The 72,089-nt window shown below is 42.8% G+C and overlaps 1 protein-coding gene and 1 long non-coding RNA gene across 14 annotated transcripts; one reads left to right on the forward strand and one right to left on the reverse strand.

Annotated features, from left to right (window-relative positions):
- Window positions 1–6,648: 6,648 nt before the first annotated feature.
- On the forward strand, window positions 6,649–56,457 carry LOC108593251 (LINE-1 retrotransposable element ORF2 protein). Of its 12 annotated transcripts, none has more exons than XM_078338139.1 (4): window positions 6,649–7,324; window positions 36,316–36,460; window positions 37,537–44,379; window positions 48,985–53,537. In XM_078338139.1, the coding sequence occupies exons 1-2, from the start codon at window positions 6,748–6,750 to the stop codon at window positions 36,384–36,386; spliced, it is 648 nt and encodes a 215-aa protein (XP_078194265.1). In that variant the 5' UTR covers window positions 6,649–6,747; the 3' UTR covers window positions 36,387–36,460; window positions 37,537–44,379; window positions 48,985–53,537. The 12 variants fall into 12 exon arrangements, with proteins under 12 accessions (XP_078194265.1, XP_035114056.3, XP_078194266.1 ...); XM_035258165.3 differs by having other exon boundaries at window positions 44,145–44,379; XM_078338140.1 differs by having other exon boundaries at window positions 44,145–44,379; window positions 50,501–53,537.
- LOC118144389 (uncharacterized) lies at window positions 10,172–18,377 on the reverse strand. Of its 2 annotated transcripts, none has more exons than XR_004729188.3 (3): window positions 18,236–18,377; window positions 12,779–12,875; window positions 10,172–11,445 (listed from the first exon to the last, which is right to left on the reverse strand). It is a non-coding gene; the product is annotated as an uncharacterized LOC118144389 (long non-coding RNA). The 2 variants fall into 2 exon arrangements; XR_004729187.3 differs by having other exon boundaries at window positions 11,528–12,875.
- Window positions 56,458–72,089: the final 15,632 nt, after the last annotated feature.

A 72,089-nucleotide genomic window follows, 5' to 3' on the forward strand; every position in this document is an offset into this window, starting at 1 on the left:
TTAAAGGATGAATGTTATCTTCCACATAGTCTTTAAATGGCTTCACAAGGAGAGGATGGTTCCATTTTTGAACATTGCCTTGGCAGTGGACGAGGAGCTTTGCACTCAGTCAACCTCGTTAAGCTGGAGTTATAGTTCCCTGAATTTCTTGTCTTGTTTGTTTCCAGGTGATGATTGGCCAACAAAATTAATTTAGATGTGATTTGGATGGCCAAAAAGAAACCACAGTCACCGCTCACTGAGGGTCATTGCAGATACAGGTGGCAGCTCAGAGCTACCAAGGGACCAGTGGGATTTACAAGTCTTTTCTTTATCCTTTATCCTGCTCTTCTTGTCAACTGCCAGATGTCCTGACCAAAAAAGGGCCCAGTCTGACTGCCTGAAGTCTGACTGCAGACCTGCAGAAGAAGCGCCAACTCAAAAGGACAGAGTTCCACAGACGTTCCCTGCACTGCCCTTCACAGCCCGCTCTGCAGCGGGACCTGCCTACTCCCCATACACCCTGAAAGCAACCACTCATCCACTCAGCCCCAGCTTGCTCCAGGGTTCCAGGAGGACTGGCTAGTGGTTTTCCTTGGGCCTTCCAACATTTGCCTTTTTTCCCCAAATATTACAAGCTCTCATTCTAAATATATCCCTGATTTCATAATAGGAATAGAAGTGTTGCTTCTCTGATTAAACCCTGACTGACACATGGGGTGTTTTATTACCATTTAATAGACATAATGTCAAACCTAATGATTTACGGTCAACATGAATTACAGAGGGAGGGTGAGCAAAAGAATCTTTTTCCTTTTTTTCCCCTATGTTGTTCTAGTTTCAGCTGGCCTGAGCTTCCCCCTCTTGGGCTCTTCAATCTAACTGCTAAGCCATTTGTGCCACAGAGGTCAAAGTTCAGATTACTGGGCTCCATTAAAGCTGCTATTTTAAATGGCAGCACTATTTATGGGCTCTTTACTGAAGACACATAACCCTTGGAGGCCGCCACAACCTTTATTCATAAATCAGACACCAAGTGCCTCTTGGAGACTAAATACTGCCTCTTCTGTTGATGACATGAAGGGGTGTAACATAAACTCAGTTTGCTGCCACTCAAGGATTTAGAATTTGCTTATTTCCTTAACCTAGAACTCAAGGTCCAGACAAGGAAATTTGATTTTTTTTTCCTTCCTTTTTCTTTCTCTGCCAGCCACACACCAGCTGGTGTTCCCAGAGGAACTGTCTAGGCTGAGCTTTAGCTTAGAAGAAATAAATAATCTATAGAGGAAAATATGCCAGAATATTTTCTTATAAAAAGGAAGGAATGACCATTGCATCATTCCAAGTACTAAAATATTGCACTAATTGAAAATTTTACTCTGAATCTCAGTGTTTTCTAGTGGAGATTACTCACAGAATGCAGAAAAGCGTGGTAGGTCTAACTTCATGGCTTTCAACAGGGGCAATTTTGGCAACATCTTGGGACTTATTTGTAGATAATTTGTTTGAATCCTCTATGCCTCAATTTCTTTATCTTTAAAGAAAATAGAAAACACAGTAATGTCATAAGGTTGTTGCAAATAATAAGTGAGTTGGCCAGGAACAGTGGCTCATGCCTGAAATCCCAGCATATTGGGATCACTTGAGGTCAGGAGTTCAAGACCAGACTGGCCAACATGGTGAAACCCCGTCTCTATTAAAAATACAAAAATTAGTTTGATGTGATGCGTACCTGTAATCCCAGCTACTCGGGAGATGACGTCAGAAAATTGCTTGAACCTGGGAGACCGACATTGTAGTAGGCCAAGATTGTGCCATTGCACTCCAGCCTGGGCGACAAACTGAGACTCTGTCTCAAAAATAAACAAATAAATCAAAATAAAATAATAATAATAAATGAGTTCATACATGTAAAAAACACTTGAAATAGTGTTCATTGTTTATAAGCACTTATACTAGTGCTAGTTATTATGGTTAAGTACACAACTTGAATAAAGGGACTATCAGTGTGGTGAATGGATTCTCTTTGTAATATAAGTTGAGTTCATTCTACTTGTAATCTAATACAAATCTTTATTAAGCCATGTTAAGCCGCAGTGCATCTAAATAGACAATTCGCTGACCTTGAAACTGAGAGAATGGGCTAAGAAATGATATTGATGATGATTGCATGATCATTCATGAAAAGATCGGGATGGAGCGGGGACAAGTGATAAGAATGGGTATTTGGGCAACAATCTTAAAGTTGATCTCATAAGGTGAAAGACAACTGCAGCCGGGTGCGGTGACTCAAGCCTGTAATCCCAGCCCTTTGGGAGGCCGAGGCGGGTGGATCACGAGGTCAAGAGATCGAGACCATCCTGGTCAACATGGTGAAACCCCGTCTCTACTAAAAATACAAAAAGTTAGCTGGGCACGGTGGCACGTGCCTGTAATCCCAGCTACTCGGGAGGCTGAGGCAGGAGAATTGCCTGAACCCAGGAGGCGGAGGTTGCGGTGAGCCGAGATCGCGCCATTGCACTCCAGCCTGGGTAACAAGAGCGAAACGCCGTCTCAAAAAAAAAAAAAAAAAAAAAAGACAACTGCATCTTACCTGGGGAAGCTGGGTTCCTCCTACCTTTCATGGAAAATCAGTTTCTATAGAGGCTGGTTTACTGGAAAGCATTGACCCCAGAACAGCACAGGGGTATAGGGGCTTTTCGGTATTGTTAAGTAAAAGTTACAAAAAAAAAAATTGTCTTTGTTTACTTAAAAAAGTTGAAGCAAGTGAAACTTGACACAAATGTGCTAGCAAGTGGGAGTCAACAGAGACCAGTGATGTGTCCTGTGGTCCAGAGCTGGAACCAACTTCTGGAAATACCTGAGCTCCAAGCTGCCTACTGGGGCAGAGGTCACAGGGGATCTGGGTCAAAGGGTACACGTCTCAGGAGCTCTGTTAGATATCATGGTGACTATCCTTAACAATTGTGTACTGTGTAGGTAAAATCTGCTAAGACAATAGATCTTAAATGTGTCCAAAGCCCTTCCCAATGGTAACTAGGTGAGGAGATGGATATGATAATTGGCTCAATTGTGGTAATCATTTCACAATGTGTACCTCTATCAAAACATCCCGCTGTAAACCATAAATATATACAATTTTTATTTTTCAATTTTACCTCAATAAAACTGAGGGAAAAAAGCATCCAGCTTGGACAACACAGTGAGACCTCATCTCTGCTAAAAATAAAAAAGTAGCTAGGAATGGTGGTGCCCACCTGTAGCTCCTGCTGCTTTGAGAGTGTGGGATGGGAGGATCGCTTGAGCCCAGGAGATCAAGGCTTCGGTGAGCTATGACTGTGCCACTGCTCTCCAGCCTGGGAGACACTGAGGCCTCATCTCAGTGTCTGAGTAAGTTGGTTAAATAAACAAACAAATAAATAAATATATTGTCTAGTAAACGTGAGTTCTAACACTAGACTATCTGTGTTGGAGTCTTGGCTTCAACACCTACCAGCTGTGTGACCCTGAGAGAGTAAGTAACTGGACTTCTTTAAGCATTAATTTTCATTAAAATAAATATTAATAAAACATTAATAAATTAATGTTTTATTAATTTAATTTAATAAATAATTAATAATTAATAAAACATTAAAATAATGTTTTAAGCATTTATTTTCTTGTGTGTAAAACTGACATTATGAGAGTACATACGTTGAGGGTTTCCATGAGGACTGAGTACGTTATTTCAAGTATTATGCCTAGAAGAGCATCTGCAGGTCTATTGGAAGGTAGATGACTTTGACATGTCTGCCTCTCGGTCTCTCCATTGTTAAAACGAGGCTGACACTGTGTGTCTTCCCAGGAGTCATTCATGCAACACGTGGTCCTGTGATGCACACCGTGCCCTGCCCCACTGGAGAGACGGGAAGCACTGCTCCATTTAGTCACACTCCAGGGAACTCACATGGGGGCTGGGCAGAGTGACCCAGGAGAGAGATAATCGGCTAGTATCGCTGCTAGTATGGCTTCTCCGCCTTTTGACTCAGACCAAGTGATAACCAGCAAGTAAACACAGACGGAGAGCTGGGGACTCTGGGCACAACTTGACAGCTTCGTTGTCCATATTCTCTTCTAGGAGGAAGGAAGGGTGAGTGAGGTCCTAATCCATCAGTTGGAAATAATGGCCTATGTTTTATTTCTCAGTGGACTGAGGAGGAGAGCAACATTTAGGTGAGTGTGTGTGTCTGTGTTGTGTGTGTGTGTGTGTGTGTGGGTGTGTGTGTGTCAGAGAAAGGGAGGGAAGGAAAGAGAGAAAATGACATATCTCTGCTGCTTTAGGAAGACCAGACAGTCTGCATCTGTTTTATAACTGCAACTACTTCCCAAGGTCATGTCTAGGGTACACAAGTCAAAGGAGTCTTGGGAAATTCTCAGCAGTATCTTTTTTTCTATGCAGACCTATTGAAACTCACATTTTGCAACTACCCTTTTGTTGCCAGAGGGCTCAGGAGGGTCTCTGGATGCCAGTGAGACCCTAGTCCCAGCAGTGTCCAGGTTCTTGACATCATAGCGAGAAAGAATTTGAGGATAAATCAGAGCAAAGCAAAAGGCAAGAACCTTTTACTGTAAAGCAAAGTACACATGTAAGAGAGAAGTGCAGGCATGCTCGGGAGAATGAGAAGAGCACAGCAGAGTTTTGGCTCATAATTTTATGGGCTCTTCTAATTAGGGGATAGAATAATCATGAGATTTTTCTTAAAAAAATGTACAGACTTCTTAGAATTGGGATACCACCCATTTTTATACTAAATATGTCACAGTGCATGTGGGCCTGCAATTTTGGATGGTAATGAGTGTACACTTAGGTCTAGGGTAGGGCATAAGTCAAGTTCAAGTCCATTACCATGTCAGATCCAGCTGGTCTCAACCAGCTTTGTCCCCCACTCTGTTTGTTGGGGTCTTATCAGCCCAGGCTTGTCTTTGTCCTTGTTGCTAATTCTGACAGCTCCTTTCCTGCAGTTATGTGAAATTGCTGCTTCATATTTTCCAACTTCTCCTGGGACCACCTAGCATTCAGATTTAATGAGTGTTTCTTTAATTAGGGAGTTGAACAATCATTAGATGTTCCAGAACAAAAGGATGATATGGTTTGGCTGTGTCCCCACCCAAATCTCACCTTGAATTGTAATAATCCCCACACGTCAAGGGTGGGGCCAGGTGGACATAATTGAATCATAGGGGCAGTTTCCCCACACTGTTCTCCTGGTAGTGAATAAGTCTCACAAGATCTGATGGTTTTATAAAGAGGCGTTCCCCTGCACACACACTCTTGCCTGCCACCATGTAAGAAGTGGCTTTAGTCCTCCTTGCCTTTCACCATGATTGTGAGGCCTCCCCAGCCACGTAGAACTGTGCATCCATTAAACAGCTTTTCTTTATAAATTACCCAGCTTCAGAAAAGTCTTCATTAGCAGTGTGAGATCAGACTAATGCAGAGGTGATTTTAGGGACCCCTCCCATTGGTGCCCTCTTTCTCCCCTAATTGGGTTTGCCCAGAAGAGTCACAGACCTGTCACCCTGACTGGGGTTTTGGCTGTTTTCACTCCCTCTTTGGGGTTTTCAGCTGTCCCGGGTTTCTTTGTGTAGTTCTCCTTTCAGCTGTTGTTTGGGTTTTTCCATCTTATGACTACCCAGTGCTATTCCTACCTCACCTTGGCTTCGCTGAGATCTTATCACAGCTGTCTTCTCCCCACTGCAAGCAAATGGAGCTAACTAAGAAAACCAATGGGCTGGCATCAAGCCCAGCCTGGGACTAGAACTCTGCAATGTGTCGTATCAGGGGCACACTCCCAGGATGAGAGGGTTGTCCAAGCCCAACCCTCTTCTCTTAGTCCTGTTGAGCGTTATTTTCATGTGCCCAAATTTGGAGACAAAGATTGATTCTTCATTGCTAGCATCTATCTCTTTCATTGTCATTTAATCACAGGATTTATTCCTATTTTCTTTTGAAATGCCTTCCTGGCTCAGGACTCCCTGGGGTGCCACAATGAGGGAGACTGCTGTGACACTTGGCTAGCAATCAGCCTTCCCTTCTGAGGTTGCACTGAGCCAGCCCTAGGTGTGCGTGGGGGACTGGGCCTTGCCTCCAGGGGTAGCAGACACAGAGGGTGCTGCCCTGGGTTTTGGGGTGGGGGTGGGGGATGAGGCTGGGGTCTGAGTGCTGCTCATTCATTAGAGGCAGGGTCAGGAGAGTGGCCAGGTTCTAACTCCTATCCGCTGCAGATCAGGTCAGAACAGAAATAATCTGGCAGAGGCAACTTTCATGAAAGAAGAGATAGGGCACTGGGTGCAAATCAGCGGGAAAGGCTGGGGGAAAACGGAAGGTTTGTATTTCTCCTGCTCCATTGTGCAAAGCCCAAACGAAACCAACTTAAAAACCTGTCATTGCGGGAACAGTTCTGCGGGGAGAAGGGGGGCTCTTCCACCTAAATCGTTAGCACGGGCTCATTGTGTTAAAAATTCAATAAGTAAATAATGGTAAACCGTGAACGATTCCCCTTTATTCCGTGATTAGTGTCTGGTGTGTTTTCGCATGTTCGAGTCTTTCCCTGCATATTTATAAATGCAGGTACACGTCCGTTTATATATAGGCGTGTACATCCCCTGGTTCACACCGTCGTGCACGCTGCTTTTTTTTCCCTCTCGGTGTGTCAGGAAGGCGATTCCGAATCCACTGGATGGGATTTTTAATTTCGGAAGGCACGAGTTCCCCTGGCATCCGCAAATATGACCCGCCGTTTAGAGAGGAAGAGGAGCGCAGACCACCTGCCCAGAGCCCCGGCCAGGAGGGAGGTGGGGAAGGGCTGGGCCCCTCTCGGCGTCCCGGGTTCCCGGCCAGAGTCTGCGGGAGTCTGTGAAGGCGGAGTTTCCGCGCCAGAGGAGCGGGTCCAAGCGGACAGACAGTTCCAGCCCCGCGCGAGAACGGCCCCATCTCCTCTCGGTCCCCGGGCCCGCCTGCAGCAGCCCCGGCGCGGTTTCCCCTCCCCGCCGCCCGCGCTCGCTCCTCCTGCGCCCAGGACGGTCTCGGGCGCTGGATCCGGGCGGCGACGGTGCAGATGGTGGAGCACAGGGGACTGTCCTGGAGCCCGGGAAGGGCGGAAGCTGGAGGCGGCGGTTCAGAAAAGTTGTGAGGTCTCCAGCGCGGGCGGCCGCGGGAGCTGGAGCGGCGACGAAGAGGACCCGAGGGGACTCAGCCCGCCTGGCACCAACGACCGCGGGCACCAGGGACCCGATGCGCTGGGAGGACGCTGCCCCGGCAGGTGCGGCGCGCTGGGCCTGGTGCTTTGCGCCTTTCCCTGCACAGGTGAGGCCGGGCGGAGAGGGCGTCTGTGGCGCGGCCTCTCTGGGTGCGGGGTGAGGGGACACGCTGAACGTGGGGTTTATTCGGGGATCGGCGGGGGCTCTGGAAAGGCGGACCACGCTAGGCTCCACGGACGGTATCTCCTACCTGGACCTTCCGTGGACCACGTGCAGATGCGGCGTCAAGGGGAGGTGGCTGAGGGGTCCTGTCCGTTGCTTTCCTCCTCCCCAGGACTTGGCGGGTCTGTGAGAATGGGAAGCCCGGTTCTTTTCACTTCTTTTTCCCAACCATGGGGTTCCATGCCTCCCTCACTACAGTTCAGTTAAACAAAGATTGGGGAGATCCCAGGGAGGGGCGGTCCGCGCCAGTTTCCCTTCCACCCAGTGGTCCTGAGAGCAAGGCTGTGCCCACGGGGGAGCAGGTGTTCACAGAGAAGCTCGCAGGGCACCCCAGGTGGGCAGAAATGTGGGATCCTCTCGACAGATACCTGAGATCCAGTCCGATGTGGTTTGAGGATGGCTAGGAGGGGTTGGGAGGTGTTTGGGGAGTGGGTACAAGAGTGTAGAACAGAACTGGGCTCTCCAGAAGGCCTTTCACCTCACTCCCGCATCTCTACAGCGGGGATTACTCCGTCTCAGAGGGAATTTAGTGGGTGCCTTAGGCACAGAACACAGCGCCTGAAGTACATGAAAAACTTACCAGCTGTTAACCACTGCTCTTATCATGCACACGTGGGGCCCGGGTAGAATCAAGCCGACCCACATGAGTAGCAGAGGCGGAGGCTTCCAGGTCCGGAAGAGCGACCCACGAGCCCTTCTGGTTACTGGCACCACGCGTGGCTGCGTGGATAGCGAGCCAAGTCTCACCTAAGGCTGAGAAGGCGGCTGCGCCTCTGTTCTGGGCTCCAGGGCACCTGAGGGCCGGAGCTCTAGGAGAATGTCGTTTGCCTGCTGCCCGCACGCGCCTGAGCTAAGGGTGCGCAAGGTTGGGCTCTGAGCGCAGCAGCGAGATCACCTGTTGGTTAAACTTACCTTGCAGTCCAGGGTCTTCTCAGGTCTAACGCGGAGAGCTCTACCTTAGCCCACTAACACACAGACCTTCTAAACATGTGTTCTCCAGCTGCCTCCTGCCTAAATCACTAGGAAGGATATACTGCCAATTTTCGGCGAGAAAATAAGTTTTTGCTTTTCAAAAGTCATCTGCAGCTTGAAATTCTGGGATATCCACTCTCTTTGAGTTTTCAGGTTCCCTCAGGAGCCATACTGTTTTTTAAATACTGCCATTTTCTTTCAAGGCGTCCAGTGAGGCAGAGATGAGGGTGGGTAGCAGATATCTTGTCTTTTTTTCCTTTTTGAAATGGCAGAACAGATCTCCAGTGTCAGGGTGCAGAATAAAGCTGGGCGAGGAGACAGAGTGACAGGGGCTACTACTGGTGACCAAGTGAGCAGAGAAATCTCCCCCAGGAGGTTTACTTCGGAGCAGATACTTGGGTGAAGTGAGGGAAGAGGCCAGAGAATACTTGGGGAGGAGCTGTCCAGGCAAGGGAACAGCTAGCACAAAAGCCCAGAGGCTGGAATTAGCTGGGTGCGTGAAAGGAAGAACAGAGGTGAGACGGCCATGTGGCTGGAGCAGAGTGAGGGTGGGAAAGGGTGGGGGATGCATCAGGGAGGTGGGCAGAGTCCTGACCATGTGGTCCAGGCAGGCCATGCATGTCCCAGGTTGGAGCTGGACCCCGGCATCCACTCTCCCGTCTCTTCCTCAAGAGCAAAAGTCCTGATGTTTACCTGGGCACTTGAGCATCCAGAATAAGGACTGCCTTTGCCGGCCTCTTCTACAGCAGGGTGTGGCTCTGTGACCAGGTTCTAAGATTTATTTATTTAAGATGGACTCTTGCTCTGTCAACCAGGCTGAAGTGCAGTGGTGCAATCTCAGCTCCCTGCAACCTCCACCTTCTGGACTCAAGGGGTTCTCCTGCCTCAGCCTCCCAAGTGGCTGGGATTACAGGCGCCCACCACCTGGCACAGCTAGGTTCTACGATTTAATAGTTAAAGGAGGGTGGTCCCTATACATTCCAGGAAGTGAAGTTCAGTGGAGGAAGTTGCCTTTCTTTGTCCCTATGTTATGGCTGAAAAATGAACCATTAGTAACAACAGGCACAATAGCAGCTATTTTGGACCATGAGGTGTTCCCTGGAAATGCAAACTGCACAGTGGACAGAAAGAGAAATGAAGCCTGGGTCTCTACTGCAGCTGTGCTGCCCCCAGCCTTGGCTCATGGCTTCTGGACTTTGTGCGCACAAGAGAGATAATAATTTGTGTTTTGTTTAAGGCATGTGTGTGTGTGTGTACATATGTGTGTGTATGTGTGTGTGTGTACATATGTGTGTGTATTTTTTCCCCCTGTGACTTACAGCTGAACCTAAACCTACATAGTACCCCATGACAAGAACTTACATTTTCTTCTAACCCATCAGGAAACTATTGGAGAGTTTTGAGCCAAGAAGTGACAGACATTGTTTCACTTTTTTATTTGTTTGTTTTGTGTTCTTTTTGCTGCCTCTCTCTGTTTCACTTTTTAATAGACTCGCTCCGCTGCTGCGAGTGAGGAGACTGGGCTCAAAAGGAAAAAGAAGAGACATAGGAAAGGTCAGCTGAGGTTATGCGGGCATCAGGTGCACGCAGATGGTGGCTTGGACCAGGGGGCCATGGTGGAGAGAACAGGAAATGATCTTCTTTAATATGGACTAGAATGAGTGTGATAATAGAGGTGATGAGAAAAGCCACACACCCCCACACATATACACATATGCATATGTATATGCATTTGTTTATATATATATGTATATATTATACATTTGATTGTCAGAAACATAGACCTGATTTTCCCATATATTTTCTTAAAACAGATCATTTCATAGTTCATATCTCCTTAGTTCACTTCCCCATGTTTCTAGTAGTTTACTAAATAGGACCTCAACTGTTTGTATAGAATCCTTCAGAAAGCAAGAATGGGGAAGAGTTTTAATTCTCATATTTACAACGAGAATAAATGAGTCAGAGGAAAGTGGTAAAACTTTCTATAATTCATCCTAGTAAGTAAGTTTCACAGCTGGTATTAAAGGATCTGAAAACATTGAAACTTCAGTGAAAAGCAGATTCCTTCCACGCAATTGTCAAAAACTTCTTAAGGAAAAAAAATCAGCATTGCATTTGTATGTGTTACTTTATATAATCATATCCCTCTGTTTCTCTAATAATTCCAAGATGTACTTTAGCTCATGGTTGACATCCGAAATAGCATTTGATAATACATGTGACAGCACAGAGAAATAGATGTAACACATGTAAAATAGGGCTAAAATGGTCGAAAGGGAATCAAATCCAAGGGAAATGTTGGACCAGGGTGTAGGGCTTATGCCTCTTTGATAGTTCCTGAGAGGGAAGTAAAGCTTTAACTCAGAGTTTCCTGGCAGAAAGGAAACAATTTATTACATGCTTCTCATTGGCCATGAGAAGAAAACACACCAGCTATAAAGGGACCATGAAGGTGTTCCTACCATAGAGGTCTGAAAGAAAAAATCATGAATAGTTGTAGAGCAGAAATAATTCCCCTGGAGGCTGAGATTCCAGCGGTTCACTGATATGTATTACGGCATCAATTTTCTCTTAATTTATTTTTCTGAAATGTTGTGGTTGTGCGTGTTTTCTTCCTCTGGATAGGCTCCACAGCTTTAATTATATTTCCAAAAGGGTGAAAAACTCTCAAACTATGAAGCATCATTTATATAGAAAATAATACAGTAGGCAGCGTTCTCCAGGCCATAAAAGCTGCAATAAATGTGGCAGCAGGCTTCCCAAAGCTTTCTATTTACATACGTTTCTTAGCAGAGTTGAGGGTCTGACAATTTTATTTTTATTTCTTACTCCACTTCCCCCTTTGTTGTCTTTATTATCAGGATATGCTTCCTGCAAACGGTGCCATCATCACGATGTTTGTTTTAGTGCAGTTATTAAAAGCATAGGCCCTGGAACCAGAAAGCCCACCTGTAAATTCTGCCTTCACCACGCCCTCGCTGTGCGCTGTGGGATGGGTGGCTTCCTGTCTCTGCATCTCATTTTTCTTGCCTGTAAAATGGGGCCAGTAATCGATTACATGACAGCATTGTGGTGAGACGTATGTGAAGTAAGAAATGGAAAGCTCGCATACCTGCGTCTGGCACGTCACACGTGCTCAGGAAGCTCACTATCCGTGTCTGGCACGTCACACGTGCTCAGGAAGCCCGCATACCCGCGTCTAGCATGTCACACGTGCTCAGGAAGCTCACATATCGGCGTCTGGCACATCACACGTGCTCAGGAAATTCACATATCTGCATTTGGCACATCACACATGCTCAGGAAGCTCACATATCCACGTCTGGCACATCACACGTGCTCAGGAAGCTCACATATCCGCATCTGGCACATTACACATACTGGAAGTTCACATATTCGCGTCTGGCACATCACACGTGCTCAGGAAGCTCACATATCCGCATCTGGCACATTACACATACTGGAAGTTCACATATTCGCGTCTGGCACATCACACGTGCTCAGGAAGCTCACATATCCGCATCTGGCACATTACACATACTGGAAGTTCACATATTCGCGTCTGGCACATCACACGTGCTCAGGAAGCTGAGTCCTTTATCATTCTTGCCCTTGCTTCCACAGTCATTGTTATCATGGACTTTCTTATTGACAAGCCAGAAGACATCTTACACATCAGGTTGCTTAAAATGTTGGGCATTCTCATATTCTTATTCAAATACTTAACAGCCAACAAATAAAGAAGTTTACAATTATCCTCTCCTCCACACAACTGATCTTGCTTTAGGACTGTATACATTTAGCTTCCACAGTCACTGTGTATGCGTCCATCCCAGTGTGGTAGACACCATGGTGTCCAATGGGGAAAACCAGACACCTCAGCCCGTGCACCCACTCAGTGTGTCTGTGCCCAGCCATGTGAGTCTCAGAGCAACTCTGTTGATTCCTTTCTTTGAGATTTTTCTCTTGTCATTCTTGTCTTTAGAGACAGGGTGCTCTGTGGGGGATGTGTGTGTGTGTGTGTGTGTGTGTGTGTGTGTGTGTAACTGTTTTACAAATCTGTCGCAGTGCTCAAGGAAAAGCCACCCATACCAACTATATCACAATACAGAGCTTCACCATCTTTATGGGAGGTTTCGATTTAAAGAGGCTTTTCAGGAATAATCTGATGCTGGGTGGATTCAGCTTCGATGTAGACTTTAGAGATTGAGCCCTTCTTGTGTAAGGCTTCACTGAACACTCAAACTGAAGCCAGAGATTCCCTGAGGCGGGTGGCAATGGCTGAGTTTTAAATAAGATGTAACTCCATGTGACTGGGCGGTTCGGCGAGTTCTACCTCTGCCCATCCCTACCCCAAGCACACCTTATTCCCACAGAGATTAGACACACAATCACCGAAGTCAGATGAAAATACACCTTCAATCTGCAACTCTAGAGAGTCATTCCATTCCACAATCTCTCTGTGAAAAAAAAAATCAGAGTAAGAAACATTCTTAATTTGGTTAATTTCCTTCTCTCAAATTGATAGTTCTAATCCCCCCTGACGATCTGCACACACACACAAACGTGTGTGTCTATTTGTGTGTGTATGTGTGTATATATCATATGCACAATTTCTATTATTCATAGCTGTTATATTCTGATGAATTAACACATACTGAACCATTGCTTTTAGGGAAACTGCAGAGATAGGTTTCTCTTAGTCTTTGTTGACAAAGTTTTCATCAACTGGTCAGTATATAACTTTATGTGTACTTCTGTATAAAGACACCTTACTTAATATAAATTATTGAATAATAACATTGAATTCACAGCTGACAGTACTGCATAGCTCATACCTGAGCAATGTTTATCTAACACACGTATTTTCTCCATAAGGCACACAACGACTTCCCTGTGCTTAGGAATTAACTACACGGCACTTCAGTACCAAATTTGCAGGCTGTTTCAAACAGCAAAGATACTCTGAAAACACACAAAAATAGGAAAAGCATGGAACTGAGTAGACCGCAGAAGGACCTTTGCTTACAGAGCTGGACAGGAGTGGAGGGCACTGCCTTTTTGGGCCTCAGGTTGGATGATTCATATTTTTTACTTCTCTGTCCATGTACAAAAAAGACTTTAGATGTCCCACGAGTATTGATTTGGGGATTAAAAATAAGGGTGAGTGAGGGGTAAATTTGCAAATATGGAATCTGTCAATAGTGAATATTGACTTTACGTGTGTGCATGTGTGTGTGTGTACATGCATATATAGGAGTGATAAGTTGCTGGCCCAATTCAAATTTATATTGATTACATTGGAGCTACTGGTAACCTTTACATGGTCCCATAAGATGCATTCTTATTATTGCTGAGGACATTTAACTGCTTTCTACCATAAAGATTGGTGTAGTCATCAGAGATAAGGAAGTGGAATGTTGTAACAAGGATTGTCTGTGTCCTTGAAAGAGACAGGTCTTACCAGTTTAATCTTAGCTGTTGGGGTAGGATAGCATGGAGGACAGATTCCACTGAGGAATTTTATGGAAAACTCAGCTAGGAAAAGGAATAGGTTTGTTTACTTTTTCAAATTAATGAGCCAGGTTCTTTCATTTCTGTCTTTGGGTACAGGAAGGAATTCAGAGTGGGGTTACTGAGTGGATCTCTGGCAAAACTGGAGAAGCTATAATAAGTATGTGTCAAAATATCCACATAAAAAGTATGAAATGAATGGTAGGACTAGTGATGTAACCCATTTTGTCACTGGAAAGTTATTGTTTAGCTATTCCAGTCTTTACAAAATAATTCAAGAAAGACAGATGTCTTCATTATCTTGTCTGTAGTTGGTCAATTTTTACAAAATATGTTCATCACTTTTCTTCTTGCTTTTTAAGGATTTGAGGCTCCATGGTGTATCCTTCCCTCTCTGAAGGTAGAGGTTTTGTTGTTGTTGTTGTTTGTTTAATTTTTTTCTTGAGACTGAGTCTTCCTTTGTCACCGAGGCTAGAGTGCAACGGCACGATCACGGCCCACTGCAACCTCAGTCTCCCAAGTTCAAGTGATTCCCCTGCCTCAGCCTCCTGAGTAGCTGGGATTACAGGCATGTGCCACCATGCCTGACTTTTTTTTTTTTTTTTTTTTTGAGACGGAGTTTCTCTCTTGTTACCCAGGCTGGAGTGCAATGGCTTGATCTCGCCTCACTGCAACCTCCGCCTCCTGGGTTCAGGCAATTCACCTGCCTCAGCCTCCTCTGACTAATTTTTTTATTGTAAGTAGAGATGGGGTTTCACCATGTTAGCCAGGCTGGTCTTGAACTCCTGACCAAATGTGTTCCACATCCCTCAGCCTCCAAAGTGCTGGGATTACAGAGATGAACCACCGCATCTGGCCAGAAACTTTTTTTTTTTAAACCTAAGGCATGAGACTTCATGGGCTTCCGTGGACTGTTTTTCCGAACGCCTCATGTAATGGGCGCTGTGCAGGTACGGGAATGTCCTTTCACAGTGGTTCCCGTGGTGTTGCTTTCCTCTCCCAGCTTCAGAACTGGACACCTGGCACCTCTGGGCTCCTCACTGGTGGTGGCAGCATGGCTTTTACATCCCCAGTCCTCCTATCCTTACAGAATCCACTGAGTGTAAGAAATACTCCTCCATAGTTCCTGCACACGTTCTGAAGGTCACTCTTGCATTGGCCTATACTTGGTGATGGACTGTGTTGCAGGGTCCCCAAAACTACCCCCAGATTCACTTACTCTCTGTAAGAACTCAAGGGATTCGGCACACAGGCTTCCTTGCAGCTGAGAATTATCACGACAAAAGATGTAAAGCGAAATCAGCAAAGGGAAAAGGCTCACAGAGCAAAGTCTATAGATGCAGGGCACAAGCTTCCAGGAATCCCCGCCCACTGCGGTCGACCAGAGGTGCCAGCTTTTGCATCCTATGGTAACAGCATCGTGAAATGTCTATCCAGGAAGCGCATTAGAAATGCATCACTAGACCAGGCGCAGTGGCTCACGCCTGTAATCCTAGCATTTTGGGAACCCAAGGCGGGTGGATCACCTGAGATCAGGAGTTTGAGACCAGCCGGGCCAACAGGGCAAAACCCTGTCTCTAAGAAAAAAAAAAAAAATTAGGTAGGCGTGGTGCCACGTGCCTGTAATCCCAGCTACTGGGGCGGCTGAGGCAGGAGAATCACTTTAACTGGGAGGTGAAGGTTGCAGTGGGCCAAGATTGTGCCAGGGGACTCTAGTCTGGGTGATAGAGTGAGACTCTGCGAAGAAAGAAGAGAAAGAGAGAGAGAGAGAGAGAGAAAGAAAGAAGAGGGAGAGAGGGAGGGAGGGAGGGAGGGAGGGAGGGAGGGAGGGAGGAAGGAAGGAAGGAAGGAAGGAAGGAAGGAAGGAAGGAAGGAAGGAAGGAAGGAAAAAAGGGAAAGAAAGAAAAGGAGAGGGAAATAAATAAATAAATGCAGCACCCAGGCTCTTTGCTGAGGCTTGGTTGCCTAGATACTTTCTGCCTATCATTACCCAAATCCAAAACTCCTAAAAAGAAAGCAAATGTTCAGCATAAACTGTTTTTTGTACGGAGAGTTTTATCACAGCGTACCACTCTTCTTAGTTCGGAAATGCTGGAAACTCTCACAAAATCCAAGTTTCCAGAGAGCCTGCACAGGACCACCTTATAAGCAGATCTTTCTAAGGACAGCAGCCTCAGGCCTGCTACATCCTTTCTGCACACATAACCACCCTTGGCCTGGTCAAAGATTAAGTCCAAAGGGTGAACGCAGAGGACGGTAATTTGCTTAAGCCATCAGGATCACTCAGATGTGTCCTTGTGTTTTGGACTTTGCTTCAGCAAACCCATTTAAGATTCTGCAGAAGAGCCTCCCTGCCCTCCTTACTGACCTGTTAACAACAAAAGGCTGAAAACAGAGCACAGGCTGACTTACCGTTGCCATGACTACCCGTGTGGCAAACATCGTAATGGCAATTTGCCGAGGCGCTTCAGGTTTAGGCTTTGGAAAGGGGGTGGCTGAATAGAACTAAAGACCTCGTGGCACTCAGCTCCCAGTGATGCAGAAATGTCCAGTTAATGGCCTTGGTGGTAGCCATTCCTTTTCTACCAAGGGTAGTAGAAGAGGAAATGCGTTCGTGCTACCATGAGTTGGTTTGGATACTCACAGAAAGAGTGGTTCCTTCATACATGATTCAACGTCCACAGCTCCTGCACACTCTCAGCCACTGTGCTGTGTCTCTGCCACCACGACACTGAACTGCTTTCACCAAGAGAATCAAGTCCGTTACTAAAGTTGGTGGCTGCTTCTGATTGGTTAGTTCCCTTGAGGCTTCAGTAACATTTGACGTTAAGATGCCCTCTGTGAAGCTCCATATGGCTGTGCTTCTCACACTGTGATCACAGGTTCTGTTTAACCTTACATGGTTGAGAACCACTCCACCGCGAAAGCAATTTTGCTTATAAACGTTGATATTTATTAAAAATTAAAAGGGAGTAATTTCAGATGTTTTTCTCCAGTCATTGCAATCTCAGCTTTCCAGGAGCCTTTATGGTAACCTCCTTTCTGCATTCATGTGATCATGAGAATGAAATCGACAAATAACACCCTAGTTCCCATATAGAGACATTTTGGCTGGTGTGGACCTCCTACAAGGGTCGTGGGAGCTCCACGAGTTTCTGGAGCTCACTTTGAGAATCATTGTTCTACACTATTCCTTTGGCTGCTCTTAACATGTTGGGTTTCTGGCTTCCCCCTGCCTTCCTGGCTCCTCCTTCTTATTAGGTTTCAAAGGGAAGGCGAGGGTTAAAGACACACACACACACACACACACACACACACACACACACAGAGAGAGAGAGAGAGAGAGAGAGAGAGAGAGAGGGCAGCTCAACAGCAAATGCAGACATTTATGTCCAGCATGAACCTGTGGAGGTGGAGGGCCGGCTTAATGCCAGTGCCCATGGCCGCTTACTGGCATGGGCAGGAGGGGTCTGAGCAGTGTGGCTTGCTGACAGGGAAGATGTTGATAAGACGTTCCCGTGATGAGGCGGTTTGGGCCTTGCTCCCGCAGAATGTGATGGTGATGTTTTTTGGACGTTTTCTTAGCAGAATGTGATAAAGTCAGGCGATTGGGCCGGCGGATTCTCACAGTCCGAACGAACCCTCGTGGAATGTTTCACTTTGACCAAGGTCTGAAAAATGGCAGGGAGCTTACAAAATGGTGCAGTTTGGACTAACACTTCTCAGTCTTGGGCTCCTTGTCTGACACATCCTAAAAGTTGGCCCCTGCTGTTCCAGGTTCTCTTCTCGTTATGCACGTTCTCTGGGAAATTTCATCCACTCCTGAGGCTTAAATTATCGTCTCTGCTGAAGGCTTCTAACTCTCTCTCCCTAGCTCGGAGCTTGCTTCTGAGATTCAGCTCCATGTATGGTTTGATATGGTACCTTTGTATTCCACAGGTATCTTTGGCAACCATCTACTTCTTTCTATCTTCACGGTTATTCTTACAGAGTCACTCTAGCCAGCCCCAGAAGGGTTTCCTGTCCTTGTCCCCGCCTGCTTCCAGTCCATTCTCCATCACTGTAGAGAGATAATATGAACTCAAATCTTCTCATTTGTGATAGGTCATGTCAGTGCCTTTCCATTACTCTTCGGTTAAAGGCTAAGCATTTTAAAATGCTTACTGACTTTTGTGATATGACTCTTACCTAAAACTCTCCAGCTTGTGATTTGCAGCTTGTCCCTTCTCTTGAACTTAATCTTTCAATCATACTGAACTCTCAGACTCTCCTAGCGGCTATGTCTTCTCATCCTCTGGACACTTACCGCTGTGGTTCCAGGAAATGGTCTTCAACATCTTCAGATACCTAGAAGGTTGCCCCTCAGTAGGAAGAAAGCTTCTAACTTCCAGCAGTTCCGGCAGAAGTCCTGGGGCTGGAGAGCTGTTCCTGAGGTGCCTGTGATCACTGTATCCAGGCTCCAGGTGCATGGAACACGGTGAGGTCATGACTGCAGGCATTATGACCACTCTTGGAACTAGAGTTGGGATGGGGTTCATCCCACCCAGACCACAGGGACCAAAAATGAGAAAAGAGTGGGGTTTAAGGGATGACTTCAGAGAGAAGTGTGGATATTGGACAGGAAGAACCACCAGATGCCAGGTTCTGGTACTGTTGCAACTCTGTTCTCCATAAAAAGTCACTTGCTTTTGCTTGTTACTAATCTTTTTGCCCTCCATACTCCTGCATGTGGAGTTTATCTGTCTGTCCCCAGGAGACACTCATGCGTCTCCCATTCACTTCTTCTTATCCTTCCAAACCAGCTCAGATGTGTGCTTTACCAGAGGAAGGATGGAGGTTCCTCCCTCCCAGGCTGACTTTCCATATGCAATGCACACATGTGCACACTACAGTGCATTACACACGGCCTTTGATTTTTGGGTTTGTCTTCTCCACCACATCAGCTGACCAGAAGTCATGCCTTCCTTGTACATTTCCACATCCTCAGCAAGTAGTTAAGATCTGGCACAAAGTAAGTCCTTGACTGGGTTTGGGGAATAAGGGATAGAGTCTTGCTCTTTCAGTTTCCTCCAAGGCGCTTGTTCCAACTGTTCTTATTGTGACTTTGGGTTGGAGATTTCTAAGGCTTTTGGGATAACAAATATTCCTTGCGTTTCTGTTTTTCTCTTGAGATGGGAGTCTTGCTCTGTAGCCCAGGCTGGAGTGCAGCAGCACGATCTCGGCTCACTGTGACCCCCACCTCCCGGGTTCAAGCAATTCTCTGCCTCAGCCTCCTGAGTAGCTGGAATTACATTGAGTTCTTCTTTATAGGTTTTATTCCACAAAAATTTCATGACATATTATTAATTAAAACAATGATGATGCCTACTTTGGGTACTAACCAGGACCGTCTACTAGGGGATCCACGAGAAGGACATGACAGAGCCTGTGACTTTTACCGGCCGTCAGCTCCAAGGGAAATTTGCATACAGCCTGCAGCTGGTTAAAGTACCAAGAAGGAAACAGTTCATCTGAGCACAGCCTCTGAGCCTGAGTTCAAATTCTAACCACCTGTTGTTAGTGCCAGCCGGCAAACTTCTTAACCTCCTATCTGAGTAGATGCCAAGTACTTAACTCATGCTTGATGTATAGTTAGCAGTTAGTAGTTAAGATGAATTTCATTACATATGTGTCATTGTTTCAAACGCATTGATCTTTTCTTTTCCTGAACTCTGACAATAGTTAAAGCGACAGAGCACTTTCAGCACTGCATTATGTATTTTCATTTATGCACCAGTGTTTGTTGTGAGCATACATCTTCCCTTTCCAACTAAATTATTTATTCCTAGGGATAAAACTGTATCTTCCACTTTGGATATATATTGGCTGTGTCATATGTGTAATAAGGGCCTTTACATAATTAGTTCTGATAGAAATGATACATCCGTTTTTTGTACCATAAGTTAAACATAATATAACAGTAATATAATACCATGAAAAAGGTGGCAGGAGTGACAGTTAAGCTCCCGAGCTGACACTGTTTCAACTCTCATGAGGCATCCATTAATACATAAACAATGTAATCTCAGCACTTTGGAAGGCTGAGGCAGGCGGATCACAAGGTCAGGAGTTCAAGACCAGCCTGGCCAATACGTTGAAACCCCATCTCTACTAAAAATACAAAACTTAGCCAGGCATGGTGGCACATGCCTGTAGTCCCAGCTACTCAAGAGGCTGAGGCAGGAGAATTGCTTGAACCTGGGAGGTGGAGGTTGCAGTGAGCTGAGATCATGCCACTGCACTCCAGACAGGGCAACAGAGCCGAACTCCAGCTCAAAAAAAAAAAAAAAAAAAATATATATATATATATATATATATATATATATATATATATATATAAACAAGGGTTATGGTCATTTTTAAACAGTCTTAATTTTCTTAAGGTAGTTGCATTAGTCTTCTGGCACTGCCATAAAATACCATAGACTGGGTGGCTTAAATTTTTTTTTTCCACAATTCTGGAGACAGGAAGCCCAAGAGCAAAGTGCCTGCTGATTAGCTCCAGGGATGTCTTCCCAGCCCTCAGACAATCACCTTCTCAGAGTGTCTTCATGTGGCAGAGAGAAACAGTGAGCCTTCTGCTCTATCTCCCTATAAGGATCCTATTAGACCACGCAAGGGCTCCATCACTATCACCTACTTCAACCTTAATTACTTCCTTACTCCAGATTCAGCCAGACTGGATGTTAGGGCTTCAGCATATGAATTTTGGGAACACAGTTCAGTCCATAGCAGAAGTCTTTTCACAAGAAATAAGCAACATGATGGTTCTGTCTTTCTAGTTTTTGTGAGCCATTCCTTACAAGATACTGGCTTCCCCAAGGTATCTTGGATGACTTGTATTTTACCATTTTTTCAATAAATTTTACCATTTTTCAATAGTGAAGCAGCCTAGACATGGGGCAGGAGGGAATGGTGGGGACTGTGGAAAACCTTAGGACAGAGGCCCCATGTAATGGGCTCAGCAGCCACTGAGAGCCATCCGATTAGTGCCAGGAGAAATGTATGTCCCAGTTTCCAGATGCTTTTACATTTTTAAATAAAAGCCAGAGATCTGGATTTGTTATGTTGATTTTCTGTGTTAATTTCATTTTTTTAAACTGTACTTTAGGTTCTGGGGTACATGTGCAGATCATGCAGGATTGTTGCATAGGTATATACGTGGCAATGTGGTTTGCTGCCTCCATCCCCCCATCATCTATATCTGGCATTTCTCCCCATGTTATCCCTCCACAACTCCCCACCCCCCACTGTCGCTCCCCTAGACACCCCCCAACAGACCCCAGTGTATGATGCTTCCCTCCCTGTGTCCATGTGTTCTCATCGTTCAATACTCTCCTATGAGTGAGAACATGCGGTGCTTGATTTTCTGTTCTTGTGTCAGTTTGCTGAGAATGATGGTTTCCAGATTCATTCATGTCCCTACAAAGGATACAAATTGGTGGCACTGGGTTCAGATGGTCTAATCTTACAATGTTTTTTTTAAAAAAGAGTCAATTCCAGTAGTAACTTTTTTCTCCAGAATAATTGCTTAAATATCTGGCACACTCTGCGGGCACTCTTGGTTTCTCTTTTTTAACAAGATGACTGAGTTGAATAAGTCATATTATATTGTTATTTTCTATTTTGTTTGGGTTTGAGAATGAACAATTGTTGATTTTTTTCTGCTCAGCCTTCCTTTGCCCTTCCCATCCTGTTTTTCCGCAGCATCTAAGAATGCTATGGAAAAACACCACCAGTCCTTTACCACCCAGCTTTGTACTTCAGGAAAAACTGAGTTTTTTTAGGCCTCAGTAGGAGGCTTCCTGGCACAAGCTGGGAGCTCAATACATTCTTCCCCCAGGCCAGTGATAGGGTGAGGGATGACACCGACCCACTGGAGACACTGACCCACTGGAAAAGGAACCCTAACCAGTTACTGATGGACTGAACAATGTTGTTTACAAGATGATGTTCTTGTCACCATGTGGAACTTTAACAGAGCCACACCATGGAAAGCAAGACTGAGAAATGAATGAAGAGGCATCTTGGTGCCATTGTTTGCACGTGAATCCATCTGAGCCTGAAGCCAGTCTACTCCCAGCCTTTCCAGCAGTGACTGTGTGCTTTACATTTAAATGCAACTAAAGGAATCCTTACTGATATACATAATGGCCAAAGGAGAGGAAGATCAGTCTCAATTAGTGAAAGTGCAGAGCAAATGAACTCCATGCCTGGTCCCATCAAAACGAAGTCAAAGGTTAAGGGCACATTTAAGTTGTCTCATGGAGTGTTCCTGATGGGTGGAGAGAATATGAAATCCCATTGAACACAGAGAAAACAAACTGAACCTCAGAGGGGTTATGTGACTTCTCTCAGTAACCCCCGTGAGCTCATGCAGGCCTGGGGATCCAGCCCAGGGGTCTCAGCTTCTCAGCGCACCAGCTGCCTCCTATTCAGGTAGTGACAGAGCTGCTAGGATTGCTCGTTGAACCTCCAAATAGCAGCTCCTAGATTCAGCAGTTAATATTTTACGATGTTTGCTTACAGCATATCTATCCATCTGGTCCACTGTCCACCCTTTAATCCACCTTATTTTGTGTTTTAATTGGAGGCCACCTTAGCTGACGCACAGATTTCTATTCATTTGGCACAGATACAATACCTCCCACTAGGCACTTGGGATGCAGCAGTGATCTAAATACCAAAATGTTTCCTTTCAGGACATTTTTGGGGGGCTTGATGGTTGATAGAAAAGTAAGCAAAACATACACACAGGACATTTTTAGGTAGCAATAAATGCTTTTAAGGAAGCAAAATAGGATGAAATCATTGGTGACTGAATCTCTCAAACACATTCCAGCTAGGAAAACAAAAAAATCTTCTAGGTATTTTAACAGACGGATGTAGTATAGGGATTATTTACCTGGGTGTAGAAAAGCTATAAAACAATGGCTGGCTGAATGTTTGTTGAGAAAATAAATGCAGAGGTTAAGAGCTGCAAGAAGCTGTTACCAGTCCTGCAGTTGAAGGGACAGAGGGAAGAGGTGGTATTGCTGGTGCCAGGTACTGGGCCCATTGGTGGAAGTTAGAACCAGTAGCCATCCTGGGTGATGTTGCTGGGGTATCTGAGAAGATGGAAAGGGGAGCTGTCGAAGAGTTGGAACCACAGGGAAGACAAAGCCATTAGCAGAACATGTTGCAAGAAGCAGGAAGAAAAACAAATACTCGAGTTTTTCCTTTTTCCTGTCCGCCAGCCTCGCACCAGTGCCTGCAAATTGAAGGAACCCGCTGAGAGCCAGTGGGAGAGAGCCTGGGAAAGCTATGTCTGAGGCACACACAATGGAAGAAGGTGTCTGGGGCCCCAGGACAAACTGGCAGTTGACAGCCGCTAGGGGATTTTCAGAAACAGGTCTTGTCAGAAATGTGGCTTTTTCTGGGGGGAATTTGACTGGAAGTGAGAACAAAACCTGTTTTCTGGGAATTCCCTCTATGGGAAAGTCGTGGTGGTATCCACTGGAGATGGGCAGATGACGGGGGCTCAGGAAGCCTGACAAGGGGCTGCATCTCTGCACACATCCTGGTGGAGGGGGCTCCAGGCTGGGCAAGGAGGCAGTAAGACCCATGAAAACAGCACAGAGGAAGGTGTGTCAATAAATCAGAAACCAATATTTCAGACAAGCCTGGTTAGAAGAGGATGAGGGGACCTTTGGCCCTTTCCTTCACCCTTAGTGGTGCCATCAACATCACCACCCTGGATGGATATCAGTTTCCTTACCAAGGTTCTTTCAAGCTCTTGGCACACAAGACCATGGACACAGGAGGGTCCCTAACTGTGTATGGTCAGCGACGCCTCATGGCTATGTTTGGGTATTTAATGAGGCGTTGATCTTGCTGGAGGTTTCTGGGAGTCTGGCCAGGTGGCCCATTGGAAGGAGACCTCCTCCTGTGCTTGGTTCTCTGTGCCTGAGTTGTCTGCTGTGTATGCTCTAGGAATGGCCTCACCTGTGGAAATGCCATGAATTCTTTCCCCGTTGGCCATGCAGCGGGTAATTAGCATTATAGCGATGTGGGGAGGAGATGGCAGGCCTTCAAGTCTGCGGGTCCTATCAGGGGACCTGTCACACTGCCTGAGTGTTTGGATTCAGGATTTCCTTCCTCCATCCTGACGGAGGCACATTTTCAGGCATGATGTATGGGTTCCAAGTGCAGTTACAAATGAGGCAGTTAGGTCGGTGGAAATGCTGTGGGCCACGGTCTCCTGCCAGGGTTCCCAAGACCCTGGGAGTGGCTTCCTTCCAATGGGCTATTAGGGTTCCCCTGAAGCTTTCTGAGGCTTCTCTGGAGCCAGCTTCTCTTGGCACCGCTGGGCTGGAGGAAGCTTCTCCCACAGCACTTCTCTGGCAAACCTCACAGATTCACTCTGTCTTTCTCTGAACCTTGATGCTTGATTCTGTCTGTAGCTCATAAGCAGGCCAGTAATGAGAAGCCCTGTTGAGCTGGGCCTCATTAAGACTTTCTTGTTCTCTCTTCCCAGGGCATACTTTATTCAGCTGGGCACTGAAAAACAATCTTGGAAATTAGGAAACGGAACAAGGCCTCATTTCACACTCAGAATGTGGGTTGCAATAGTGACTCTTCTGCTGATGGGAAAGAAAGGATTATACTACCTTTGGAATCTTGGATTCAAGAGAGAGGTGTTGGCTTGCCCAACCAACATGTATTCCTCAAGACATATTTTTGTGGCTTTATAAAATTCCACATGTATTTCTAACTCAGATACATTTTGCTGCCATCTGGCCCTTGGACAAAATGAGACCCGGGCAACTGATGTGTACAGCTTTTCATAGACCCTTTCAGACAACATTTACATAGCATTTTACTTCAGCTGTTTCACATAAGTGGAAGATTTTGCCACAAAACTGAAATAAATTTTAAAAACCTGCATTCTTAAATTTTGTTTGCATCAAAAGGTATAAAAATATCTACATAAAAGATGAAGAGGAGAAACCCATTCGTGATGGAAAGAAAGTCCATTTATGCTTTGCCTTTAATTTCTTTTTCCATATCTGGAAAGCAATCAGAGTTTTAATCCTTCCTTGGGTTCCTCCTGGATTTCGGGAGAAGATAAAACCTGAAAATCTCAACCCAAATCTGCGTGTTCAGCTGCATATCTTCCGACGCCAGCGGAGGGGTCACACTGCACAGGCTGCTGAGCCTGCAGGAGCCCCGCTTTTCAATCTCAACCTCTTTGTGGATGAATTTGCCGGAAAGGTAACTGGCCACTCATTCAGGGGGAAATAAAGCAACTAAGCGTGACATTGGATTTTTCCCAGATTCTTCATTAATGATGCTTCTGCATCGCTCTACTTTTTCAAATATATTATAAGTTGGAGCAGATATTTAATTCTTCTGAGAATGATCTCCTAAGGCATGACTGCCTATTTTCATTTTTGTCTGGACTCTGTCCCATCTATAGGGTCACATTTCTGATTAGAAATGTTGCTGAATATCCCCTCAAAATAACAAATATGTGTGACATGATTAGATATACTTTATATATTTTACATACACGCAGGTACACTTGTGTAAGGAATTTATTAGTTGGGCTTAAATGGTATTTTATATATGCTGTTTCATATAACACATTGCAAATGCTTCATCTGACACTATATTATCTTCAACTCATGGTTCCGATGGTGATTTCATATCCTATTCATAGCATGTCTGAACCATATTTATTTAACCGTTTTCATGGTGGATATTCAGGTTGCTTTCAAAGGCTTCTTGCTGTCATAAATAATGCTTACCATGAACATCTTGGCACGTATATCTCTTTCCAAAATGCTTGATTATTTCCATACAATAAGTTCTTAGATGGTGAATTAGAAATTCACACTTTACAAGTGTATCCTGATTTATTTATGCAGTCCCTTATTAATTAGCATTTAAGGCTAATTATTAATAAAGACAATAGCAGGGGGACATCTATTACTTATACATGCCAGTGACTCTTCTGAGTGCTTTGTCTTAGGACTCATATGATGCCCACAATCACCCAGTGAGACAGAATCTATTGTCACCTCATGTCCTAAGTGAGGAACATTGAATCGTAGGAAGATGAGGCAGGTTGCTCAGGATGGTTCAGCTTGTAAATATCTGATGCAAATTCAGGGACACGGCCACAGCGTATTTGCTGCTTATTTGGCTTAATGTTATAAGTGACACTGCAGTTAATATGCTTGAGTTTTCATCTTTAGGCCCCTCAGTAGCATCTATGAGGCTTTTCATTTTTATGGAACGGAAGATTATAGAAGCGTAAATGCTCTACCACAGCGTTATTCTCGTTTTCATGGAAATGATGGCGATATCTGAATGTGTCCTTGACAGGCTTCCCAAGTAGATGCAACATGAAGGGACGATGGAAATAAGCAAAAGGTTCTCAAGTGTCAGCATGCCACATTCCACAGGCGGGATGTCAAAAATAGTTTTGGCTGATGGGCAACTTACTGTGCGTAATGTTTACACACAAACCATATTGATTCCTGTTTTTCTTTCCTTTAAGAAATGGAAGAATTGACGGTTTCAGAGATGGAGACTGTTGAGCCACAGAATCCACTAGTCAATGGTGAATCCAACTTCTCCCTTTCTACATGGCCGGATAGAAGTCACTGGGGATCACACTGTGCATGAGTTTTCACTGTTGGGGAAAGCAGTGTTTGGAAGTGATGGGTAGACGGCAGTTTGTATGCATTGCATTAGTTGCTATGCCTTTGCTTTCCTTTTATGTGCAGGTGCAGACTGTCAAGGGATTGGATTGCGGATTGCATTGCTGGTTTTCCTCAGTATCCTCATCTTTTCCACAAGTTTCTATTGTATCTAATACAGAGCACCCTTCTTCAAAGGATCTCCTATGAAACCCCCTAAGGAACTCAGTCTGCGGCACTGCGTGAAGCCATCAGGACCTGCCACCTCCCACTACCTAGTGGCTCCTTTTCGTCTGAGAAGATAATCCCCCAGAAACAAACTTATGCTGACTTCCATGTTCTTTAGCTACATGGAGAATTTTCCTTTCCCTTAGAATTAAAATCCTCCATTCTACTTTTTAGTAAGCTTTTTAAATTTTGGAATAATTTTAAATTTAAAGAGAAGTTGCAAAGATGGTATAGAATGTTTCCTTATACCTCTTATCTGTTTTCGCCTCTTATTAACATTTTACATGACCGTGGCGTGCTTTTTCAAACTAATGACCCAACACTGAGGCATCACTATCCACTGAAGTCCAGATTGTACCTGGATATCGCCAGTTTTCCTATTAATGTTTTCTTTCTGTTCCTTATTCCTCTTCTTGTTCTATTAGTTAAATAGTTAATAGAACATATATTTAACTATTTAATTAATAGAAACCAGGACACCAAATTGCTTACTTGTTGCATTTGCTTAGTCTCCACTGGTCTGTGGCAATTTCTCAGTCTCTCCTTGTTTCAAATGATCTTGATGGTTTTGAGAAATGGTGGTCAGAGTTTGGAGATTGCGTCTCCTTTGGGAGCGTTTCCAACTTCCAATTTCCTCATGAATAGACTAGACTCAGGGTTATTTTTGTAAGAGAGCTCCAGACTACATGCAGGCAAATGATTAGAAATATTTTACTATGAAACTCTATTTACAGACACTGAAATGTAAACATGTGTTTTTCACACCACACACTAAATTCTGTTTATTTTTATAATTATTTCAAAATGTGAAAGACAAAACAAACAAAAACAAACTGTCTTAATTCACCAGACAAACAAAACTAGGAGGTTATGCTTTGACCCATGCAGCATTTTGCTGACCATTGATATAGAGTAACACTATCTTCACTTTTTATTTTAAAAATAATTGAACAGATATGAAGAAAATAAGACTCAGGTATGCAGACGCTATTTATGAGGGTGAGGAAGCAGCTTGTTGTACAGTAAGTGGCTGAACCATGATTCGTGATTGGTGTGGTTGTCTTGCCTATTAATTTTAAGGAGTACACATCACAGTCTGTAATGTGCATTGAGGGTCCTAAAGCATGTATGTACATGTCTGTATATGCTTGTGTGTTTGTATGTGTGTGCCTGTTTGTGTATACATATTTTTACATGAAGCATGAAACTTAGCAGAAACTCCATGGCAGACATGGTCCCTACTGCTGGTCCACAGGGAATGTGTAGCCACTGTTGATGGGAATACCTGCCAGGTACCACTAGGTACAGTGGTTAGTATGGCCTCTGGGAGCAGGTGATGACTGATTAATGCCCTCTGCTGTCAAGGCCAGGTCTGCTGAATCTGACCATCTCTTCTTGGTGCTATCCTGACACCTATGTGATGTGTTCTGGGGCTGGCCGTTTGTAGCCAAGGCTTTCCAGCCTTTCCTGTTGTTCTCAAAGCCAAGCAATTTCCTTCCTACATGTTTTCTCTCTCAAAAGAGAGTCAGAATGGCTTTCTATTGCTGGAGGGAGTCAAAGAAAAATAATAATATTCTCCCTTGATTGCGTGACTACATGGATAGAATTGTGTAATCCTGTTTATTTTCATTGTATCATTTTGTCAATAGCTTCATTCTCCTGAAACACTGAAGAAAAAATCATGTCATTCATTTTTGCTTCTAAGGCAAATGTGCGTTTTCAGTAACCTGAGTTTACTTCTTTCTAAAATGTGGTTGAGATCACCTGTTTGTATCTCTTTTTATTCAGAGTGATGTTCCCGAGAGGCATAATAATGCAGCAGTGGACAAGGGCAGGAGCCAGAGACAGTCTTACCATCTTCTTAAAATGTGTGGATGGGACAGTGGAAAGAGAAGCCACATTGGGGTTGGGCGTGCGGAGATCTGGTCCTAACTCAGTGTGGCTTTTGCCAAGTTCTTTTGCTTCACAGAACTCTAGGTTCTTAGCTGTCAAACAGGAACCAGACCATCAGACCCACAGAGATTTAACCCATGCAGGAGCCTTCAAAAACTTCACATGGCCTGTGTCAATGTGAGGTTGCTGGATGGTTATGACAAGAAATGACATTAAATTCATGGTGGTAACATTGTTCCTGAAGTGGGATACTGTGTTTCAGGGATGAATCACCCAGGGCATTACTGCAGACATATTTCCACTTTGAAAATATGTGTGAGTGTGTGTCTGTGTGTTAGAGATTGAGAAGTATGAGTGTGTGTGTGTGTGTGTGTGTGTGTTTTAATTTTACAAGTCTTGGCCAGGTACAGTGGCTCACGCCTAGTAATTCCAGCATTTTGGGAGGCCAAGGTGGGTGGGTCGCCTGAAGTCAGGAATTCAAGACCAGCCTGATCAACATGATGAAACCTTATCTCTACTAAAAATACAAAAATTAGCCAGGCATGGTGGTGGGTGCCTGTAATCCCAGCTATTTGGGAGGCTGAAGCAGGAGAATTGCTTGAGCCCAGGAGGTGGGGGCTGCAGTGAGCCGAGATCACATCACTACATTGCACTCCAGCCTGGGCTACAGAGCAAGACTCCATCTCAAAAAAAAAAAACAAAAAGAAACAAAAACAAAAAAAAAACAAAACAAAACTGCACATCTTACATTTTCCTTTAGTTTGTTTGAAAGTCTGTTTTGTTTGTGGTTTTCATTCTTGGAGGTCCCATGAGTCATTAGTGGTGAAGATGGAACCAATGTGTCCCACCCTGGGAACTCCTGTGTTCAGGGATGGAGCAGCTGCAAACATCTCTTTCTCTCATCTGATTCCACTGTGTCTTCCACATGTACACATCATGAGAAATATTGTTCAATCAGCATTTTTCTTTAAATCAATTCATATGCTTATTTACATGAATTTACCTAAAACAGAGACTGGGTATCACTTCTATGAATAAAAAAATTAAACTTCCTGGCAATAAATAAAGTGTAACAACAATAATCATGCCAAAAACCTTCCTCCAGTGTTATGAAGTTCAAGGTAGGTGTGAAGATTCCTGAAGCCTCTGATCCTATGTCATAGCTGTTGCTGTTAAAAGGGGAGGTGGGCAGGAGTTCAAAAGGGTCGAAGACATAGTCCCCTCAATTGAGACCCTTCCTAAATTCATCAGAAAGTTTAAAAAAGAGTTTTCCCTCATTTTGTAATACATTTACACATTAAGATACATTAACATTTTATATGGTAGTAGGTTTTTGACATGCCCCTAAAATGTTCTCGTGAGCTGGCAGTGGTTTCTTTGCTATATTATGGGAGCCCTGCTCTTGACCGAATTTTGTCCTTCTGTCATACTTAAAACGTCTTCTTCTCTACAGCTCTCTCTCCTGTCCAAGTGCATACCCATAGATTGGTTTGCATGTAGAATCCTAGCATATCAGAAATGGAAGAAGCTCAGAAATTGTTTTCATCAAACACCGCATATGCAGAAGGCAAAGTGAAGGTCCAGAAGCAGAAATGATTTGTCCGAGGATGCCACACTCATCTGCAGCAGAGGGAGGCTGAGCTCTGCAGACCTAGCACTGCAGAAGCAGCCCCCTTAGAAAAGGCTTAATAAAGAAGTGACTTTATGAGTCGGTGGCTTCATAAAAAAATGACGCAGATTGAGAAATTGTTTAAACAGTGATCTCTACTCTGTGTAATTACTCTTTCCTTTTAACTTAAAAACATGGGCCCAGCCTAGTGGCTCACAGCTCTAATCCCAGCAATTTGGGAGGCCAAGATGGGCCGATCACCTGAGGTTGGGATTTCAAAAACAGCCTGACCAACATGACGAAATCCCATCTCTACTAAAAACATAAAATTAGCTGGGTGTAGTGGTGCACGCCTGCAATCCCAGCTACTCGAGAGTCTGAGGTAGGAGAATCGCTTGAACCTGGGAGGCGGAGGTTGCAGTGAGCTGAGATTGCGCCATTGCACTCCACCTGGGCAAAATTTTGTCTCAATAAATAAATAAATAAATAAATAAATAAATAAATATTCATTCTCCAGCCTTTTGATGTGTGGAGCCAAGGTTTTTATTTGCAGAAGTCTGCAGGGTTGGTGTGATCTCTTTCAGTCATAAACCATAACCTTCTTAAAGGGCCATCTGCAATATCCCATTGTTTTTACTCCAATGTGGAGCAATTACTTAAAGACACTTCAGAATCAATCGGAGGAAGGGACCCTTCCAGAGCTTAGATAATTGTCTGTTGTGTTTTGAAGTTCTGTTTTCCATACCTAATTTGTCAGACATGTTTTTAGTCAAGTAGTTTTTGTAGAATCTTTCCGCAGCATTTATGCTCCTTTCCATAGAAGCAGCTCAATCTGCTCCCTGATTTATATAATATAGATTAAATGAGGGCAGTGTAATAATGACATAACAGAGGCTGGCACTAAGCTTGAAGCACCCCTGAGGGGAGCAGAAATGGCCTAGCAGCTGGAGAGAGAACCAGCACCTAGAGCGAGCATCTCCTGTGGGCCATGGAGGCGAATGGAGGGTGTGGGATCACCTGGTAAGCAGGTTAAGTGGCGATCGTTTCAAAACCTTCTACTACAATCTTTCGGGATACTACAGATGATCTACGGAAAACTCAATCTGATGCTGTAATAGATGAATGAGATCAAAATTAACAAGCAGAACCTAGAAATTATACTATTTTTAATAGATGTAAAGTACCTGCCCAGCCAGGTGTTGATGAAGGACAGAGGATTATGAGGAAGTCTTGAGTTACAGGCACCAAAGCACCTGCTGTGTGGATTCAATTCTGGGCAATATGCCCCCAGGGCTTGTTCCTCTGGAGTTTCTATTATTCTCTCTCTGTCTCATTGGCAAATTAGATTATGTGTCTGGGTCAATACGTGGAGGGATTGCCTGGGATAGAGAAACATAGTTTTAGGATGTGAATCTCCAAAATTTCTATGGTTCAGATGTGAGATCTCGTGTGATGGTCTTGGGCAAAGAGAATTTCATTGATTCTCAAGATTTAAACAAAGGAGGGCCTCTCACGCCTCCCAAAGATAGGTAGGGAGGAAGGGGATGGAGACGGCCCAGAGACATTAGGATTGGAACTCAAGATCAGTATTGGAGACCCCACCCTGTGACAGAGACATCATGGGTAACTTCCTTGAATGTTTGGAGCTTTATTTTCCTATTAGATAAAATGAGAATTATAGCTTCCTGTGGTGGGCATGGGGGTGATTTGTGAGGATAACAGCAGATGATGCACATCAACATTCTTTGAAAAGCATCAAGTACTAAAAAATGTCTAGCACAGCTATTAGTAACAGTAACCATGTTGGGAGTCCAGGCTTCCTTCCATGCAGCTAAAAACAGCTGTATTGTGTTACTTTTAGTGTCACACCTGCACACGCTTGAACAGGTATTAATGGTCTTGAATACATGTTTGAACAGGTATTAATGGTCTAGAGATGCTAGGCTCAGGCCCATGGTGTCAAATTACAGTTGATGTAATTTGTTCTATAGCAGCATAACTTGACAATTGATAATGCCATGAAATGAATTGAGGATGGGGTGTGGGGGTAAAGATGCTGCCTAACTCCTCCCCACTGTTGGAGAGTGACATCTAGCCTGTCCTCCGCTGGTGGCAGGTTATGTAGGAGAAGCAAATTCATTAAAAGAGAGGCACAGCTGCATGCCCATGATCATTTCACTAAAGTTACTGCCTAGCTCTGCACGTGATCCTCCTCTGATAATACTCAAGAACTAGAACACCAAAGTTTGCTTGTTTTAAATCTGGTAATTAACATCTGTTGTGCTTACACTAACGGTTTCTCGAGGGAAGGATGCATGCATTATTAAGTGTTGCTTAAGGAGAAGAAAGCGTTTTGTGCTGGTGAACAATTTTTGACTACAAATAATAGAAAACGATACCAAAGCTGGCTTAAGTAGAAAAGTAATTTAATGCTTCCTATAAATAATAGGTCCAGGGTAGCAATGTATCCAGTAGCCACGACAGACACCGTGCCTGAGGCCCATTGTACTATTAAACGGTTCATGAAATATTGTAATTTTTATTTATTTTAAAATTAGAAGAAATAGCACGATAATAATATTTTAATGGAGTAGGAATCCACGAAGCGAAAGCATCTGGAGCACGCAAAGTCGTAACTTAGCCCTGAGGGGTCAGGCTTCATTTGCTATCAAAAAAATACCAAACTCCTTTGACTCCTCCTGTCCCCCCCACCCTGGCCCCCACTCTCTCTTCTTTTATATACCTACTGTTGACATTTAAAAACGGGCTTTTCTGGTCAGGCATTGTGGCTCATGCCTGTAGTCTCAGCACTTTAGGAGGCCGAGGCAGGCTGATCATGAGGTCAAGGGATCGAGACCAGCGTGGCCAACATGGCGAAATCCTGTCTCTACTAAAAATACAAAAGCTAGCCGGGCATGGTGATGTGGGCCTGCAGTCCCAGCTACTTGGGAGGCTGAGGAAGGAGAATTGCTTGAACCCAGGAGGCAAATGCTGCAGTGAGCTGAGATTGCGCCACTGCACTCCAGCCTGGTGACAAAGAGAGAGACTCCGTATCAAAAAACAACAACAACAAAACCAGGCTTGACTTCACGTCCTACCATCATTTAGTCTGTTCACCCCACGGTAGCTCCCTCTTCTCTTATTTCCCCATATTCCAAGGCTGTGCCTGCAGCAGGGTCTCTGCCTGGATCTTCCCTCTGTCCGACGCACGGTTCTTTCAGATAACTTTCCCATTTCACTTGCTCCGGGAGTATTCTTGGCTTCTCAGAGAGACTTTCTTTTACCTGTAAAAAGGGTAATGAATGGAAGATAGATGCATCAGCCTGGACTTCACAACCTCCCATGGGAAAGTGTGAGACCCTCATATGTAGAAACCCAAGAGAGTCTCCCCAGTGCTCCCTAGCTTTCCCTGGGTCCCATGCCCAAGCCTGAGCCAGCCACTGGGGAGAGAGGCAGGAACACACTGCTTAGCTTAGCTGTTAACACCTACGTTTCCTCTCCAGCAGAGGCGGGGTTCCACATGGCAGAACTGAGAGTCGGAGAGGGCTGGTTCTTCACTGGGAAAGACGATGCAGTTACCAGGAAGGGAACGAGAGTGAATTTACCTGCAGAGCAAAGCTAATGCGTGTTCCTTAATTTCCCACTCTAGAATTTTCTTTGATTCGTTTTGTGCATCTATTTTGCTTCACATCTTTGTTCTGGTAGTTGTTCAGATTATATTTACCACAAATTCAACAATTGAACATTTTTATTTTTTTTCTTAAAGTGAATTGGTAGCATCTATGGTTGTTTCTTAAACTTTTATTTCACGTTCTGGGGCACATGTGCAGGAGGTACAGGTTGTTACATAGGCAAACGTGTGCCATGGTGGTTTGCAGCATGGATCAACCCATCACCGAGGTATGAAGCCCAGAATCCATTAGCTATTCTTCCTGACACTCTCTCTCCCCCCACCACTCCTCAACAGGCCTAGTGTGTGTTATTCCCTCAGTGTGTTTAGGTTTTCTCGTTGTTCAGCTCCCACTTGTAAATGAGAACATACAGTGTTTGGTTTCATCTTCCTGTGTTAGTTTGCAGAGGATGATGGCTTTCAGCTCCACCCATGTTCCTGCAAAGACATGATCTCTTTCCTCCTCAGGGCTGCATAGTATTTCATGGTGAATATGTATCACATGCTCTTTATCCAGTCTATTACTGATGAGCATTTGGGTTGATTCCATGTCTTTACTATTGTGAATAGTGAATAGCATCTGTTTTAATTTTAAAAATTAAAACAGTTTAAGAAGTAAAGGAGACTATACAGACATATAGAAAGAATAATGTTTTGACATATTTTGGAGAGAACTAGCTTTAATGAAAACAACAATGTGAGAAACCCCAGGAATCTATTTCGCCTTGCAGCTGAAGAGACTATGTGATTATCGTTAGAAAGATTGTGTTGTCACAGTGTTTTGTTGAGATCACTACTGGATTTTCTGAAGCACTTTGAGATGGGAGGATGTCTTCTCAGGGGATAGTTGCAGAGTCTAAATTTATCGAAAGACTGACAGATGAAATATCCAGGGAGCTTGTAAAAATCAATAAGCAGATGAGTCTCTCAGCATATATGTGTGAGAATGATGACTGCAGTGTTATATCTGGGAGATGTGTGCTTTGAGGCAATCTGAGTACCCACCGATGGGAGAGTGGAGTAGTAAAAATGTGCCATGGCAAACTATCCAGTATCGTGCCATGCTGTGGCAAACTGTCCAGCATCGTGCCGTGCCATGGCAAACTGTCCAGCATCATGCCATGGTTAGAAACAAAAGAGTAGATTTAAAAATAGAAACATAGCTAGGTGTTTTTAAAAAAGTGAATTAAGAAAGAAGCATAATGAGTATATTATTTACCCCAAATAGCAATATATATTTTGACAGAACACACAGACAACTCCATGGCCGTAACAAAATATATGTTAATTTTATGTATCTACTGGGCAATACAGAAATGGAAATAGTAGCAGGATATGTGGGGTTTTGTTTTGGTTTTTGGCTTTCTTTGTTTGTTTTTTGTTTTTTTGAGACAGAGTTTCACTTTTGTTGCCCAGGATGGAGTGCACTGGCAAGATCTCAGCTCACTGTAACCTCTGCCTCCTGGGTTCAAGAGATTTTCCCACCTCAGCCTCCCGAGTAGCTGGGATTACAGGCACACGCAACCATGCCCAGCTAATTTTTGTATTTTTAGTAGAGATGGGGTTTCACCACATTGGTCAGCCTAGTCTTGAACTCCTGAACTCAGGTGATCTACCTGCCTCAGCTTCCCAAAGTGCTGGAATTACAGGCATGAGCCACATCACCCAACCTGGATGTGGGTCTAATAAGGAATAACTACTAGGTGATCCACTTGAAATCATTAATATTTGATTATTTTTCTATCTTACAAAGGTGGTAATTTTACATAGTTCAACATAATGAGTGAATGAAAAAGCATTCTTTCACAGACCAATAATAATAACATGCCCTGAAAGAGAAATGAAGTAAGACTGACCCTTTGCACCTTTGTTGAAAAAATAAATAAATTAAGTGCAGATTCTTCTGTAAAAAATATGTTTCCAAGACTTGGTTTTATCTTGCAGTTCTATTCCACTGAATAAATGGACTTGGTTTCATTTTGCAATTTTATTCCACTGATTCTAAATGTTGCTGTAGAATAATCCAAATAATAGACGATGCCACTTGGTATCAGAGAAAGCCACCCCTGTCTGGAAGATGCCATCTGAAAAAAAATGACTAAGTTATTTTCTCTTGGTGATTTCAAACCCACCAAGTTAAATACAGAAAGGTACAGATGGGTGTAAGAGTAATGCTCTATTCCGGCAATTGATGGATTGCAGTGGTATTTATTCATTTTGCATTTTAAGAGAAAAGCTGTTTTCCTCTGCTTTTATTACAGTGCGCTTACAGATGTGGAAAGGATCCAAAGGAAGACAAATGAAGCATGAAGCTTCTGTCTCTCTTCAGTGACTGCTCACCACCATGTGAGCAAGCACAGGTACCTCTCCTTTCATAGAGGTCTTGAAGCAGGACAAAGTGCCTAGGTAAGTCATGTCGGGTGTGTGTCCTACCTGTTAAGAAACAGAGATTAGGAAGCAGGATGACATACAAGAAAAGACACAGGGACAGAGTAGGTGCCCTGGGTCTGAGTCCTCCTATGTAACCAACTTTACAAATGGACTTTTGGCAACTTTCTTTCCAATTAGATCTTAGTTTTATTGCTAAAATATTAATAGGTTGGAGTGAAGGAAACTCAAAATCTATACTAAGCTAAAGATTTATGTGTTTATTTGATGGATTAAAAAGGGTCTTTTTTGTTTTTATTTTATTTTTTTTAAGAGCCTGGGTCTCACTCTGTCTCCCAGGCAAGAGTGCAGCTGTGCAATCATAGCTCACTGCAGCCTCAAACTCCTGGGATCAAGTGATCCTCACATCTCAGCCTCCCAGGTAAATGGCATTATAGGCACATATGACCATGCCCAGTTTTTGGGGTTTTTTTTGTTTTTTTTTTGGTAGAGATGGGGTCTCATTACATTGCCCAGGATAGTCTTGAACTCCTGGCCTCAAGTGATCCTTCCTGCCTCAGCCTCCCAAAATGCTGATATTACAGTCATGAGCCATGCACTCAGATCTTCTTTTTAAGTATAATAAATGCAAAGAAGATCATTGAAGAGAAGCGATTGATGGATCAGAGCGTAAAAGGCTCCTCACCGCTCCCTGGATGCAATTGCCTTTACTACAGGTCCAAGGTCCCATCTCTCAATTACTGGAGCCAGTGACAGCCTCCCAGATTCTGTTTCTTCATCTGTGAAATGAGATTTTTTTAAACCATATTTATCTTATGTGTCTTCACTTGGTACAGTGTCTGGTGGTCTATTAACTGCCAAAACAGTAGCTGTTTTCATGTGGAAAATATTCCCCCCCATTCCCAGTAAACATAATTTAAAGTCGCATTCCTTTAGCCACTGGTAAATTGAGGCATCTTCAACAAATATTCTATTTTCCATTTATATTTTGCCATTAGTAAATGGTCTATTTATACTTACATGTCTTTCTTATTTGGTTGTTTAGTTTTCCCCATTATTTAGTGGATTATGATATTAAGTGTTGTTTTTCCTAGTGCATGTGTAGAAGATGAAAACGGACAGCAAGTGATGTGTAAATATTATCACCAAGCAGTGCAGTGTGATTTTCTATCCCTGTGACCTAAGCTGACCTCAAGGTGTGCTTTGGCCAATGGAATATGCCAGAAGAGTCGTTGAACCACTCCACTTCAGATTGAAGAACCCTTGCCACTTCAGATTGCCCTTCTTAGAAGGTCTAAACCCTGGGCTACATGACATAGCATTTATAACCTATCAACCAGTTTCTTGTTGATGCACATTAGGGTTTGCAGGTAGCATTTCTGAATGCAAACCATGCTTCAGTGAACATCATTGCACACAAATTTTGCATTTTTGCAATAGGTCCTTAAGGTCCTTCTGCCAGGACAGAAGCTGATTGTCTATATTGCTATATTGTTTTTACGTTTTTACTCCCATGGACAGGATGTTTTCTCATTCCCCTGTGAAATCTGGTAGGGGTTACAGAGAGAGTAATGTGTAAAGAGAATAACCAGCATGCCTGGTGTTCAAAGAGACCCATGAGTACGAGGTATGCTGGTGATTCTCTGTTTGTTTCCCCACCCCATCTCCTACAACTCTTCACCATACCTCGTGCCCAGGGACTGACTCCTACAGATCTCACCCAGGCTCCGTTATCAGCTGTGATAAAAGTCTGTGGTCAGTGTTGGCCAGCAGGAGGCACCAGTGGGAGTTTGGAAGGTAGAAAGAAAAGGATTGGAGGATGTTTTCCCACTTATTTTCTGCTTTGGCACCATGGTTCTGGCAATGGCCGCATCCATTCAGGACTACAGCCCCTATCACACAGCCCCTCTGCCATGGAAGTAGCTTTCAAGGGCGCCGGCAACACCATATCCTCCTCCTGGTCCTTCAGATCCATGGATGATAACAGCTTTCTGAAGATACCAGTTTCTGGGTTCCTAACACCTTTTACATTCTTCTTAAACCTGTAAATATTCGTTTCAAACCCCCAATGCTTTATGGAATTCTATCCCATAACCCCATTTGAGTGGAATCTTATTTCCTGCTAGGGCCGCTACTGGTTCACCCAGCTTGTGTGCTTGAACTTAATTCTGTGGGCAGGAGGCAGAAAAAAGGAAAGCCTGGATTTGGTCATCACCCTTGGCACGACCTTCCTGCATAGCCATTGGAAGAATGGATGGATCAGCTCCTACAATATCACATACATGGGGGCTTCGGAACATTTTAAATTATGTTTCTTGTGGAAGGACATGAGTATTCCTTCGGTGACAGTTCATGAATAGGTATTGGTCTTTTAGTAGAAAGGCCTTTTATTCATTAAATACTTCAATACAGTTGCTTCAAGGAATTTCTGTGAACTTTCAATGTGCCATATTGTTGAAAGGATGTTAAGGTATCTTAATTTATTGAGATTTATTTAAGTTGTGACAGAACCCAACACCCCATATCCTCCTGAATTATATTACCGTCTCTGCTACAAATTTTTCCCTTGATTGAGCAGCAGCAGTGAATGGCCAACCTTTACCTCAAGTTTTTAAAGCAAAAATAGTTGGAAAATGGATCCTGAGACTACGATGGTTTAATTTAGCAAATGCATAGAACTGGGTAGAAGAGAGTGAGATTTGGTGTTAGTACTGTAGCCACTTCAGGGAGTCCCTGTGAGGTGTCTTGGTGTTAGTCCTGTACCCATCTCAGGGAGTCACTGTGAGGTGTCTTGGTGTTAGTCCTGTAGCCATGTCAGGGAGTCACTGTGAGGTGTCTTGGTGTTAGTCCTGTAGCCACTTCAGGGAGTCACTGTGAGGTGTCTTGGTGTTAGTACTGTAGCCATCTCAGGGAGTCACTGTGAGGCGTCTTGGTGTTAGTCCTGTACCCATCTCAGGGAGTCACTGTGAGGCGTCTTGGTGTTAGTACTGTACCCATCTCAGGGAGTCACTGTGAGGCGTCTTGGTGTTAGTCCTGTAGCCACTTCAGGGAGTCACTGTGAGGTGTCTTGGTGTTAGTCCTGTAGCCACTTCAGGGAGTCACTGTGAGGTGTCTTGGTGTTAGTACTGTAGCCATCTCAGAGAGTCACTGTGAGGCGTCTTGCTGTTAGTCCTGTAGCCATCTCAGGGAGTCACTGTGAGGTGTCTTGGTGTTAGTCCTGTAGCCACTTCAGGGAGTCACTGTGAGGCGTCTTGGTGTTAGTCCTGTAGCCACTTCAGGGAGTCACTGTGAGGCGTCTTGGTGTTAGTCCTGTAGCCACTTCAGGGAGTCACTGTGAGGTGTCTTGGTGTTAGTACTGTACCCATCTCAGGGAGTCACTGTGAGGCGTCTTGGTGTTAGTACTGTAGCCATCTCAGGGAGTCACTGTGAGGCGTCTTGGTGTCAGTACTGTAGCCACTTCAGGGAGTCACTGTGAGGTGTCTTGGTGTCAGTACTGTAGCCACTTCAGGGAGTCACTGTGAGGCGTCTTGGTGTCAGTACTGTAGCCACTTCAGGGAGTCACTGTGAGGCGTCTTGGTGTCAGTACTGTAGCCATCTCAGGGAGTCACTGTGAGGCGTCTTGGTGTCAGTACTGTAGCCATCTCAGGGAGTCACTGTGAGGCGTCTTGGTGTCAGTACTGTAGCCATCTCAGGGAGTCACTGTGAGGCGTCTTGGTGTCAGTACTGTAGCCATCTCAGGGAGTCACTGTGAGGCGTCTTGGTGTCAGTACTGTAGCCATCTCAGGGAGTCACTGTGAGGTGTCTTGGTGTCAGTACTGTAGCCATCTCAGGGAGTCACTGTGAGGTGTCTTGGTGTCAGTACTGTAGCCATCTCAGGGAGTCACTGTGAGGTGTCTTGGTGTTAGTACTGTAGCCATGTCAGGGAGTCACTGTGAGGTGTCTTGGTGTTAGTACTGTAGCCATGTCAGGGAGTCACTGTGAGGCGTCTTGGTGTCAGTACTGTAGCCATCTCAGGGAGTCACTGTGAGGCGTCTTGGTGTCAGTACTGTAGCCATCTCAGGGAGTCACTGTGAGGCGTCTTGGTGTCAGTACTGTAGCCATCTCAGGGAGTCACTGTGAGGCGTCTTGGTGTCAGTACTGCAGCCATGTCAGGGAGTCACTGTGAGGCGTCTTGGTGTCAGTACTGTAGCCATCTCAGGGAGTCACTGTGAGGCGTCTTGGTGTCAGTACTGTAGCCATCTCAGGGAGTCACTGTGAGGCGTCTTGGTGTCAGTACTGTAGCCATCTCAGGGAGTCACTGTGAGGCGTCTTGGTGTCAGTACTGTAGCCATCTCAGGGAGTCACTGTGAGGCGTCTTGGTGTCAGTACTGTAGCCATCTCAGGGAGTCACTGTGAGGTGTCTTGGTGTCAGTACTGTAGCCATCTCAGGGAGTCACTGTGAGGTGTCTTGGTGTTAGTACTGTAGCCATGTCAGGGAGTCACTGTGAGGTGTCTTGGTGTTAGTACTGTAGCCATGTCAGGGAGTCACTGTGAGGTGTCTTGGTGTTAGTACTGTAGCCATCTCAGAGAGTCACTGTGAGGTGTCTTGGTGTTAGTACTGTAGCCATGTCAGGGAGTCACTGTGAGGTGTCTTGGTGTTAGTACTGTAGCCATCTCAGGGAGTCACTGTGAGGTGTCTTGGTGTTAGTATTGTAGCCATATCTCAGGGAGTCACTGTGAGATGTCCAGTTTCTAGAAGGATTAGGTGTTTCAGGAAAAAGTAACAAACTTCAGGAAAATAGATTAACCTCGATTTTGAAGGTGATTTACCGGTTCCTACTGCACCTTTCACTTATTCCTTGAAATATTGTTAAACACTCATTCAAATTATAAGGCACGTCAAATGGGCAGAGTACAGAGAAGCATAGGGAGTCTGCCTCCTTGAGAATGCTCTGCTGTCATTGGTTATATTAATTTCCAATTGCTGCTATAACAAATATTCAAAACTTTAGTGACTTAAAACGCTAGAAATTCATTACCTTCCAATTGTGGAGGTCAGAGGTCCACATTAGGTTTTGATGAGCTGAAGTCTAGGTGTTGGCCACATTCCTACTGGAAGTTTTAGGGAAGAACGCTTTCTTTCTCCAGCTTACCTAAGCTGCCCATGTGCTCCGTTATGTCACTCCTTTCTCTATCATCAAAGGCAGCAGCGTGGCCTCCCAATTTCCCTCTGACTTTCATCCCCATGTCTCACTCTTTCACTTGTAAGAATCTTTATGATCATATGGAGCCTGCCAGATTACCCAGAATCTTCTCCGCACCTCAAGATCCTTAATGTCATTATGCTTATAAAGTTACTTTTGATGAAGAAAGCAACATATTTACAGATCCTGTGGATTTGAACACATACCTCTCTAGGAACACATTATTCTGTGTATCGAATGTAGCACATGACATTTCATGTTGCAAACAACAAAGCTTCAGATTATCCCAAGGAAGGAATGTATTGACTCATGAATTGGAAAGCAGGCTTTAAGAAGTGAATCTGGAGATACCTGTATGTGGACTTTTATATCTATACTATATCTGTATCTCTCCCTATCTATCCATCTGTCTTGAAATACTATCTGGTCAAAATCAATTTATCATTCCACTGCTTTTCAACTCATATGTTTTGCTCTTGTGAATTAGATACGGCCATTTCCTGAGATACTCACAGCCTGATGGGGAAAATGAACCTGTCTGTTTCATGACACACATAAGCAAAGGGAGCATGACAGTGGAGCAGTGCCTGCAGCAGATGGAACAGAAGTTGGAGCAGCTTGCTCTTAACGTCCTCCCAAGGTTCTTGATGAACATGTCCCTTATAAGCACCTGTGACATTCTGGTTCAATAATGAGCTTGCGTCTCCAGCTTTTCTGTGAGTTCCACAAAGATGGAGTGAGTCAGGCATCTGCTTCTTTGCATTCATAATTCCCAGCACAGTGCCTGGCATGCATGTAGTTAGTTCCATGCATTATTTAGCCAATGCAGGTTATCTCATGGGGCTAAGTAGTTGTTGCAGCTGTCCCTGCAGGCAATAGACTGGGACATGCATGAATGATGGGAGCTGGAAGGGACTGAAGGCCCCCACCCCATCTGGAGGGAGGATTTGGGCCTCAGGACAAGGGAATCCTTGCCATGTTGGAATGTGGACTTGGTGTAGTTGGATCTCCCTGTAATTCCAGAATATTGGACAAATTTTCATGTTGTGTGAAATCTAGGTTTGTTTTCTGTTGGTAACTGATATTCATGGCTTAAAGATGCAGAGAAGGCTGGCAAAAAATGAAAAAAAAATTGTAGCCCACTCTTTTCCAGTATTTGATCTTTGATTAAAAGTTGTGGACATTTTTCACCTTCTGGACTCGAGGGAGTAAAGGGCAGGGGTTGGAGAGGAGCTGCTGCATAGGTCTGGATAAAACATGACCTAGAGGGGCAAATGGGCCTGCCTGCAAGTGTTGGGCATCCATGCCCTCTCTGACATAGAAACTTCATGCTGAAACATGCAAACCCTGGCACCTTACAGCCCTGCTGTTCTCTGTCCTGTGGGGACATTTTGCCTCCTTCCGCTCTTCTCTGCTAGGCTCTCCTTTGAAACTTATGTAGAAGTCAACTATCCAAACTGGGGGCTGGAATTCCAAGACACCCACTGGTGATCATTGCTCCCTTTTGCCTAAATCGGCTGCCATTCACAAGTTGCAGAAATTTCAGATGGGACAAGAAAAGGGGAATGCTACAGAAATCTCTTTCTGGAGCTGATTGACTGACTTCAAAGAGGAATCATCTCTGTCATAACATGTCTTCATTAAGTTATGTTGCATGTTAGTTTTCTCAATGCCAATCTTACTGCCCTAAGCAGACTATAAGCCCCAAGCAGTCAGAAAATTTTTGTCTCCTAAATTGCCTAGCATAGAGGGTGATAACAGATATTTTTTAAAATATTAAATTTTTACAAGATCATATCAAATGTGACTTAGCTTATGATTTCATGAGACATTTTGAAAATTTTGATAAAGGGATGTGGTGGAATGTAAGAATTATCATGTGTCTTCCTTTATATTCTCATTACAATTAGGCCTAAACATTTTAGATATTTATAAATGGTGTTAAAGCAAGGATATTTATTTGATAAGATATGGTATCCATAAGAATGTTACATTTATGTCTGTCTTAAGATAAAAAGTTTGAGAAAAATTTGTTTGACAGCAAGAAAGATTCCTTGAACTCTAGAGATCTAGAAAGATTTTGAATTTAAGTGAATGATGCTTTTAAAAATACTGTTCTAACATGGTTAGAAGTGTATTTCCACTTAGTGATTATAGAGATGGACAATCAGCCCAGTTTCCTGGAATGCTTCATTGGGCTGGGATGATCATGGTTCAAGATTTGGCTTTCAAGAGAACAGTAAAAAAAAAAGAAAAATTATCTTTGAAGATGCCCTTTAGGAAGGCTTCGTAAGCATTTTCCCAGGGCTGAGAGCATAAAACCCAACCCCTAGACATAGCATGAAGCCTTTCCCAAACTTCTTCTCCAGATTAATTCTTTCACTGATTAGCTCATTCCTTCTTCCACCTGGCCTAAAGAACATATCCCAAAGCCATGAAAATAACCATCGTTTCAGAACACCTAGAGCCACTGGTAGATGTGATGATTGCTCCTAATATTTTGTTCTTCTCTACATTAGCATCTATACACTTTGTGAAGTGAGTTTGCAATTCCTCCCACGGAAGCTTGGCTATGCCTTGCATTTTGGCCAATGAAATGTGACGGAAGTGACTCATTCCAAGAAAAACTCTTAAGGGTTACTGAAAAGCTTCTGTCTAGTCCTCTTATGCTGTTACCATTCTCCACGTAAAGAACATGCTGCATGCCGTAACAATTTGTATGGAAAATGAAGAAACGCCTGGAACAGCCTACAGGTGAGACTAGGGCTGCCTGTGACTCAGCATTTCTGCAGCAATAGCACAGTTACAGCATTGTCTGTTTCTCTCCTCCTTTGCCAAACCCATTTCTATCTCAGGCTAAGGCCCTTCCCTTTGCCCAGGAGATGGCTCCTCACCAGTCTCACTGCCCCTCCCCAGATTATTCAACAAGACGATGTGCTGTGTTCATGAGGTTTTAGCTTAAATGTCACATTTTTGGGGGTGAGAGAGGGAGAAGAGAGGCCTGCTTTAATTCTCAGCATAAATTATGACTTTTCTTTGTGTTTGCTATTTTGGTAGCTTGTTTATATTTTTCTGCACCCTTATGACAATTTAGAATCGTATTTATGTGTGAATTGGTTTCGTGTTCTTTTTTCTCTCCAACCCATAGAAACAGAGATTATGTCTATTTTATTTTTCACCATAGAGGCAGTGTGTATGGTGGCCAAATTCATGGGTGAAAATTCCAGCTTGGCCACTCAGTAGCTATCAACTGCTGACAAGCTGTGTTCCTCAACCATTGGGCCTCAGTTTCTTGACTTCTACAGTGGAGTCATAACAGAAAATGCCGCACGTGTTTTTCATACAGAACAAGAAGAAACGGCGCATAAAGCACTTAGAAAAAAGTTCCATATCGACCCACTCTGTTGGCATTGTCAGTGTCTTTTCACCCTGATTTTTTTGGGGTCTGCACCTAGGACCCAGTGTGTAAATATCTGTTGGATGAATGCATGCAGGCTACCCACTATGATGACAGCCTATCATGATAGACAGAGCCTTGTCCTTGGTCATCAGGTAAAAATGCGGTGGGTAGTAGAAGCCCGGCCACTCTGCAAGTTTCCCAGCTCCAGGAATATTATCACTAGCATGTCGGCACCATGTTTCCTAAGAGAAAGCACCCTTGCACGGTGGCTGGAGGGGAAGGTGATGATTACACATCCTGTTGCACAGTAGACAAAAGAGAAGACTACTCAAGGGAGATCACTATCTTTGGAGACGAGTAGGATGAAACTTGAAGGTGACTGAGTTATCCTGATATTTTTTTTTCTTTTTACCATATCAACATGAAGCTAGGAAGACAGAAAGCGTGAAGTTTGATTCTTAAATGCAAGGGGTGGGGAACTCTGTGGGTGAGGTATTTTCACATTCATGTAAGCATAATTTCAGATATGAGCTCACCTGTGGATGCAGACCCTTAGTCCTCAATCTTCCTCTGCATCAGGCTCTCTTTATCTTGTCTGCAGTGCTGCAGTTGAGGTGATCAATGACCTTCTCCACCTCTTTATTCTTCAGTCTGTGGCCAACCATGTTTCACCTAACACAGCAGCCATTTCCATCATCTTCTCTTTCGTCCCCTCCCCCAGGCACTCACTTTTCCAAACCTCCTTTTAACAAGAGGTGACCGTGTGACCCAGTGCTGGCAGATGAGGTCTTAGGCAGTCATTTGAGATTTCTGGGAAAACTCTTGCCTCCTTAACAAAAAGATATGATAGAAACTTTCCCTCCACTTCCCATGAAAAGGCTGTGATGGCTAAAGCTGTGTAGCCGTCTTGTGAACACAAGTTGCTAAGCAGGAGAATGAAAAAATCAACATTGGAGGGCGACAGACATGAGTTGTAGAAAGAGCCCAGGTTCTTGGTTTCATTGCTAAACCAATGCATTGGTCTAGAATAATTCACTCACAGTTTTCTGCACTAAGAGATACTTAGGTGCCTTGACTGTATGAGCCATTATTTTATCAATTTCTGTTACTTGCATGTAGAACTGTCAGAATTGTGCCAGCATCTAATATTTGAAAAGTCCTTTTCTAGACCTCTGAGATGTACGTGAGGGATGTGGTACCAGCGACTTACTTCGAGTACACAAATGAGACACATACGAGTAAAACAGAAAGTGACAGAAGAGAACACACACCGGCCACATCTGTCCAGCTCATGTGTTCAATTTTCTATATCATTTGTCTCCAAAGTACTGAATCTGGAAACGTTTAACTTCTACTTTAACCATTAAGTTTCCCCACAGGTTAGATTTGGAAACCGATCATTAGGGAGTTAAAGCAACTTTGTCAATGTCACCATTTGATTAAAAGGTGGCGTTGGGTTTCTAAACAAAATCTTCACTTCCTAAGTAGCTGCTACTGAGCCCCATGTATTTATTGCTGTCAATTTACCTAATCAATACTTAGTGTCTAAGTTACTTAATCTCTTAATTTTATTTCTTATTTTCTATAGGAACTAGCCAGAATATGACATTTATTTTTTCATTTATTCTTTTTTTTTTTTTGAGATGGAGTTTTGCTCTTGTTACCCAGGATGAAGTACAATGGTGCGATCTTGGCTCACCACAACCTCCGCCTCCTGGGTTCAGGCAATTCTCCTGCCTCAGTCTCCTGAGTAGCTGGGATTACAGGCACGTGCCACCATGCCCAGCTAATTTTTTGTATTTTTAGTAGAGACGGGGTTTCACCATGTTGACCGGGATTGTCTCGATCTCCTGACCTAGTGATCCACCCGCCTCAGCCTCCCAAAGTGCTGGGATTACAGGCTTGAGCCACCGCGCCAGGCCCTTCATTTCTTCTTTCATTCACATTGCCGTTCTTTCATCTAATCTCCTTTGAGAGTTTACCAGATTGTTACTACATGTTGTTGATTTTACTGGTGAGATCACTGGGGCACAGAGGGTTAAATGATTGCCCCAGCGTCACACAGTCCATGAGTAGCAGGTCAGTAATTTGAACGCTAACTGTTCACCTGTGAAACTCTCCCTTTAAACTTTAGAAAATCAATCAGGGAAGAAGAGAAGGGGAGAAAGAGAATTGAATCCAGCTTGCACGTTTAGCATTCGCCATGAGGGAAGCCTGCTCTCTGACCTGCTTCCTCTTAGCCGTTTGGTGCTGATCGCCTCAGAATCACATCGACTCTGTTCCACGATTAGAGCTCCACTTAACTGCTCTGTAATTAACAACTTGAACATTAGAACACCTTGTCCACTTGAGATATGGTTTTAGACCACTTTCATGCTGCTGATAGAGACATACCGGAGACTGAGTAATTTATACAGGAAAAAGGGATTAATGGACTCACGGTTCCATGTGGCTGGGGAGGCCTCACTATCATGGTGGAAGGCTAGGAGGAGCCAGTCATGTCTTTCATGGATGGCAGCAGGCAAACGGAGAGCTTGTGCAGGGCAACACTCCTTTTTAAAACTATCAGATCTCATGAGACTTATTTGCTATCATGAGAACAGTGTGGGAAAGACCCCCCCCCAACATGATTCAATTACCTCCTAATGGGTCCCTCCGACAACACATGGGAATTCTAGATGAGATTTGGGTGGGAACACAGCCAAACCCATATCAGATAACCCTTCAGTCTTGTGTACCAGGGAAACTACTAACTCAGCTGGTCCGAAGGACTCTGCAAGGACCTGACTCACCAAACAATGCATTTTCCATGTCCCGATGGTTTCACCCCTCTTATCCCAACTGATCAGTGACCCCAATCTTCCAGCCCCTCACCATCCATGAACAGCTCCAGCCCAGAACCCCTTGAGGAGATCCAGAAGAGTCTCCTTCCATCTCTTCACTTGGTGCCCTGCAATTATTAAATTCTTTCTCTGCTGCAAACCCTGCTCTCTCAGTGTATTGATATGTCACTATGTAGCAGGCATACATACCTGCTGGTCCTTTAATATGTATTCCACTACTCATTCATTCATTCATTCATTCATTCATTCATGTTTTGGTTATTTCATCCAATATTCTTTTTTTTTTTTTGAGACGGAGTTTCGCTCTTGTTAACCAGGCTGGAGTGCAATGGCATGATCTCGGCTCACCGCAACCTCCGCCTCCCGGGTTCAGGCAATTCTCCTGCCTCAGCCTCCTGAGTAGATGGGATTACAGGCACGCACCACCATGCCCAGCTAATTTTTTTGTATTTTTAGTAGAGACGGGGTTTCACCATGTTGACCAGGATGGTCTCGATCTCTTGACCTCGTGATCCACCTGCCTCGGCCTCCCAAAGTGCTGGGATTACATCATCCAATATTCTTTGAGAGTTTACCAGATGGTACCATTTTTCTCAATTGACTGGTGAGAAAATTGAGGCTCAGAGAAGTCAAATAATTGTCTTAGGTTTCCACAGCCCATGAGCAGAAGAGCAGAAATTCAAACTCTCAGCTGTTTCCCCGGATAGTCACTGCCTCTTTGTTTTACTGCCTTGCCTCTTCTACAGGTGCAGTGGACATAGCACCCTTCTGTGTCCCCCTCCAGGTCTCAGGGAGCAGCTCTGCAATGGGGTTATGCTGGGAGCCTGTTTATTCAAGGACGAAATGTTTCATGAGTGTGTTGGGCTTATCCGGGGTTACACAGGAAGTCACTATCAAAATCATGTATATCCTGTGTCAGTCCCTGTGGCCATCAGTCCTCTTCTGATCATCACTCAAACTGACTTGAGTGAGAAAGAAATTTATTTATTTGATTTGCTAAGTCCAGGAATATACTAGTTCCAAGTGTAGCTGAATCCAGTAGCTGAAGCATTTTTCTCAAGAACTGCTTTTTCTGTCTCTCTTCTCTGATTTAACCTGTGCTGACTTTTATCTTAGGAAGACTCTCTTCAGGAGGTAACCCCTGATGGACACATACTCTTATCCTTGCAGAAGGCAGAAGATGCCCTTTCTTTACTCTTCCAAGCAGTTTCAGTGAAAGTCCTGGACCTGGCTTTCTGCCCAAATAAAGTTGCACACCCTCTGATATGTTTGAATAATTGTCCCCTCTGAAACTCATGTTGAAATGTGACTCCTGCCTCATGGAAGGTGTTTGGGTCATGGGAGCAGATCTCTCATGAATAGGTATGTGTCCTCCCCATGGTAATGAGTTTACATGAGAGCAGGTTATTTTACAAAGTATGGCTCCTGCCTTCTCTGTCTCTTGCTACTGCTGCTGCCATCTGATACGCCAGCACCCTCTTCGCCTTACATCATGATTCCAAGCAGAAGCAGATGCTGGCCCCAGGATTCTCATAGAGCCTGCAGAACCATGAGCCAAACTAAACCTCTATTCTTTGTAAATAATCTAGTCTCAAGCATTTCTCAACAGCAATGAAAAAGCCGACTAACACACCATGGCCAGTCAAAATGGAATGTTCTGATTGTGCAGGCCTGGATTACGTACCTTTCCTGATCATGTGGTGGAATTCAGAAGAACTATGAATGCAGCTATGAAAGAAATAGGAAAAAAAAAAAAGATTCCAGCTCAGCAAAACAGCCAACATCCCCTGGGTCAATGCAGGTGCAGCACACATGGTCTATAAATGAGAACCCTTTAGAAAGAGAGCCATGGCTGAGGCCCCTGAAACCATGCTGGGCACACAGTAAAGGCTCAGAAACTGTCTGCTGAACGCAGTGCATCTAAACCAAAAAGGGCTCTGTTATTACCGTATTTGAAAACACTTTATTTAAATAGAAGAGAATGCCTTGGAAAGCAAACTCGCCAATTGTGCTGGACATTTCAAGGATGTATTTTCACTTTAAAAATGTGGTTCATAAGACATGCTTGTAACTTTGAGACTTGCTTTCACGGTAGAAAGAGAAAAGTTGTTCACTGGACACTGGTTGATAATGGTAAGGCATAGTTTATTCAAGGATATTGCAATAAGGGAGAGAGATTGAACTCACTAAACTCAACTCCAAATACAAGGACAAGGGGGGATGTTTAGCAAAGTAGCTGAATAAGGACATCAGTGGGTGGAAAAATAGGCATCATGTGGAAAGGGGCATTTGATAAACTGACCTGGAAAGATTCTTGCTAAGGACAGGCCAAAGATCTGCATGTCAAGGGTAGAAAAATAAACATTGTATGATAAATAAAGGCAATGGGTGGTTCTCAACAAGCCGACTTAGCAGGCTAAGGTCATGAAGGTCTTCAAGGTCAAAGCCCAGTCAAGGACAGAGATCAAAGGAATCAAACTAAAGTTTGGTCAAGAAGGTAATCTTTGTCAGTAAATAGCAGAATCCTGGCCTTAGCAGAAAGTGTTTTCCTGGTTCCTCTACCCCCATGATTTTGAGTTTTTAAGGGCTAGTGCATTTTCTTTTCTTATTCTTTCATATTTTTCTTTTGTAGAGATGGGGTCTTTCATGTTGCCCAGGCTCATCTTAAATTCCTGGGCTCAAGCAATCAACCTGCCTCGGTCTCCCAAAGTGCTGGGATTATAGGCGCAAGCCATGGCACCCAGCCAAGGCAAGTATATTTTCAACTAGTGTGGGGACAGCAGTTCCCCTGTGATGTCGAATAGCTTCCTTGGCCATAAAGCTGGGGGAATAATTTTAAAAAACATTTAAATGATGATTTAATATAAATAAGAATATTACAAGTTGAGGACTTGATATTCCCCTATTAAGCATTATTAGTCGGAAATTGCACTGGATATGTGTGCAATCTATTTTACTGAGGAAAAATATATGTAGACTCTAGACTTGCTAGTGTAATTAAAAGCATCCTTCTAGTGAATCTAAAGCATCCAATTTACTCACATTGTAGTTTTCATCCCCGTACACTTGCTGATCAGTCTGTCAAGCATAATAGCCATTTTGGGTTGGAAGTATTTAATCCTGCGTGAATGGGCTTATCAGCATGCCTCGGGAAGACAATATATGACTTCCTGGCAAAGAAATGGCTGCAATTAGGTGGTGATTATAAAGTGTCCTGTTATTATGGTTTTAAGAATCATACCAGGATAACCTTGTGGTAGAGGAACTCAGAAGACACAACTGAAGATTCAAAATATGATCACATTTGGTGATTGGGAGCATTCTTGACTCTTGACTCAAGGATCTGGTTCTGAAATTTCCAAGTCCCTCCCTGATGCAAAAAGATCAGCTTTAGCACCTGGCTCAGTGGGTACTCGGTAAATGTGTAGCTAACAGGGGACCCAAATTCTTGGGGAGGGTCATGCCACCATTAGCTTTACAACCCACCTGTGTCTGTGTGCCGATGTTGGAAACTTGAATCTCATTATTTTGGGGACCTAGCTTTTTGTATTTCACCTCACTGTAACAGTGATAGAAATCTAACACAGCTGAGTCGATCTTGATTCTAACCTCACATGCTAACTGTCTTTGCTCAATGCTACAGGTAGAACAAGCTGATGATGGGAGGAAATTAGTTTATAGTTTAAGGCAAAGATGATAATAGCCAGTTCCAAAAACTAATCCCTGAGGACATAAAGAGGGCCAAACACATAAATAACGATGGTTATGCTGTAATAGCCTAACAGACTCCATCATAGATGTGAGCCTGACAAACTCCATCTTAGCCTCTCCCTCCCCGCCATTTCTCCTTCCAGTGCACAGCTGGGTGCTGTACCCAGTACCTTGTAACCCTTGTACCTATATCCTGCTTGGCGAGTCTACCTGCTGCTATGAATAACCTACTCCCCTTGGTGATTGATTGTATGGAAAGCCCCCCCCCACTCCCCTTGGTAACCAACAATCCTGGGAACCTCCTTCCCCCTGGTTACCAGCTTCCTTATCTAACTTGCTTGTTCTGCTTCTGTAAAATTCTGCTTTGCCACTCTCCTTTTCTAAGCAAGGTATAAAAAGGAATCAATCCCCTTCTTTGGGGCAGAGAGAATTTTGAGCATTTGCCATCTCTCGGCAATGAAAGGTCGGGTCACCTACAAAGGGAAGCCCATCAGACTCACAGCAGATCTCTGGGCAGAAACCCTACAAGGCAGAAGAGTGTGGGGGCCAACATTCAACATCCTTAAAGAAAAGAACTTTCAAGCCAGAATTTCATATCCAACCAAACTGACCTTCATTAGTGAAGGAAAAATAAAATCCTTTGCGAACAAGAAAGTACTCAGAGATTTTGTCACCACCAGGCCTGCTTTACAAGAGCTCCTGAAAGAGGCACTACACATAGAAAGGAACAACCAGTACCAGCTGCTCCAAAAACATACCAAATGCTAAAGAACATCAACAAAATGAAGTATCTGCATCAACTAACAGGCAAAACATCCAGCTAGCATCAAAATGGCAGTATCAAATTCACACATAACAATATTAACCCTAAATGTAAATGAGCTAAATGCACCAATCAATAGACACAGACCGGCAAATTGGATAAAAAGCCAAAACCCATCTCACATATAAAAATGCACAAAGGCTCAAAATAAAGTGATAGAGGAAGATTTACCAAGCAAATGGAGAGAAAAAAAAGCAGGAGTTGCAATTCTCGTCTCCGATAGAATAGACTTTAAAGCAACAAAGATCAAAAGAGACAAAAAAGGACATTACATCATGGTAAAAGAATCAATACAACAAGAAGAGCTAACGATCCTAAATATATATGGACCTAATACAGGAGCACCCAGATATATAAGGCAAGTTCTTAATGACTTATAAAGAGACTTAGACTTCCACACAATAATAGTGAGAGACTTTAACACTCCACTGTCAATATTAGACAGATCAACCAGACAGAAAATTAACAAGAATATCCAGGGCTTGAACTCAGACCTGGAACAAGCAAACCTGAAAGACATTTACAGAGCTCTCCACCCAGAATCCACAGAATATACATTCTTCTCAGCACCACATCACACCTACTCTAAAATTGACCACATGATTGGAAGTAAAGCACTCCTCAGCAAATGCAAAACAACTGAAATCACAACAAACAGTCTCTCAGACCATAGTGCAATCAAGTTAGAACTCAGAATTCAGAAACTAACTCACAACTGCACAGCTTCTTGGAAACTGAACAACTGGCTCTTGAATGTTGACTGGATAAACAATGAAATGAAGGCAGAAATAAAGAAGTTCTTTGAAACCAACAAGAACGAAGACACAACATACCAGAATCTCTGGGACTCATTTAAGGCAGTCTCTAGAGGAAAGTATATAGCAATAAGTGCCCATATGAGGAGAATGGAGAGATCCAAAATTGACACCCTATCGTCAAAATTGAAAGAGCTAGAGGAGCAAGATCAAAAAAACTCAAAACCCAGCAGAAGAAAAGAAATAACTAAGATCAGAGCAGAACTGAAGGAGATTGAGACACGAAAAACCCTTCAAAAATATCAATAAATCCAAGAGCTGGTTTTTTGAAAAGATCAACAAAATAGACAGACCACTAGCCAGACTGATAAAAAAGAAAAGAGAGAATAACCAAATAGATGCAATAAAAAATGATAAAGGGGAAATCACCACAGATTCCACAGAAATTCAAACCATCATCAGAGAATATTACAAACAACTCTATGCACATAAACTAGTAAACCTGGAAGAAATGGATAAATTCCTGGACTCCTGTGTCCTCCCAAGCCTAAACCAGGAGGAAGCTGAAACTATGAATAGACCAATAACAAGGTCTGAAGTTGAGGCAGCAATTAAGAGCCTATCACTCAAAAAGAGCCCAGGTCCAGAGGGGTTCACAGCCGAATTCTACCAGACATACAAAGAGGAGCTGGTACCATTCCTTCTGAAACTATTCCAAATAATACAAAAAGAGGGAATCCTTCCCAAATCATTTTATGAGACCAACATCATCCTGATAACAAGACCTGGTAGAGACTCAACAAGAAAAGAAAACTTCAGGCTAATATTCATGATGAACATAGATGCAAAAATCTTCAATAAAATACTGGCAAGCCAATTGCAACAGCACTTCAAAAAGCTTATCCACCATGATCAAGTAGGATTCATCCCGGGGATGCAAGGCTGGTTCAACTTACACAAATCTATAAATGTAATTCACCACATCAACAGAAACAAAAACAAAAACCACATGATTATCTCAATTGATGCAGAGAAGGCCTTTGACAAAATTCAACAGCCCTTTGTGCTCAAAACCCTCAATAAACTCGGTATCGATGGAACATATCTCAAAGTAATAAAACCTATTTACGACAAACCAACAGCCAATATCATACTGAATGGGCAAAAACTGGAAGCATTCCCTTTGAAATCTGGCACTAAACAAGGATGCCCTCTTTCACCACTCCTATTCAATATAGTACTGGAAGTTCTAGCCAGAGCAATCAGGCAAGAAAAAGAAATAAAGCGTATTCAAATAGGAAAGGAGGAAGCCAAATTGTCTCTATTTGCAGACGACATGAGAGTATACCTAGAAGACCCCATCGTCTCAGCCCAAAAACTCCTGAAACTGATAAGCAACTTCAGCAAAGTCTCAAGATACAAAATCAATGTGCAAAATTCACAAGCATTCCTATACACCAATAACAGACTTAAAAAAAGCCAAATCAAGAACAAACTGCCATTCACAACTGCTACAAAGAGAATAAAATACCTAGGAATACAACTAACAAGGAACATAAGGGACCTCTTCAAGGAGAACTACAAACCACTGCTCAATGAAATAAGAGAGGACACAAACAGATGGAGAAACATTCCATGTTCATGGTTAGGAAGAATCAATATTGTGAAAATGGCCATACTGCCCAAAGTTATTTACAGACTCAACTCTATCCCCATCAAGCTACCATTGACTTTCTTCAAAGAACTGGAAAAAACCACCTTAAACTTCATATGGAACCAAAAGAGAGCCCGCATAGCCAAGTCAATTCTAAGCAAAAAGAACACAGCAGGAGGCATCACACTACCAGACTTCAAGGCTACAGTAATCAAAACAGCATGGTACTGGTACCAAAATAGAGGTATAGACCAATGTAACAGAACAGAGGCATTGGAGGCAACACAACATATCTACTACCATACAATCTTGGGTAAACCTGACAAAAACAAGCAATGGGGAAAGGATTCCCTGTTTAATAAATGGTGTTGGGAAAACTGGCTAGCCATGTGCAGAAAGCAGAAACTGGACCCCTTCCTGACACCTTACACTAAAATTAACTCCAGATGGATTAAAGACTTAAACATAAGACCTGGCACCATAAAAACCCTAGAAGAAAATCTAGGCAAAACCATTCAGGACATAGGCGTAGGCAAGGACTTTATGACCAAAACACCAAAAGCATTGGCAACAAAAGCCAAATAGACAAATGGGACCTAATCAAACTCCACAGCTTCTGCACAGCAAAAGAAACAGTCTCTAGTGTGAATCGGCAACCAACAGAATGGGAAAAAATTTTTGCAGTTTACCCATCTGACAAAGGGCTGATATCCAGAATTTACAAAGAACTCAAACAGATTTACAGGAAAAAAACAAGTCCATTCAAAAATGGGCAAAGGATATGAACAAACACTTTACAAAAGAAGACATACATGAGGCCAACAAACGTATGAAAAAATGCTCATCATCACTGGTCATTAGAGAAATGCAAATCAAAACTACATTGAGATACCATTTCATGCCAGTTAGAATGGCGATCATTAAAAAATCTGGAGACAACAGATGCTGGAGAGGATGTGGAGAAATAGAAGCACTTTTACACTGCTGGTGGGAGTGTAAATTAATTCAACCATTGTGGAAGACAGTGTGGTGATTCCTCAAGGACCTAGAAATAGAAATTCCATTTGACCCAGCAATCTCATTACTGGGTATATATCCATAGGACTATAAATCATTCTACCATAAGGACACATGCACACGAATGTTCATTGCAGCACTGTTTACAATAGCAAAGACCTGGAACCAACCCAAATGCCCATCAATGATAGACTGGATGGGGAAAATGTGGCACATATACACCATGGAATATTATGCAGCAATCAAAAATGATGAGTTTATGTCCTTTGTAGGGACATGGATGAATCTGGAGAACATCATTCTCAGCAAACTGACACAAGAACAGAAAATGAAATACCACATGTTCTCACTCATAGGCCAGTGATGAACAAAGAGAACACATGGACACAGGGAGGGGAGCACTACACACTGGGGTCTATTGGGGGGAATAGGGAAGGGACAGCAGGGGGGGAGCTGGGGAGGGACAGCATGGGGAGAAATGCTAGATGTGGGTGAAGGGGAGGAAGGCAGCAAATCACACTGCCACGTGTGTACCTATGCAACTATCTTTCATGTTCTGCACATGTACCCCAAAACCTAAAATGCAATTTAAAAATAAATAAATAAATAAATAAAGTCTCCTGATTCAATCTCAGAGTGTGGCACTTTCTCTATAAGTTGCTCGGTTATAACGATGTTAAATGTTTATAGGAGCATTGTGACCTGACCAAGGACAAAGGGGCTTCACAACCTCCTTAGGCTTCTTCCAATGCCCTGATGCCTGTGTCTACCTGTTACCCTCTGATCTCAAGCCTCTCTTTGATTCCCCTTACCAAAAATAGAAAGAAGCTTGGAAGTCATGCCTTTTAAGGTGGTGCTTCAGGACATTAGTATGCCAGCTTCTCAGTTTGCTGGCTCTCTAAAATAAACTAGCTTTCTAGCCCCAATGTTAGAAGCAGGAGGCACAGAAATCCTAGGCAGACAGCAGCAGTCCCCGGTGAAACCCCACTTCAAGCCAAAGACAGTTGAAAGCCTGACAGCCAAATTACAAATCAAATTCAGGCACTGGATGGAGAACCTGTCTTCTCATTTGGCACACTTTCCTTTAATTCCCACCTTTCACCTATTTTGCGCATACCTACCCTTCCCTAATTGCTTTTACACTATGCCTACTTTTAAGTACTACCTTTGTTTTAGTCTTTTTTACACATTCACAAACGAATCAGCAGGCACTCCCTCATTTTGTGCCTATAAGAGCCCCAGACTCAGCCACACTGTGAGAGACAACCTGACTTCAGGAGAGAGGCGACCCCACCTTCCAATCCCCTCTTTGCTAAGAGCTGTTTTGTTGCTTAATAAAATTCTCTGTTCTCATCACCCTTCAACTGTCAGCGTGACCTCATTCTTGGACACAGGACAAGAGCCTGGGAGCCATCAAAGGCAGGTACCTGGGAAGGATGTAACACTGGCCCTCTTCCCTCGCTGGCACTGCTGGAGGGCAGTCACCCCACATGACAGAAGCAGCAGGGCCAAGGCAGACCCAGAGCCACGTGGATCCCAGAGCTGTGGGCCAGACAGGGGCTAGAGGCTGACTGAGCTGCTAACTCACTGCTGCCCACTGGGCTGTGGATGGTGGAACTAAAAGAGCTAATTAGTACACTGTAACACCCCCTCTGGGACCTCAGGGTCGTGGGCACCGCTGCCTGGGCCTTGGCACATTCCTCTCGGGGTGACATGCCCGATATGGCCATAGGTCCCCCACAGAGTTTGCTCCTGTGTCAGCTCTTGAAGGGGCCAGCCGGGCCCTGCACTCACACACACGTGCTCCCTCCTGCCAGGGGCTGAGTGTGGCAGGTGGCGTAGACAGGGCTTGTCCTGCTATGAGTCCAGCAAAGGGGCCGAGAACAATTCTGCATCACCAACACCTCGTCTCTCAACTTACTGGCTGTTGTGCAGCAAGCAGTGTGATCTCTGGGTTCAACCATATGAACAAAAGCAAATGTATTCAGAGTAGGATTAATTCACTTCCCTTCTTGTGTTCAGACTTGTTTTTTTCTCTCCCTAATTTCGTTTTTCTTTTTCTTGAGACAGAATTTCACATTTATTTATTTATTTATTTATTTATTGTGTTTTTTTGAGATGGAGTTTCACTCTTGTCACCCAGGTTGGAGTGCAATGGCATGATCTCTGCTCACTGCAACATCCGCTTCCTGGGTTCAAGCGATTCTCCTACCTCAGCCTCCCAGGTAGCTTGGATTATAAGTGTACACCAACACGCTGGGCTAATTTTTGTATTTTTAGTTGAGATGGGGTTTCACCATGTTGGCCAGACTGGTCTCAAACTCCTGACCTCAAGTGATCTGCCCACCTCAGCCTCCCAAAGTGCTGGGACTACAGGCACGAACCACTGTGCCCAGCCTCTCTCCCTACTTATTGAGCCATAACTAATAATAATTTTGCATAGGAGCAGAATGTCTGGAGCTCCTGTAAACATAAAATCTAAGTTGTTTTGCCCTGAATTTGGGAACTATCTGTCAGAATTATACTGTGACTCAGAATCACATAGCAGATAAAATGGACATGAGTTTTTGAGTTTGAATTTAATTATCTGGGGGAAAAGTCAAAGTCAAAATATTATGAACTATTTTAGGGCTACTTGAATCTGAAAAACAATCTTTAACATCCAAATCTTCATTTTTAGCTTGAATCTGGAAATCAGCATTGAGCCTAAACTAGAGAATTATAAGGACCTGAAAGATTCTGTTTCCAAGAGGAAACAGCAATAATTTTGAGACTCTAGAATGAGGATATAATTCATTTTTATCCACTTTTGATTGGTAGTGGCTTCATGTTGAGAACAGTTTAACAAACAGAAAATGTGTCAGATTGCTTAGTGATATCAGCCGTGCTTGAGATACATGTGTCTTGTGTTAATTCTCACCGCTTTGGGGCAGTGAGAAAATGCAAATGGCGAAATCCAGACCAGGTCGGTCTCTGCTGATTCTCTTATTATTATTATTATTTATTTTTTTTGAGATGGAGTTTCGCTCTTGTTACCCAGGCTGGAGTGCAATGGCGTGATCTCGGCTCACCACACCCTCCGCCTCCTGGGTTCAGGCAATTCTCCTGCCTCAGCCTCCCGAGTAGCTGGGATTACAGGCACACACCACCATGCCCAGCTAATTTTTTGTATTTTTAGTAGAGACAGGGTTTCACCAAGTTGACCAGGATGGTCTCGATCTCTTGACCTCATGATCCACCCGCCTCGGCCTCCCAAAGTGCTGGGATTACAGGCTTGAGCCACCGCGCCCGGCCCTATTACTATTTTTTGAGACAGAGTCTCGCTTCATCACCCAGGCTGGAGTGCCATGACACAATCTCAGTTCACTGCCATCTCCACCTCCTAGGTTCCAGTGATTCTCCTGCCTCAGCCTCCTGAGTAGCTGGGATTGCAGGCAGGTACCACCACACCAGGCATATTTTTGTATTCTTAGTACAGACTGGGTTTCACCATGTTGGCCAGGCTGGTATTGAACTGCTCAGGTGATTTACCTGCCTCAGCCTCCCAAAATGCTGAGATTACAGGCATGAGCCACTAGGCTTGGCTGATTACTCTTTTGGGAAAGCAAAAATTCAGATCTAGAGCTGTCTATTTTTCAGAGGCATCATGGCTAAAAGCAAAGGACATGGGCTTTGGTGTCAAAGCTAGTGGTTCTGCTACTTAACTACTTGTAAGAACTTGGGTGAGTTACAGTCAGAGAGAGCCCAGTTTATCTCAGGAACTTGGGCAATACCCGTGTCTCTTTTAGAGAGTTGCAGCTGTGTTGAAATGAATAACACTGTCAAGGGACGGGGCTGGCACCAAGTAACTTACTCAAAACTGTACTACTTGAAAAACACAATCTTGACAGGGGAAATAGCTCCTAGTCGTATATTTAAATAAGTGATAGGGATTAATTTTGTTTAATTTATGCAAGTAGCTCATGACATATAATTTTCTAAATCATAAAATTATGACTCTAAAAATACATAAAATTAAACCAGTATAAATTACTTTCTTTTAATTACTACTTAGAGAGCCAGTAACATGGTATGACTGGTTTAAAGCACATTTTTGAAACCTAGTTTATAAAAGCAACAATATATGATGATGAGTTACATACAAAACTGGCTAATAGCCAACATGACATATTGGGGGGGTGTTATCTCTTTCACCAAGTAGAAGTCATTTGTATCTTTGCCAGAACAAAAACAATCTTACTAAGACGGGATGCTTATTTAATAGTATCAAGGAGTTCACTTCTTAGTTGACTTTGCCCATGGCATTTGGCAGAAGGGTTAAGTTCTTCACTGGCTTTTGACAGGATTATTCTTTTCTTTTATTTTTTTATATTTTTTGCTACATGGGCATGAGTGTCTTTCTGAAATCCAGCTTGATTTTCCAAGAGTAAGTGATGAGAAAGAGAGAGCAATGCCTTTTATTTTCATGACTTAGCCTAAAAGCCATATGTATTCTTTTTTTTTCCACACTGTTAATAAAGACATACCTGAGATCAGGTAATTTACACAAGAAAAAAGTTTAATTGGACTTACAGTTCCACATAGCTGGGGAACCCTCACAATCATGGAGGAAGGCAAGGAGGATCAAGTCACATCTTACATAGATGGCAGCAGGCAAAGAGAGAGCTTGTTCGGGGAACTCCTCTTTATAAAAGGATCAGATGTTATGACACTATCAGGAGAACAGCAGGGGAAACATTTCCTCCTATGATTCATTTATCTTCCATTGGGTCCCTCCCACAACACACGAAAATTCAAGATGAGATTCAGGTGGGAACACTGCCAAAGCATGTCACTATATGATATTACATTTTTTTGTAAATTACTTCTGTGAGTAACTCATTTAGACTCTGACTCACTGAGAGGGGAAATAGACTTTATATGATAAGGGATGGTTTGTTAAAGAAAATTTTGTGGACATATTTTAAAAGCACCTACCTAACAAACAACCTCAGAATCTCAGTGGTTTGAAACAATAGGTTTTATTTGTTACTCTTGCTATAGGCTCTTCAGTGATTAGAAGAGAAGTTATGTTCATTATAATCGGTTGCACAGGACAAATGTGAAAACCATCATATTGAATATTACAGATCACTCTGGAAGAAGGGAAACAACTTTTGGAGAGTCTTCAGCCAGCAGTTCAAGGTCCTATCTAAACACCACATTATTAGAATAAATAACAAAAATCATATGATCATCTCAGTATACCCAGAAAAGCATTTAACAAAATCCAACACTTTTTCATATATATTTAAAAAAAAATAACACTCAGTAAGCTGGAAATAGAACGGAAGTACCTCTACCAGATAAAGGATATCCACAAAATGCCCCAGAGCTGTTATTTTAGTTAATAGTAAAAGACTAAGTTATTTTCTCTTAAGATCAGGAATAAGGCATGAATGTCTACTCTCCTAATTTCTAATCAAAATTTTCCTGAAGATTATCATCCAGGATAGTTAGACTAGAAAAATAAATAAATACCATTCAGTTTGGAAACAAAGAAGTAAGTCTATTTATATTTAAGTATGGTATGACCTTGTATATGGAACATCTTAAGAAATCCACTTAAAACCCATTATGACTAATAATTAGTTGGACAAAGTTTCAAGATACAAGATCAATATACAAAAATAAATTGAAATTCTATATGCTAAATATGAACAATTGAAAAATTATTTTAAGAAAATATATCATTCTACTTATAATAGCACCCCAAAATAATATATTTAAGAATAAATTCTTAAAAGGAAGTGCAAAACCTATGCATGCAGCACAAGAAAACATTATTGAAAAGAATTAAGGAAGACTTAAATAAATAAAAAAAAATCCATGTTTGTGGATTGGAAGACTTAATATTGTTCAGACGGCAACACTCCTCAAATTGATCTATCGATTCAATGTGGTCTTTATCCAAATTCCAGCTTGATTTGTTATATAAATTGACAAACCCATCATATAATTCATATTGAAACACAGGGGACTTAGAACACCCAAAACAGTTGTGAAAAATAACACATTTGGAGAACTCACCTTCCAATGTCAGACATTACACAGGCACAATAATTTAGGAATGTGCTGTTGGTATAAAAAAATGACATATAGACAAATGGAATAGAATTGAGAGTCCTGAAGTGTACCCTTACATTTGTATTTAATTGATATTCAACAAAAACGCCAGACAGCTGAAAGAGGGAAAAAAATAGGAAAAATAGTGTTTCAACAGACGGTGGCAACTACTTTTTGAGAACTATGTTTGGAATCCCTTCCTTAAACCACACACCAAAAATTAACTCCAAGTGATCCACAAACCTAAATGAAAGAGCTGAAACTATCATACTCTCGGGTGAAACGTTAGGATTAAATTTTTGTTGCCTGAGTTAGGCAAAGCTGCCTTAGAGACAATGCTAAAAGTACAAATCGCAAAATTTTTTTTTTAATTGCATTTTAAGTTTTGGGGTACATGTGCAGAGCATGCAATACAGTTGCATAGGTACACAAAGGGCAGTGTGTTTTGTTTGCTTTCTCCCCTTCACCCACATTTGGTATTTCTCCCCTGGCAATCCCTCCCCACCTCTCCCTCCCACTGGCCCTCCCCTTTTCCCCCTATAGACCCCAGTGTTTAGTACTCCCCTCTCTGTGTCCATGTGTTCTCATTTTTCATCACCCGCCTATGAGCTAGAATATGCGGTGTTTCATTTTCTGTTCTTGTGTCAGTTTGCTGAGAATGATGTTCTCCAGATTCATCCATGTCCCTATAAACGACACGAACTCATCATTTCTGATTGCTGCATAATATTCCGTGGTGTATATGTGCCACATTTTCCCAATCCAGTCTATCATCGATGGGCATTTGGGTTGATTCCAGGTCTTTGCTATTATAAACAGTGCTGCAATGAACATTCGTGTGCATGTGTCCTTGTAGTAGAACGATTTATAGTCCTTTGGATATATACCCAGTAATGGGATTGCTGGGTCAAATGGGATTTCTATTTCTAAGGCCTTGAGGAATCGCCACACCGTCTTCCACAATGGTTGGACTAATTTACACTCCCACCAACAGTGTAAAAGTGTTCCTTTTTCTCCACATCCTCTCCAGCATCTGTTGTCTCCAGATTTTTTAATGATCGCCATTCTAACTGGCGTGAGATGGTATCTCAATGTGGTTTTGATTTGCATCTCTCTGATGACCAGTGACGATGAGCATTTTTTCATATGATTGTTGGCCTCATATATGTCTTCTTTCGTAAAGTGTCCGTTAATCGCAAAATATTTTGTTACTACCCGTCTCCCTGACGGACATCTAGACCAGGCTGCTTTTCTCCTTATTGTTCCAACTCTTCCCATTTAACTGAATGAAACACTCCTTTTTTAAACAAATCACCACATATTTTTAAAGCACTATTTATCTCAGGGCATTGTGGTATTTCGGGTATGAACTGGATTTAGCTTTTAACTTTAAGCTGAACAGGAAACATCAATAGCCTTTTCAGTTTTTATGTGAGTGTAGACCTCACAAAATAAAAATCAATGTGGCATTGGCCCTAAAGGCAGGGCCTAGCTGTTTCCCATATGCTAGTACAGGTGTGTCATTTATCCTAAGGGCAGGACCTGGTTCATTCTTTCCCATACACTAATTCATGTGTGACCTAAGTCCTAAGGGCAGGGCCTCGTTCTTTCCCACATGCTAGTCCATGTGTGGCAGGGAGTGGTTCTTTCCTGCAGGCTAATCCAGGTGTAGCACTGGACCTAAGGTCAGGGCCTGGCTCTTTCCCATATGCTATTCCAGGCTATTCTACAAATGCTTAATACAGCTCCAGGAGGTATTGCTGCCCCAGAAACACGGATTGCATCAAATACAGAAAGCAAATCTCACACCTGGATTCTTGAGATCCCGTAGATGACTTTGCCATTCTAACCTCCTGAGACGGGGTTTCACCATATTGGTCAGGCTGGTCTGGAACTTCTGGCCTCGTGATCCGCCTGCCTTGGCTTCCCAAAGTGCTGGGATTAGCCACTGCATTTTGAGTCACTGTTCAGGCCCTAGCTTGTCTTTTTTACAGAGAGACTTAAATAAAATAACCTGCCCTTATGATGAGTCCATGTGATTCTACATAAGCGTTTTCATCCAGGGTGGTAGGGAGTAAGAATAAACAGATGAACTATTCTTAAAACTTGCATTTAAAGAACAATGTAAGAAGACATGTGTGCTGTCCTATCCTGGAGACAATCTTGGGATGTTTTCAGAAAGACGGCAAAAAACAAACTAAAAAAAAATGTTTGGCACGTGTTTAGTGTTTCTGGTTTTGCCATAATGATGTTGATAAAATCAAATAAGCTGCACACGAGGGAGGGTAGTTTATGTGCAGAACTGCTGTAGATTTTGGCAACTGAGGAAGTGCAGGTGCTGAGAGCATCTGCTCATTATCAATCATTGTTATTTTTCACTACTGGATATGCCGGCTATGCAAAAATATAAAGTCACTTCTACCATTTGTAAGAAAGATACTATTGATAGAGACAGGAGACAGCCAAACTCGGCCCAGGTCATTGTGCGCACGGGGCTAGCCTAAAGATACCAACTGCGAAAAATTTTATCCCTTGACGCATGCGCAGGAAGGGAAACCAGCAAGGTGGAGAGGCTGAGACTAGGGCCCACCTGCGCACTGAGAGAAGTGGGTGGAGCCACCGTAAATTTCCACCTCAGGCAGTGGGGAGGAGCCGGGACCCTCCAGCTCCTGTGTGCTGGTCTGGTATTCAACCTGTGAGGTGGGAGCTTGTTGGCAGGGACGCCTTTTTTTTTCTTTTTGCTGAGAGCTTTCTTTTAATAAATTTTGCTTTCCTCACCTTTAAATGTGTCCACATGCCTAATTTTCCTGGTTGTGAGACAAGAACCCCGATTTTAGGTGTACCAAGGAGCAAAAAAATCTTGCATCACTCTTAAAAATGAATCCACAATGACTGAGGTCGACAGGTGGGATTGTATGCACACACACACACACACACACACACAATTGTTTGCATGCTTTCAAGCTTCATGTAAATAGTGCAACTTGCTTTTGTTTTCTTGTTCACATATTTTCATATTTACTTTTGCTGAAAGACGTAGTTCTACTGAATCCATTTTCAAGTAGTTACTTGGTATTTTAAATATTGTTATATTATATTGTTTTAATTATTTATTTATTATTATTATTATTATTATTTTTTTGAGTCAGAGTTTCGCCCTTGTTACCCAGGCTGGAGTGCAATGGCGCGATCTCGGTTCACCGCAACCTCCGCCTCCTGGGATCAGGCAATCCCCCTGCCTCAGCCTCCCGAGTAGCTGGGATTACAGGCACGTACCACCATGCCCAGCTAAGTTTTTTTTTTTTTTGTATTTTTTTTTAGTAGAGACGGGGTTTCACCATGTTGACCAGGATGGTCTCGATCTCTTGACCTCGTGATCCACCCGCCTCGGCCTCCCTAAGTGCTGGGATTACAGGCGTGAGCCACTGCACCCAGCAGATATTGTTTTATTTATTATCTGGTTGGTGAACAATTAGTATTTTTTCACGTTTCTGTGATTATGATACTGTTAAATATTCTGATGTCTACCTCCTTGTGCACATATACAGATAACATAGATGCCTGTGTATACACATAATACACATGTATGAAATACTTTATCTGTGAATGTACATATGCATATACACATCACTCACATGTATATACACATGCATACACACAAACATCTGTATATTTAAAAATTACATATACCCCAAGAATAGAATTGCTGCTCGATATTGCATATATATCTTCAACTTTACTAGATATTGCAGAATTGATTTTCCAATGTTCTTGCACTAATATTCACTCTTATAAGCAATGTATGAACGTTCTGTTCTCCTTATATCTTGCCCATAATGGTTGGTATTTCCAGGTGTCTAAATTGACCATATTTTAGATGCTCAGTGTTAGTTCATTTGCTTTAATGTACGTCCTTGGAATTGATAGTAAAAATGAACCGCTACCTATATATGTCTTTCGCCTATTTGAAATTCTTCTCTAAAATACCCATTTATAATGTTCACTGATTTTTCTAGTAGGTTGTTTGTATTTTACTTACTCCTTGGTTAAAAATCTTTATATATTCTGAATACTGTTCTCTTGTGTTTTGTGAGTTATGAATATCTTTTTATATTTTGTAATTTGCATATTTTTAAATTTTTTGTCTTTCATTTTATAGAGTGATATATTTGGCTGTTTAGTTATGGATTGCAAGAATTTTAAAAATATAAGAATAATTACCACTATGTATCCAACAATTAGTAAGCTCTAATCTTTGATGTATACTATCTCTTTTAGTGTTCTCGTCAACCTCGTGAACAAAGTACTGTCATTATCTTCACTTTACCAATGAAGACTCTGAGATCATCAAGTCGAGTCAATTTCCTAGGGTGAAACAGTCAGTATGGTGATGAACTTAATTCAGCTTGTTGTGTCATCAAGTGTAGGTCTTTAAAAAATTCAGTAAATAAAGGATCCATTGGCCTAGATCTTCAGGAAGTGGGGAGCAGATTGGCTCATGTGTTACAGTGTGAGTGGGGACACAGTAGTATTTACGAGAGTCATTCATTCATTCACTCATTCTGTGTGCATCTGTCCATTCCCTTCATTCATTCAGTCATTCATTCAGGTGGGTGTCTAACACATTCCAAGTCCACCGAAAACAGAGGTAACCAAAAGAATAATAGAGAACCTGTGCTCAAAGTCACCAGTGTATGTACAAAGGGCTGTGTTCCGTGGTATCACTAAAGGAAGTAAAAAATAATGAAATTTAACTCAGAACATACATAAATTATAATGAAGATAAGAGCAAAAACATCAATAATATTTATGATAGATAACAAATAGATAAAATGAAAACCACAGCTGCTGCTTTGAAAAGATCAATAACATCGAGAAACCTGTAGCTCAACTGAACACTAATAAAAGACATACATCGGGGCCGGGTGCGGTGGCTCACGCCTGTAATCCCAGCACTTTGGGAGGCCGAGGCGGGTGGATCATGAGGTCAAGAGATTGAGACCATCCTGGTCAACATGCTGAAACCCCGTCTCTACTAAAAATACAAAAAATTAGCTGGGCACGGTGGTGCGTGCCTGTAATCCCAGCTACTCAGGAGGCTGAGGCAGGAGAATTGCCTGAACCCAGGAGGCAGAGGTTGCGGTGAGCCGAGATTGCGCCATGGCACTCCAGCCTGGGTAACAAGCGCGAAACTCCGTCTCAAAAAAAAAAAAAAAAGAAAGAAAGAAAGAAAGGCAAAGGATCTCAAACAGCCCAGGTAATTTTTAGGAACAACAAAACTGGAGCCTTGAACTATCCGAATTTGCACCTTACTATAAAGGTATAAAGCTTCGGTAATCAAGCCAGTCTGATATTAGTGAACGAATAGACACACAGCAAATCAATGATTAAATTTATCATTGATTAAATGATCACAAGGAAGAGTACTCCACACAATGGGAGCACAGGTAGAGTGTTAACTGGCTTTCAACATAAACGGAAGTTAATTTCATGGACAAGTTGCAATAAACGATGCTAGAACAATTATGAATACAAAATGTGCCACAAATAACCCTTGATATCTGCACCATACAGTCTTTACCTAGCTTAACTGAAATTGATTTATAGACCTAAAGGCAAACACCATACTACAAAAATTCTACAAGAAAACGTAGAAGAAACTACTTATGACCTCAAATTAGAAAAATAATAATTCTTAGATATTATACCAAAAACATAATCTATAAAAAGGAAATTTGATAAATTTGGCTTTTAAATAATTTAAAATGGCCGGGCACGGTGGCTCACGCCTGTAATCCCAGCACTTTGGGAGGCCAAGGCGGGCCGATCACAAGGTCAGGAGATCAAGACCATTCTAGCCAACATGGTGAAACCCTGTCTCTACTAAAAATATGAGGATGTGGTGGCGTGAGCCTGTAGTCCCAACTACTTGGGAGGCTGAGGAAGGAGAATCGTGTGAACCTGGGAGGTAGAGGTTGCAGTGAGCCGAGATCGAGCCACTGCACTCCAACCTGGAGACAGAGCAAGACTCCATCTCAATATAAATAAATAAATAAAATAAAATAAAGTAAAATAAAACAAAAACTAGAAAAGAGAGAATTAAAAACTTCTGCTGTGCCAAAGACATGTTAAGAGAGTGAACAATCTATGGAATGGAAGAAAATGTTTGCCAAGCTTATATCTGACACTGAACTAATGTCCAGAATAAGAAAAAAGACTCAAAATTCAAGTTAGACATTGGTCATTCTGTGATTTAAAAATACTGTTGAAAGCACAGAGGTGCCTTGGAAGAATCAGCTGGGATTGAGGAGAAGGTTCTGTTGTCAGAGATCCAGCCACCCCACAACCTATCATATCTGTCTGGCTTAATGAGAGTAGGGTAATGAGTTTCCTCTGAAGTTGGGCCAGGAGCAGTCAAAAGTTTCCATGAAACCCATAGAAAAACACAGTTTAGAGATAGACACCTCACCTTCCAAAAAGTCAGCACAGCCAGTTTTCCCTCTGGGATTGGGACACTTGTAGGATTCATGCAAGTACTTGATTTCAGCTTGGGCATCATATTCTAACACAGACACACACACACACACACACACACACACACCCCTTCAAACTGTAGTCACAGCAGTGCAGCGAGACTCTCACACTATGAGAAACATTTGAACACGAAGACTGCTATTAAGGAAATAACAGGCCCTCATCTTTATCTCCTAATTCCAGGAAACAGACATTGTGGTTGAATTTCCTACAGTATTTAGATCATGTTTACATCCTCTTTCTCCTTCCCCTCTTCTTGCTTTTCTCCTTCCTTCATTTTTTCCTCGCCTTCTTTTTCTCTTCTTTTTTTCTGTATAAATATATATGATGCTCAGAGTAAACCTGTATGTGCTTTTCAGCATAAATATTATATGATGTTCAGCGTTGATGTGAATGTGACGTTCATGGTGAAGGTGTTAGAATAGACACACGTTTTCTTGTAAGACTTTCTTGTAAGACTTCATGTGAAGAAAGAGTTCTGCAGGTTAGCAATAGTTGAAAGTCATTGTTATAGTGTACCATAAATAAGGAAAATTGAATCACTTGAAGCCAGGTGTCTTCTTTGTGTACTGAAGCAAATAAATGAGTGAGATCAGACTTGGGTGCCAGGCTTCTCAAACTTCAATCCAGTGCTCTTCTTCTTTGGTACAAGTTCTTTCTATTTTGAAAAACTCATAAATTAACAACCAGAGAAGAAATCGGAGGTTCAGAATGCAGAGGCAATCCCTCTTCCTCAAGTTCTCCCAAAACACACTTTCTCTAAATGGGCAAAACTTAGCTATACGTCTCTCAGCTCTCTCTCCCTCTCCCCTCTCCTCTCTCTCTCTCTCTCTCTCTCTCTCTCTCTCTCTCTCTCTCTCTCTCTCTCTCTCTCTCTCTTCTCTCTGGTTTTTTCTCTCTCTTTCCTCTTGGAAGACAATTGTTGTTCATTTCAACATGAGTCCTGTACTGAGAAATGCCCGGGCAGGTCTGGAGACTGGCAGTTCAGGCACATTCTCCCTCTCCACCCTTCCTTCCTTCTTGCTGCTGTATCTGAGCAGCCAGGCTGAGTTGCCGGTGTTTCCTGATGGGCAGCCCCCCTCAACTCAGGCTGTCATGACTCAGGGGGTGGGAAAAGGTACAGTCTAAAGATACGATTTTTGATGAAGTGGACCTTGGGAATGCAAAATTTTTTTTTAAAACAAGCTCTATCCTTTAGTTTGAGGACAGAAGTGGGGAGCTAACCTGTGTTACCACTCAACTCCAAGTGTCAGCTGTCCCAAAACACATACATATGCGCTCTCTCTCTCTCTCTCTCTCTCTCTCTCTCTCTCTCTCTCTCTCTCTCTCTCTCTCTCTCTCTCTCTTCCCTGCTCCAAAGGAAATCAATCTATGGTTGAAATAACATTCTAGATTCATTAAAGGGTACCAGTAGTTCCTAGATTGTGAACATCATGGAGCACTTTTTTGAATTCAAAAGACCTATCAAAAATAGATCAGGAGCAGATAAAATTAATATTTATGAACTCAATTATATAGAAGTGGACTTTCAGCAAGCATGCCAGCTGCCAGCATTTATAAGGTCTCTTTTATCTGGCTCCTGGAATATAACTTTAAAATACATAAAAGTAATTCCAGCTTAATTGGATTGTCCTTCTACACTATTCTTGGGCAGAGTTCCTACAGTTGGTTTGGCTTAAGAGTCAGACAGGAGGAGGAAGAGCCACAGTGTGGATTTAGCAGGATTAAACAGCCAGTGTCAAAAAAAGTTATGCTGTATTTCTTCTCTTGAAGGATTTTTCAAAAACTGGTGCTGAATGGCTTTTTATTGGATACCTGTCTCTCTTCATTGTCATCACCAGCAATGTCAAAGCCAGCCATCAGTCCACAAGTCATGTGTGTGATAAGAAGTTTCCCATAATGAAATGTATGCTTTCATATACTTTTTCTCATAATGGAAAGTATTGTAGGTTTCACTGTGTGTGCTCTCCATTCACCCCTTCCATAAGCACCATACTCCCTTCTCAACGCTGGAAAAGACTACAAGTTGAGACATGTTGACTTACGATTTTGCACATTATAAACAAACCTGTTTCATGCTAATGAAATTAAAACAAATTCAATAATGATGCTTTCTGTGCAGAGCTCATTGTCATTTCCAATGGCCTTTCTCATCGTCTATTTTCTATTGTGTTACCAAAGATTGTATGAGGTTATCACTGTTATCCCCAAATTCTAAAATGCAGGTAATGAAATCATTAATCCATGCCATACATTAGTTAGATACTTCTAACCATAACCACATTCCAAGATACACCTGAAAACTCAAAGGATGATGACACTCTGTAATTTCACAAGAGGATATGTGTGGTTCTTGCCCGTCAGTATAAATGTGTGTTGGGGAACAGGGAAGAGGGCTGAGCATTGTAGCTCCAACACAAAATGTTCTGTTAATCCCTCATTTAATAGAGAAGCGTCTGTTTTCCCCAAAACTTTGGAGTCAATAGCAAACCCCAAAGGAGTAACCCATGAAGTAGGATTTAGTCATATTCGTCTGCACTTTGTGGACAATTATTCTTGTTAGAATGCAACAATGTAGAAATGCATTTCCTGCCACTTCATTTTGGGAGAAAAAAAAAAAAAAAGCAGGCGTTGCAATCCTAGACTCGAATAAAATAGACTTTAAACCGACAAAGATCAAGAGACAAAGAAGGGCATTACATAATGGTAAATGGATCAATGCAACAAGAAGAGCTAATGATCCTAAATATGCACCTAATACAGGAGCACCCAGATACATAAAGCAAGTTCTTAATGACCTACTAAGAGACTTAGACTCCCACACAATAACAGTGGGAGACTTTAACATTCCACTCTCAATATTAGACAGATCAACGAGACAGAAAATAACAAGGATATTTAGGACTTGAACTCAGATCTGGACCAAGCAAACCTAATAGATATTTACAGAACTCTCCACCCCAAATCCACAGAATATATATTCTTCTCAGCACCACATCACACCTACTCTAAAATCAACCACATAATTGGAAGTAAATCACTCCTCAGCAAATGCAAAAGAATGGATATCATAACAAACAGTGCAATAATCAGACCACAGTGCAATCAAGTTAGAACTCAGGATTAAGAAACTAACTCAGAACCTCACAGCTTCATGGAAACTGAACAACTGACTCTTGAATGTTGACTGGATAAACAATGAAATGAAGGCAGAAATAAAGATGCTCTTCAAAACCAACAAGATCAAAGACACAACATACCAGAATCTCTGGAACACATTTAAAGCAGTGGCTAGAGGAAAATTTATAGCAATAATGCCCACATGAGAAGCAAGGAAAGATCTAAAATTGACACCCTATCATCAATATTGAAAGAGACAGAGGAGCAAGTTCAAAAAAAAACTCAAAAGCTAGCAGAAGACAAGAAATAACTAAGATCAGAGCAGAACTGAAAAAGATAGAGACACAAAAAAAACTTCAAAAAATTAATAAATCTAGGAGCTGTTTTTTAAAGCATCAACAAAATAGACCACTAGCCAGATTAATAAAAAAGAAAAGAGAGAAGAAACAGAAAGATGCAATACAAAACGATAAAGGGGATATCACCACCAATTCCACATAAG

This window comes from Callithrix jacchus, chromosome 9 (assembly GCF_049354715.1).
Source record: "Callithrix jacchus isolate 240 chromosome 9, calJac240_pri, whole genome shotgun sequence".
NCBI classification, from domain to species: Eukaryota; Metazoa; Chordata; class Mammalia; order Primates; family Cebidae; genus Callithrix; species Callithrix jacchus.

What these genes read in the sequence shown, in the direction of transcription:
- LOC108593251 (XM_078338138.1), top strand. Translation starts at nt 53,669, where the DNA reads ATGGATAAATTCCTGGACTCCTGTGTCCTCCCAAGCCTAAACCAGGAG.